This window comes from Orbicella franksi, chromosome 1, assembly GCF_964199315.1.
Source record: "Orbicella franksi chromosome 1, jaOrbFran1.1, whole genome shotgun sequence".
Taxonomy (NCBI): domain Eukaryota; kingdom Metazoa; phylum Cnidaria; class Anthozoa; order Scleractinia; family Merulinidae; genus Orbicella; species Orbicella franksi.
Genome location: NC_138145.1, coordinates 10,285,512 through 10,349,160, shown reverse-complemented (window position 1 = coordinate 10,349,160; position 63,649 = coordinate 10,285,512). Strand labels below are relative to the sequence as shown.

General features: G+C 40.0%; 6 protein-coding genes across 10 annotated transcripts in view; 5 read left to right on the top strand and 1 right to left on the bottom strand.

The window, feature by feature from the left end:
* LOC145489272 (FAD-linked oxidoreductase DDB_G0289697-like) overlaps positions 1–652 on the top strand; it is an 8,372-nt gene extending 7,720 nt beyond the window's left edge. Inside the window, exon 8 of the mRNA XM_081468238.1 lies at positions 318–652. Coding sequence (XP_081324364.1) covers positions 318–537 — 220 coding nt within the window. The 3' untranslated portion in view covers positions 538–652. The remainder of the gene's footprint in view (positions 1–317) is intronic.
* A 2,370-nt stretch (positions 653–3,022) lies between these two features.
* Positions 3,023–23,186, top strand: LOC145489291 (LIM/homeobox protein Awh-like). 2 transcript variants are annotated; one of them, XM_081468253.1, is made up of 7 exons: positions 3,023–3,293; positions 13,980–14,045; positions 14,441–14,622; positions 17,054–17,280; positions 19,068–19,121; positions 19,862–20,164; positions 20,798–23,186. In XM_081468253.1, exons 1-6 carry the CDS (start codon positions 3,258–3,260, stop codon positions 20,143–20,145), a joined length of 849 nt encoding a protein of 282 aa, XP_081324379.1. In that variant the 5' UTR covers positions 3,023–3,257; the 3' UTR covers positions 20,146–20,164; positions 20,798–23,186. The 2 variants fall into 2 exon arrangements, with proteins under 2 accessions (XP_081324379.1, XP_081324385.1); XM_081468259.1 differs by lacking the exon at positions 19,068–19,121.
* A 1,101-nt stretch (positions 23,187–24,287) lies between these two features.
* Positions 24,288–35,973, top strand: LOC145489128 (uncharacterized). Of its 2 annotated transcripts, XR_014049569.1 has the most exons (9): positions 24,288–24,341; positions 27,194–27,401; positions 27,771–28,337; positions 29,018–29,296; positions 29,697–29,780; positions 30,676–30,859; positions 31,854–32,467; positions 33,450–34,991; positions 35,246–35,973. XR_014049569.1 is itself a non-coding variant. In XM_081468039.1 (8 exons), exons 1-8 carry the CDS (start codon positions 24,288–24,290, stop codon positions 33,797–33,799), a joined length of 2,340 nt encoding a protein of 779 aa, XP_081324165.1. In that variant the 3' UTR covers positions 33,800–35,973. The 2 variants fall into 2 exon arrangements, 1 of the variants encoding a protein (XP_081324165.1); XM_081468039.1 differs by having other exon boundaries at positions 33,450–35,973.
* Positions 35,974–41,300: 5,327 nt separating this feature from the next.
* LOC145489118 (uncharacterized) lies at positions 41,301–45,041 on the bottom strand. Its single transcript, XM_081468029.1, has one exon. It carries the CDS (start codon positions 45,037–45,039, stop codon positions 41,344–41,346), a length of 3,696 nt encoding a protein of 1,231 aa, XP_081324155.1. The 5' UTR covers positions 45,040–45,041; the 3' UTR covers positions 41,301–41,343.
* A 12,141-nt stretch (positions 45,042–57,182) lies between these two features.
* LOC145489197 (uncharacterized) lies at positions 57,183–58,458 on the top strand. Its single transcript, XM_081468133.1, has one exon. It carries the CDS (start codon positions 57,472–57,474, stop codon positions 58,456–58,458), a length of 987 nt encoding a protein of 328 aa, XP_081324259.1. The 5' UTR covers positions 57,183–57,471.
* A 2,560-nt stretch (positions 58,459–61,018) lies between these two features.
* LOC145489090 (FK506-binding protein 15-like) overlaps positions 61,019–63,649 on the top strand; it is a 24,631-nt gene continuing 22,000 nt past the window's right edge. For 2 of the 3 annotated variants that reach the window (XM_081468008.1, XM_081468000.1), the window contains exons 1-2: positions 61,019–61,314; positions 63,002–63,127. In XM_081468008.1, coding sequence (XP_081324134.1) covers positions 61,179–61,314; positions 63,002–63,127 — 262 coding nt within the window. In that variant the 5' untranslated portion in view covers positions 61,019–61,178. Of the gene's footprint in view, positions 61,315–61,506; positions 61,541–63,001; positions 63,128–63,649 lie in introns of those variants that run through there. The other variant, XM_081468011.1, reaches the window with a different exon arrangement.

The window sequence follows — 63,649 nt, the reverse complement described above, 5'->3', positions numbered from 1 at the left end:
ACAGAAACACTCCATTGTTTAAACAGACGGTACTGGGAGCTGGTCAATCGCTGGTCAGTTAGATCAAAATTCCCTCTTGGCTATGTAGCTTACGAGACTTTCCCATCACTTATTTTGTAGTTGCTCCAGAATCAAACTTCCCTCATTCTCACGTTAGGCTCGATTACCAGCCGCTGTTCGGGAAGGGAGCCCGCGCTCCTCCCCTGAAGGCTCTTCTCGGGGAGGAAAGTAGACCGGACTCGACTAAGCGGCGGAAATCCGGCGTAATCTGACTTGAGCTTTTTTAAAATGGCAATCTTTGTTACTTCCTCTACCAGGTACTGGGTTGGTATTGTTTCTGCAATACACGGCTCGGACTCACACGACGCAGTGAAATCCTGGGTCGACAACATTGACAAGAGATTGTCCAAATATGGAATCTTCCCACAAGGCAGAGAGGCAGAAAAAGAACAGGAGAGACTCAAGGAGTTGAAACTGAAGTACGATCCTGAAAACATTTTCCATCAAAACATTAATATCGATACTAAAAAGGGTTAGGAAACTTTGTTTTATCGTTAGTTTTTAATGTATTGTTGTTCAGTGGTATTCACGACCCCACAAGCTTTGTAGCTTTAACTCTTATCGTGTCGAAATAAAGGTTTTATGTTATGTTATGTGATGCAGTCTGGTGAAACTACACGCAGCATTGTTAGATACCGGCCATTGTGTTTTCGGAATACGTTCTCAAGCGTTCATGCAAGTTCCATGTTTGTTGAGTTTGTTGTCCGCTGTATAACTTGCGAGGCTAAAAGCTCCTTGCCTTGTCGTGACAGTTTGCATTTTGTGGTTTGTATTGGCAACTTGAAACACACTGTAACGTATTTTTTTAATTCAAACAAGAAACGGTAAAAAGTAATAGTTTTTCGTTCCTGGCTCCTCGGCAACTCTGTGTAAGAAGTGTCACAGAATTCCGCAATAAAATTTCAAAACACGACAACCGACTTATTTTGATCCAAGAATTCTTGAGAATTTCAAAGACCCTGTTATTTTGACCCAACTTAACTGATACCCTATTGTCCATGACATGCAAATGACGATAACAGCGATAACGACGGCGCGCGCAGTACAAATATCCAAATATGGTCAAACTAGAACAGAATCCAGGTTATTCCCCGCGACCTGCAGTCGTCATCTGACGTTCCCGTCCTGTTGCTATAGCCTATAGCCTATAGGCTGATTTAGCAACAGGACGAGAACGTCAGATGACGACTGCAGGTCGCGCGGAATAACCTGGATTCTGTTCTAATTTGACCATATTTGGGTATCTGTACTGCGCGCGCCGTCGTCAAGTGGCGTTCCCGTTCTCTTGCTAAATCAGCCTATTAACTTCTCGACAACGGCCAGTTAATCAACGAATGACGAACGGTCAATACAAAAGCCCCTTTTTACTGGAAAAGGTCACGAAACATGATCGGTACGGCACATCGTTGTTTCTGTTTTATTGATTTATTTTGAATTGTGACTTAATTATATGCTACAATAAGCAGAACAAGCATTATTAAAAAAATATAAGTGTTGCACCTCTGAAAAAAACGGGTGTCATATTGCACCCTTAGCTCCCCATAACTAGCCTGCAGAGCGGGCGTAATTTTTTTGCCTATTTTAGGCGAAAATACGCAAAAAAAAATTACGCCTGTTCTGCAGGCTACCCATAACGGCCACTTTCCTCTGTTGCAAAAGTGGCTGTTGTGGAGAGGTTCGACTGCATGCGCTTTCAGATCAAAAAAAAAAAAAAATTCAAAAAGCGTTAGTATTCACCGAGAAACTGGACACAGTCGTTTTCTGCCGGAGGTAAAAGTTTCGTACTGATGGACAGTTAATTGATGTTCTCTCAAAACTTTGAAGAGTTACAACTCAAAGGCGATTCGTTCGACTGCAGTCAAGTTTGGTCACGCGGTTGAAAGATGAACTTATATCCGAAAAAAGCGTTTGGGGAAATTTTACAGTTCTAAAAATTACGAGGGTCACTGGTTTTTCAGTTATTGCTGTTGTGTGCTGCCCTCAATAAATAAAGCTGATTATTATTATCATTATCATTATCATTATCATTATCATTATCATTATCATTATCATTATCATTATCATTATCATTATCATTATTATTATTACTATTTCGTCGAGAGTCATTTCTGTGTGGTTACTACGTGACTTTTTACGCAAATTTTGCGAAAGTTTTGTAACTTTTGAATGCACTCGAACAAACGAAAAGCCCAACACACTTTTCAAGCTGTTGGGTTCCTGACCTCGAGAAAAAGATTTCGGTAATTCATTTTCTAGAAAATCTAATAAATTTCTTAATAGCCAGATCTATAAGATTTAATTTGACATAGCGTTTAGGGGTTCCGTGATGTAATCGCGACGCGCTTCAGCTGTTGAACTGGGGACACCTCTGTTACCTTATTTAAATTATTACCGACCGACTACCGACCCCGGGCTTACCTCTTTTTAGAGAACGCGGTAAAGAAGAGGTAACGGGAAAGACCATTGAGGAGAGAGGTTGTGACTTGTCAGTTCTAGTGACAGTGCAGGTCTAGGCAAAATCAGAAGTATTTTTCCCAGACTTTCTTTTTTTACTATCGAGCAAGAACACTTACACTTAAAAAAAAAAAAACAAGAACAAGAAAAAAAAAAAAAAAAAAAAAAAAAAAAGATGCGTATTAACTTATAACTAACTACATATGGAACATGGCGGGCTCAATGAATGTTCGTGGTCAATTTGAATGGAAAGTTAAGGTCATAACCAACTCCTTCAAGCTTTCATCCTGTACAAGCATTATAAAATTTTACTTTACTTCTACTCTGTGCACAAGCTGCGCTTTTCTAGGAAATAACCTGTAATCAGGCGAATTTTTTGACGCTCGTAAATTGCTTACCCCAGTAATGTAGAGAGAACACATAAGAAAGATCTGAGCTAAGAACAGCGTGGAAAAAAATTGACCCACAGCTGAGAGAAATGAACGAGGAAAACCAGGGAAACTGAGTAGACTAGAGGTCGAGATTTTCATTCTCAGTCTTTGTTGACAAAGCCAACAGACAGAGACTGGGTTCTAGTAAATAAAAGTAGTCCGCCATTTTGGATATTGGATTCATGAGCGGAAGTTCTCCGAATTCTACCGTGTTTATTGTTCCGTACTTAACTCGAGTGATCACAAACATACTTGTTCGTGATCCTTTGGCAGCCTGAGAGTTATATGTGAGGAGTTCGGGCAGAGATTTTCATGGTGGGCCGACATCGGGAGCAAGCGGTTTTGCTGGTAAGTGACATTATTGTCGTGAAGCCTTATAAGATCAGACAGCTGTTTAGAGAGTCGATACCTTTGTCTGCTGTCAAGTCAGCAACCGAGGTTTCTAAACCGGGGTGATATGATTCGTCGGCGAATTCGTTTGTAAATCAGTAAACGATCGGGTTCAGATGTCATGTAACACAACTTAAAAGGTATTGAAGCCAGAGAAAACTTTGATTTTTATAGTCTTTTATAGTCTGTTCTAGTCAAATGATTTTATGTGATTTTCCATCCGGTGCACTTCGATCGTTCTTTCAATTTTAATTTATTGAATCACACGAGATAGGGGGCTGGAAAAAAACGTTGATCAGCACGTTCAGCCTTAAAGAATCTAAACAGAAGTTGATATTATTATATTTTATTAAAACTAGCATAGATAGGTTTTCAATTTTCATCGTTCGAACAGAGAGCGAATATTTTAAAATTGAATTCTGTCACGTACGCCTCAATTTAATATCGAGAAAAATGCCGTAATCTAGTGTTTGAATAAGGAAATACAGTGATATTTTTAGTTTCCTTTTTGTTTTATGTAGTCACATGAAAGTTCCAGACATCTTATAGAATACAATGACACATTTTATAAAAGGCAATGAAGTCTATTATTCGAATTACCAATTATTCATATCGCGTTTCAAGACGCTTCGTAAATTTGTAATGTTAATCTCAAAAATTAAACAACAAAATGATAGAGAAATCTCATTCTGAAGGGTTCAAATTAAAAATGAGTATTTCATGTACAGTGTAGACTGGATATTTTGACACATTTGACTTAAGTTCCCCAATGGCGTGAAGGAGAAGTTTAAGGTTTGCGCAAAAAATGTCTGCTGGAAAGTAAACATTAATCAGTGCTAAATTTTTGGTACTTTTGATTTTCTCTTTGGGTGCATGAAAGGAAGAAGAATCTTAATTATATTAGAATAGGCAAGGCAAATATGAGTCCAAATTATCAGGCCAATATTATTAGGTATGATGGGAACACGGGGCTTGTTGAGTCTGTTGAAGAACCAGGCATAATGTCCATATAGTCAGTAAGTCGCAATTGGTTCGATTACAATAGAACATTTTCTATTATTGTCTCTTTCTTTGCTGAACATGCTCTGTGACCGTGTGATACCCTTTCAAAAGTTACTGGCTTCATGATATTACATGCTGTTCAACATTTGTTGGTAGATAAAAATGTTGGACTGTCTAAAGTAGGCTGTAGAATCTTCTATCACTATTTTATTAATGCATGAATCTGACTACATTGTTTTTTTTTTAAACGACGCTCCCTGCATTGTACTGAGCAACCTTTAAAGTTTACATTCAACTCTCCTTTCTCTCATGGTAACTAATTCAATACTTTATGTTATTTGTTCTTTTTGTTTCATTACCCTTAGAAGTATTATGATAATAATCTGCTTAATATACTGTTGGATAACAGAAACAAAACCACCATTTCTATGCTGTTGTAACCTCCTAAATAATCCTCTGATTGATAAGGAATGATGATAGCATGTTATTCTGCTCTAATCCACCTGATGGAGTACATATATAGAACACAAACTGTGGGTCCCATGTTTTCTACTAGAAAATGGTGACAAGGCACAGCCTTATTAGTTGTTCATTAATTGTTTTAGTTGACACCATTAGGATAGCGGTCCAAAACTTTCAATTTCAGTTATTTACTAGCAGTGAAGAAAGATTTCTTGCCTTCATCAAATACATAAAAAATACAAAGTTAAAACAGAGCTTTCAGGACTCGTCCAAACCCTTCTTCCAGTGGAAGTCTGTTGTGTAAGAGTTTGGCCTTCCTGATGGATAATCTTTACATGTTGACCAGTCAGTGGAATACGTAACCTTGAATTCAACCCCTAAAAGGTGCGGCACATGTACGATTCGTTAAGGCTACTGCCAAATTGGTTCCTTCATTGTTTGTTTCAACTTGTAAAATATCATCATCGCACACACAAATCAGAGCTATAGTCCAAGTGTTCTTTATTTGCCAGTCTTAGTTTATACTATCTTGAGTATTGAATGATTTCCTCCCCGTATGGATAAAATAGGTGAATATTAAAAGGAAATTTGATGTCATTTCTCAATTCAAACTTTCATTCTTCAAATGAATTATAGTTTATTAGGGAAACTTGATTGAAAGCTCAACCTGGCTTCATGCAAATTCACATTCATGGAAATATTTTGGCTCCAATTATCAACAGTTAGTTGTTAAACACAGTGTTTTCTCCTCACTCTTCAAGTCACATGCTTTTTCAATCATCTTGCTGTACTAAAATAGACTCAGACATTACGGAAGGCATTTTATTGAACTCAGGAGGTTGTAACACTATGATAGACATTGATTGTGAAGGCTCCCTTTTCATTACATCATGCTCAAATATTCCTATGACATAATAAGGTCTGAACTTGAAAATATTATTTTCAAGTTCAGACCCATTAGTGCCCCTTTGGTTTGTAGCCTTGAATAAAAGAAAAACCCTTATAAACTGCTACAAGGCCAGGCAATAAGATCAAAATCAAGAAGTTGAGAGTTTCTTACCTTAAAGACCAATATTGGCAATAAGTTCCCAATACGTAACTGAAGAAACATTTCTGACATAACTTACAACAGCAAATTCTATCAAGCCACCTCACTTGTAAACCTCACTCTTTAACCACCCCCTGACCCTTACACTAGAACACAGTTTCGGGGGGGGGGGGGGGAGATTAAAGATATCAGAGCTTAATTATTAAACCCTCTTATCTGTTATATCCCCCACCCCATGCCCCACACCCATGTACTTTCTCAAGATGGCATGCCAAAGCAAATTAAGAATCAAATCTTAATTTCAGATAACCTTTATCTCCCCAACACTGTTACTTTTCACTGTTACCACTGCCATTTCTGAATATATGAAATATCATATATTTGAACTGCGGAGAAAGATATGATGACACGATTGATCATTGCAGTTATGCACACAACTTAAGCAGTTGAGAAATTAAAGCTTGAAAAAAATAAAATTTAGGCCTGAATGGGATTTGAGCCCATGACCTGTGCGCTACCAGTGCAGTGCTCTACGAACTGAGCTATCAAGCCATCTGGGAGCTGGTCAGTATGTGAGTTCGTGATATACCCGTAGATGATGAAGAATACAACTGAATATATGAAATATCATATATTTGAACTGCGGAGAAAGATATGAAGACATGATTGATCATCACAGTTATGCACACAACTTAATTAAGCAGTTGTGAAATTAAAGCCCCCCAGAAAAATTCAGGCCTGGACGGGATTCGAACCCATGACCTGTGTGATACTGATGCAGTGCTCTACCAACTGAGCTCTCAATTCATCTGTGGGCTGGTCACTTTGCGAGTTCGTAATATACCCGTAGATGATGAAGAATACTGAATTTTTCTTATCACTTGATGCATTTGAAATAGAAGAATAAGGCATAGTTAAAAGGTGTTAAACATCATAAAGTGTCATTTCCTATAAGTGTATCAACTGCTTTTGTCGCCCATTGTAACTTGGTGCTCATTCTTTATATTATGTATGATGCCATTTTCTTATTTTCAGTTTAGATGACTCTTTTGTGGTAGACCACTAGTAGTCCATCTTTCGTTTAGTCTGTCGAGCGAGACCGTAAATGAACTGTGAGGAACAAATGGCCGCGTGAAATCCTGGGGATGAGACACGCGTGAAAGGACTTCTCCCTTCTCGCCCCCAGGATTTCGCTCGGCCATTTTTTTCTAACGGTTTTCTTTCGCGTCAATCACGAAGGATTTTGCGAAAGAGAGGCTACTCGTACATGTAGCCTACTTTTGTGGTCATACTTTTCTTAACAGCAAAAGCTGCATCATGAAATGAAGAAAGGCCAACAGTTTGTTTGTATGTGACCTTGTAGTAACATATGTATTTTAATAATGCATATTTTGCTTTGCAACTGGCTTCTTTCATTCTTTTGGATGAAGTAGGGAAATCTCTGAAATTTTCTTCCTGTGTCAATGAGAAGTAGACATCGCTTGATTTGCTTAGTGGTGTCTTTAATACACTGTTTAGTCTACAATGAGAATAAGGTTCGACTTGTACTAGCCTGGGTGACCGTGCTTCTTTATGTACTTATTTTCGAGACAAACACTCGGTCCGATTGGTGTTGACGCAGTAGTTTTTGGTAGCGTCCACACTGCACCGGAGAAATTTAAAAACGCAGCTTTATTTCTCCAATTAGGCCTACCATCCACACTGATCCGTCACGAAATGGAACTTTTCGAAAACGCTCTTCAAACTGGGGGAATCTGAAAACTGCCGGCTTTCCGATTTTGTGTGGATGGACAACATTTTGAAAACGGAGCTTTTCGAAAACGATTGCGTCGCGATAATCAAGTGATTTCCCCGACCGAGTTTTCCTCAAACACATATCCAAAATGGCCGGTGATTGCTGCGTATTTAGATTCTTCCGGCGTAGTGTGGACGGAAAACATTTAATGCGTTTTCAGAGTGAAACCTCCGTTTTCAAATTCCTCCGCCGTAGTGTGGACGAGACCTTTGTAATTTTCGGTCTGGTTCTGATTGGATAACAAGATTCGGAAATTCTTCAATACTTTTTTCCCTGTTGTTCCGGCTGCGCAGCTGGCGCGATTTCACCTATCAGTGCTTTGTTTCAGCGGTGGAAGGAATTTTCTCTCGCGGCTTTTATCTGTTTGTGACTCCGTTCGTGAAAATTCCCGCGCGCACTTTGCCACCGTGAGCACTCGCGCGCGGATTCCCGCCAGCTACACCTTCTATTGTTTTCTGTATTCGGCTACGCACGTGTAAAATAGTATGAGAACCAACAATGTCGAGAAGCGTTTCTTTCTTTCTTTCTTTCTTTCGTTCTTTGATCGTTTCAACTTGTGTCTGATTGTAACTTCCTTGGCCAGGATGCAAAAGTACGTGCACGTTTAAGTTGACTTAGTATATTTTTAGGTAATACTTATTGTGTATATTTTGAATTTCCATTTTTAATATACTGTGTCCCAAATTAGCTCCTTGTCACTTAGGAGCTAGATCTTCAACTGACACATAAATAATGTATCCTCTTCTTCTTCTTCTTGCGATGAATTTCGTTCACGTTGATCTTGATCAAATTCTCACACATGCGGAGAGCGCCCAATTTATCCGACCAGAAACATTCAAATGACTTTTGCAACTTGCTCTTCCGAATAAACATGAGAGTGTACTTGGCTACCCCACGCAAGTCTGTTTGCAAGTTCATATTTTCAGTTTTTTGACCACAGCGGTGAAATCGCGCCTTTCTGTTCCCCTGTTAATACGACTATTCCTTTATTACGGCCACTCTTTTGGTCCAAGGAAAAATCTTAGTGAGCAATTGTCCTTTAATGTGACCACTTCTTTAAAACGACCATATTCTTATGGGCCAAAGGCTGTGGTAATGACGGAGTTCCACTATACTCGCATCTGCAGGTGCCGATAATGTCGTGTACATGGTAAACAAACTCCGCGGCGTTCAAACATTCCGTGATGTGATGAGGGGTCTGAATGGTCCTGAATGTCTTAATTCATGCTGGTGTTTCGAAAAGAGACGAATAAAAGCGATATGAAAGAAAAATCGATTTTTAAATCTGACATATTTTTTTTTGTCAAATGAATGCATGTTAAACGATTTTTACAGTTAGACTTGGACGAAATCAAAGAAACACTGCACGATCAAACGGGATGGTCGAGGCTACTGATCCGAGATACGCCGGCTTTTGCACAAAGCGACGAAGGGCGTACAGTCGCCAACACTTACTTTGTGTAAACGTAATCCTTTACATTTAGCAGTAAACCGCGCTGTTTTGCCTCCCAACCAACCTACTCACTCTTGTGCTCATAAACCTCTTGATAAGGTTCTGATCAAAACTTCTTAAAATGTTCCCTGCCGTGAAACTGCACGACTTTAAGTTTCCGCCGGCCTTCCTTTTGGGCGAGACTGTCTTTACAAAGAATTGGACTTCCACGCAAACATACGCGATACGCTTTCTGTAGTTGTCTTGCTATGGGTGTCAGCAACATCTTTGCGGCGTTTGTCTCCCCGGCGTGAAAATAAGGACGAAAAATGGAAAAGTTGTCCCATATTTCCTGTCAAGTGGAAGTTCGATGAATGAAACGCTGTTTTCTCCGTGATGATGCTGTTTGTTTGTTTGTTTGTCTGTATATTTTCTTCGATGGAAGTACTTAGAAACCTTACAGCTTACAATTTATTTTTGTTAACGGGAAAAAAGTCGCATAATTACATTCGCCGCGGCGTTGCTATCCGTGTTTTCGTTCGGTCTTCTTTCCGTTATGAATACCGCCACATGTAAAAAAAAAAATTGTTTCTTCGCTCTTAAAAGTTTATTGCGCAGTAATGGCAAAGCAGTGAGAAAGCAATCAGTAAATTAAGGGACTTAACTCATGATTTAACTATAGCCAGAGGAAAAAAAAGTTGTGTTTTAGGAATTTTATAAATCGCGGTAGTTTCCCAGGTGTATGGCGCAGCAGCGGGTCGTCTTTGTACCGACGCGTTATTTTCTCTTTTTCGCTGTTTTTCTTGTTGGTACCGCCTTTGTTCGGTTCTGGTCATAGCGCCAATCTTTGAGTTTATTTTGCCGCCCGCTTAAGGTAATGCGCCCGCGCCTCGGCCTAAGATTTTCACCTTGTAGTTTGCAGGCGTTGGTCTGTCCGCATTACAAGATCGAGTCACTGCGTGCGTTTGAATCAGCGGGAGAGTTTGCCTTGAAATATGTCTATACTCTGTGTCAAAGAGGAGTGTAAAAGGATGAAATGTTTCCAGGTAACCTTATTTTCTTTAACGTTATGCCTGTTTGAGTAGACCTTTGCGCGCAAAAGTGTTATTCTCGGCCAAGCAAAGTTTGGTTTGAAACTTTGATCGTCTTGTAATGGCGGAGTTTCCCTGGGAACGTTCGATTTTTTCGCGCTGCTAGTATCAGTTTTAAAGCACATAACTTAAAATTAAGTCGAATATTTTGGTTTAAATACGAACAGGTCGTTGTTATGCACAGTATACTCGGCAAACGAGACCAAAATTGTAAAAAAATCCCGTCTTTATCTCACGAGTGTTTTGATATGTTAGACACTTCGTTGTTGGTGTTTACAAAGTTCTTCTGCACCAGAAGTCGTTGCAGCTTTTACAGACAGGGGTCAAATTGACTTAACATAGCAAGTTATTAACTTATTGTACAGTTTATTGAGGGAAGCCTTTCTTTGACGAGAGAATTCTAAGTATTGTAGGCGCTGTTCGGTTTTCTCTGGCACGCGTCGCTTGTTCTCACTCAGGTATTTGTTTCGTGTAGTATGCATTTGTCCTTGCAGCACAATAGTGGTAAATGTAACTAATATAAGTTCTCTATAGTTAAGCCCTTGGTTGCTTTAGAAGTAATACGCTTCATACAGCCTTTTTCTGCTTGTTTAATCTTTGAAACCGAAAGGAAAATTCGTGTTTTGACAACTGCGTTGGTTCATGTAAGGAATGATCGCTTCAATTTACTTCGTTTTGCTTTGATATTATTATTGTTACCTCTGACTTTTTACAGCTTCATTTGTTGTTCCACCGGTGCGTGGATTACTTCAGTCATCATGCGTTTTATAATTTGATTGCATTGATTGAGAGCAATTTATAATTGGTCGTCTATAGAATATATCTATGGCATAACACAAACACAAGTTAAAACCTCGTCGATATTCTACTCGGGTTTTAGGTACACCTGCATGCTTTTTTTAACTGGCACGTGCAGAGCGTGAAATTATCCTGAATAGATTTGAAATAACATCATTTGCCATTTTTGTAAATTTTTAGATTGCTGAACGTTGCAAGGAAAAAAAAAAGCTCTTCGACACGATTAATTCTCAGATTACTTGTCAAGTGTTTATTTGTTTTATACTTAAACTGAACTTACGTAACAATTTGGGTCGAAATCTGTAGTTCCATTTTAAACGGCTCAATGATGCTTCGGTTCGAATTAACGTCTAATCAGTGGGAATTGATTTTGATGAAATTAAAACTCACCTATTTAGTTTGGAATAAGAATGCTAAATCTTTTCTAGTTTCAGTTTAACATCTGCTCGTCATGTCTGACTGTTTTTTTAATCTTTTTTTTTTTTTTGTTACAAATCTTTCTGTGAAATCATGTTTGGTCCTGCTTTATTTTGAGCTTTTACAATTGTCCATCGATTTTTCTGTAAAAGTTTACCCCGTTCGCTAGCATTTGCTTAGCCCTGTGGCCTTAACTTCTGTCATAAATTTTGAAGCATTGAAATCTATCTCGATTTGTTTCTTTTGTTTTCAGAGTACTCAAAGGTTGTTATTTGAACTGTTTTTACTCGCTAAAGCATTGGCTGTTTTAAGTCAAGAATATCTTTATTGTTAAAATTATCGTGTTTGAATCTCTTAAATTTTTCTTGCGATTCAAATCACCAAAAGTACAAGAAGCGTTTCTTTTATCACTGTTACATGTTAACTGAAGCTCTCTTGGTATTGCCAATATTTTCAATGTTGTTTTGGTTCTTAGAATTACTTCTGATCTTTGATTTGGTCGACGTTTTTAAATCATCTGTTTTTTAGATTGTCTAATGCTCTCTTCTGGTGTTGCTGTTTTTCTCTGCCATGACTTTATTTGCTCCACTCGCTTCCACTAGCCAGTTCTTGCTTCCTACTTCTTTTATTGTCTCACAACACGGATTCAATCCAGGTCTTATCAATTATTCATTACCAGAAGCCTTTTCAGTGGAAACAATTGCCCCCAAAAATAAAACCGCGCTTTAAATACCGTTATATCCGGTGGCGAAACAAATTAAGACCCAATTGACACCTGCTCACCCTGAAATTTTCTTGTGATCTCGCAAAAATGGGAAGATGTCTTGAAACGAACACCATCGCTTTTATAGATCATGTTTCTAAAAACCTGCGCTTCCTTAACCCAAAGCGTAAAGCATTAAAACCATAGTTCTAGTTGATTATTAAGCAATGCTTCCAACTTAAATGTGTCTAGACTTAACGTTAATCAAGTCCGCTATCTTAAGTTGTTAACTTTTTGGTTTATGTATAATCGTAGTTTTATTTTGGGCAGTACGGTGCCGTTACACTGGCATTTTTTTTTGTTTCAGAGCACGTTACTCAGCCCACGCGTTATATTTAAGAGAAAAATATTCCAGAAATTCGTTGCTTTTGTTATTAACGTTTATAAAGAATAACTTTGAATGCAAATTTTTAAAATGATTTTTCATGCCTCTCTGGTGTTACAAAATGCCAGAAATCGCTTCTTTTGCAAAACAAAAGTTAAGTAAATCTACTTAATTGTTGCGTTAGAGCGAACTGTCAGCAATAAGGGTATAATTAAAATTGAGCCATCCGGTCTCGAAAAAATTTTTTTCAATCTTTTATTTCACCTTTCCTGTCAGTATTACAATGGTGAAAAAGGCTGCAGTCTTGCGAGGAAGCACATACTCACTCGAAATGTTTGTCTGACGTTAAATGCTTGGAATAATGTGTCCTTGAAGTTGTCATATTGCATATCGTTCTTCGATATTTTCTTTGGTTCAGTTTAAGAACTGATTTGTGATATCACCAGTCTATAGTTCAATCGACAGCCTACCGTTTGCACTTGTCCCTCGCATTTCGAAGTGAATCGGCTAATCCGTTTACGAATCGTTCGTCAAAAACCAACTGCGTGGTAGAGGTGTTTCGCTTTTTAAAACCGCTGTATAAGTTAAATTGCCGTTAACTTTAAACCTTAAATGGCAGCCTGTGTTTCAGGAGGCCAGCTTCAGGAAGCTCTAGTTGAAAGAAGAAGCGCGAAAATTCGTGCGTGGCTTTTAACTCTGGTTGACCAAAATTTTGTTTTGTCCAAAATAAGGTGCTTTTAGGATTCGTGGTTTACACCATACAGCTGTAGTTCCATTTGAAATATTGACGGCGTTTATAAAAGAAATAACCTGTCATTGTAGGTAACCTTCAGCACTGTGAATTTATTTCTCGTTTTGTCATTTGATTATGGTGTGTGTGGCTCTAAACAGACATCCGGCGTTGTTTTTAACTTTACCGCGTTTTGAGCGGTAAAAAGTGAACGCCAAAATGGGTGTTGGAGTATTGTGCTCGACTTAAACACTTTTAACGCGGTCTGCCACTCATGCGGATAGCTCGTATGTGAATTTTGTAAACAAAGCACGGAGTGTCTTAAAAGATGTCTAAAATTGCACGCTTAAGAAGGGATTATTTAGTGTTGACCGCATTTACATCGAAATAAAAGTTAAACTGGGGTTCCTTGCGTAGCCTGTCCTAGTTTGGGACAGACAAGCTGAGGCCCTGAATTTAAAGCGAGCATCACTTTAGCAATATTTGTCCATTTCAAAACAACTTTCATTGATGAATGCAACACAAAGGGAAGCAACATTTTGTGTGTCATATCGATTTCCCTGAGGACTTGTGCCCCGCCCACCTAGGTAGTTCGTCCAATCATGCCACAGAGCACCCTAATTATCATGTCATGTTATATTGGCCTATTTGTAACCTGCGAGAGTTCGAACAACTTTGAGTATATAGCGGGTGGTTTTTGGTCAGGCCCAAAGTCGCTCTAAATACTTTAAACAGCCCTTGCCGCACTGTCTTCGTCCTAACCTTGTCAACCTCTCGCCAGATGACCACTGCTTGCGAGGAGAAGTCTGCGGCGAATTTTACTCGCGAAGTTGGCGAGCAGTCTTCGGTGAGTCAACGCTTCGGATGTTTGCGCTAGTATTTATTACTGTAACATGGTTGATTGCGAGTTTCATGTGTGCTCGAGAAGCTGTTGTGTGGGGAATTATTTGTTTACCTTCCTGGACAAAAGTTGCGTCTTGCTTGCATGATGGGCTGAAACGAACACAGTGGGATGTCGATTTCAAGAATCCCCTGGGCAACTTTGGAGTTCCTGAGGAAGTTAAAAGCTCTCTCCGTCCCCAAATAAATATATTTTTATTTATTTATTTATTTATTTTTTCAGTCGAAAGCCCTGAGGGCAGATTTCGAGGACACGTTTACACTGATTAGGAAGAACTCGCTCGCTACAACGGAGGGATGGTTGATTCGATTGACGTTAACGTGTGTTTTTCGTGTTTCCAGGTACACGGTGAGAAATGCGCAGGTTGCAAAGGCAGAATTATGGATAGATACCTGGTTAAAGTCAGCGGCAAAGCTTGGCACACGGGTTGTCTGAAATGCTGTATATGTGGACTGGAACTCGGCAAGGAAGCAACGTGTTATACCAAAGAAGACAAAATTTACTGCAAAACCGACTACGCGAGGTTTGTTTATTTGCGTGTTCATTGATTGTGGTACCTTTGCAAGAGTTTGTGTTTAGTCTTTGAATTTCACTTACTGCGAACCTCTTACAGTCGTGAACAACATGTTTACCGATCGCTTCCACGCGACAACCATGAAAAAAAGAATGGAAAAAAATAAATAAACAATCGCGGAGATTTAATTTGAAGTAGCGATGGGTTAAGCTTGGGGTATTTTATCATTCGTGTTTATCGCAGTGGTGTTTAAACCAGCCAAGGTATAAAGCGGTTGGTAAAAAAATGATATTTGTTGGTCTTTTATTCTAATTACTTTCTCTGGTCACAATTTGCCTCAGGGTGAACGTTAATTTACGTTCATCGTGTTTTGAGACATTTGCAGGTTTCTTTAGGTTTTTGTTAAGTTTCTGTTTCCATTAGGAAGGGAGTGAGAATTACTTTTGCTATCCTAATTTGTACTCTAGTGTTTCGCGCACCATTAATGTGCAAATTTCGTAGTTTTCCTGACCTAACCGAATTTCCTGTTCACCATCAGAACAGAGAAACGCTGGCGTCGGTTTGTGATATAACAGTATGAGGCGAATTTTAAAGATTAGTTTCGATTAGAAAACCCTCCGTATACTTTTATTGAATTGGAACGTTTTATTTGCATTCTGGTGTTTAATTTTTAGACGCTTTCGCCAAGAGCCTGTTGAACCGTTAAACAATGAAATGCGATCCCAATGTACTCTCCTGGTTTTTTAGTGCTAAGTTAAATAAAACTCCGCGGGACATTACATTAACTATACCACAACTGTGGTCTTTTATGTAACTACCAGATTATTCCGTAATCCCCAAGCACGGCATCTCTAACAATAGCAGTTTTGACTGCTACAAATAGCATTCGAAACGCGCTCTCCTTAGCTTTTTCTTTGGGAAACTTTGGCGGTGATAAAACGGAAGCCCTAGGAGTGCGCAGAATTAAGGGATTCTTACTTTTTGTGGCTCAAAAGCCGTCGCTTTATTGTCGTCGGAGCGACTGCCCAAAAGACAAAGTGCTTGCATGAGTAATGTGTTTGATCCGTTTTATAGGTTTCACGAGCAATATTAAAAATCGGAGTTTTCGCGGATTTTGCGTGCGTTTTATAATACGCGCATGCAAATGTATATATCTATATAGTTTTTCCCTTCGTCGCAAGCCTAAACTGGTAGGTACTCGGCAGATTGTATAAATTTGCGTTCTTTGAATTTCCTGGCCCTGCGACGATAGTTAGAGCTAAAGAAAAAAAAAAAAAAACCACCTGCCTAGTACGTGTGAATGTAAACATAGCGAACTGCGTTTAAAATGCAAACCTGCAAATTATTTTTCGTACCTTCTACCAGTGACCTTATTTGTGTTTGAAAGTGGTACGACTTAATCATTGCAGCGAAAACACAAGATATTCGAAGATCGCATTTCTTGGAAGTTTTTGTTCCAAATGGAAATGAAGAGATCCCTTCGGAGTATTGAAAATTGAGAGAGTGTTCTATCTATATTTTTGTCCAGCACACAAGAAACAGTTTAAGAACTCTTTTTTGTAGACATGCGATCACCTTGGTGCCATTTGGTACATATGGTTTTGGTTCCGTTTGGAAACATTAACCCAAAACTCGGTTGGTCGGGTGTGTTGCCAGAAGCGATAATTTCTTTTACCTGTTGCCTAGTAGTTTTAAAGTTAATAATTTCAGCCGTGAATATTAAGAAAAAGTAATGATAAAAGTAGAACAAAACAAAACACCTATTACGATAAAGAGATTGCGCTTCAGACATCAAAGGCACGGTTGAAAGCGAACCCCGTGGTTACGCTGTATTCAGAAATTGAAGGAAAAGATATCCATGGTGTTGTTCGTAATTCTGGAGGTTTCAGTGCATCTTACGAAGAAAATCGTGGTCTGGAAATGAAAAAAGTTCACTGAAACTAATCGCAATAGTTTTCGTGGGCAGCTGAATCCCCTAGTGATGAATGTGAAGGAAAAGAACGAGTTCCATTCGGCCTCGTTATGACTTTCTTTAATAACTGCAATTAATATTCTAGTGATGTACCTCAAGTTTGTGTGTAGTTTCCACCGCTTGTGTTTTCGTTCTTGTTGTTATTGCTTTCTCTTGTATTTACTCGGCCACTTATGTTCGAATTGCCGAGAATCCCTCTCTCCAGAACCGTCTCTGCATGATACACGCTTCGTTGAAAAGTAAGCTAATTGAGACTGTTGTCCATTGTCTGACCGCCAACAGACACCATTCATATGTCAACTCCAGTACAATCAGAATAGTAAACCTTCTTTGCTATACAACAGTGCAGAAACAACATGTTTTACGCGCCATAACATAGCTTTATCCCACCCTTACCTCCCCCCTTTTTGTACGAACACGCGGCCTTATCGAGGATTACATTGATCTTTGTTATTATTTCAACTACAGACAGTTCGGCACGAAATGTGCTCGATGCGGACGAAGTATCCACGCCAACGATTGGGTGAGGCGCGCGCGAAGCAGCGTGTACCACCTCGCGTGTTTCGCGTGCGACGCGTGCAAACGGCAACTTTCCACCGGCGAGGAGTTCGCGCTCAAGGAAGGACACGTTCTCTGTAAATTACACTACATGGAGAGTCTGGAAGTCTTCCCATCCGACAACTCTTCGCAAGAAGGTGAGTTTGTTTTGTGCTTTGTACCAAATGTATGTCTACCATAATCGGCTCCTTTTCGAAGAAAAAAAGACCACAACAGGATCACTGTACTATTGAGTTGTACGATACTTTTTTCATTCTGCTTACTCCGTCAAATTTTGCTTCAACAAAAAAGAACATAAAAAAGAACACAGTCACTTCTTTTTAAGTATAAAGAAAGACTGGGTTTTTGTGAAAAAATAAATAAATACTATAAAAGCCGGTTTACACTGATATTCATTTCGCTTAAATCAAAACGCGTGCCCTCAGTTCTACTTGAAGCTTAAAGCTCAATTTGTTAACAATTCCGACACTTTTGTGGTATACACCTTGACCTACCCTACACCTCGTCAAAGTTTTGCCATTTTACAAAACAGATAATCGGGAGGCGTCTTGAAAAGTTTGCTTGATCAAAAGGCGCATTCGCGTTTCTGTCACTGTATAAAATGGTATTGCTTCCAAACAGGCTCTTTCAATCGTCTGCGCAATTAGTCGTTTTTAACTGGTCTGAAGTTTATGATTCTGTCTGTAGAGAAACGTCATTTGTTTACTCATTTATGTAAGTGTGTTCGTTTATTCTATGTTAACAGTCGGTGCAAATTGTTAGCCCGAAAATAAATACTGTAGCCTTGCGTAAATTTATTTTTTATTTTTATTTTTATTTTTTTAAAAAAAAAAACGATTTTAGCTTTTGCGATTAACAAAGCTTATTGACAATCAAAACTACGCGTATCTGGAGTTGGCGGCAGGTCGGTCTTTACATTACAAAAGCGTATTTTAGAAGAACGGTATGAAGAAGACCTTTTCGGAGGTGTGAAATTGAAGTCTTATTGTGCCGATTCTCAGTTTCGGTAATTAACGTACATTTATAATTAATGGAACTTGCGGCCTCTTTAACGGCACACAAAGCTTGCACAAGGCAGCTGGCGGGTAGGATCTGTGTACGTCAAAACCGTGAAAGAACAGGAAGGCAAGACGCATAACGCATGTTACCGTAGCGCAAAAACACGCACGAAACTAGAAATTTCGCGAAAAATCGTACAATCAAGGGTTTTGATCGTTCCAGTGGTAAAATTGTTTCAAAATCAGCGTGCGCAAGTATGCGTTTTGAACTGTGAAGTTTGGTTTAAAACATTAAAATAATATCCGAATGTCCGCTAATAACTCGGGTTTAATAATTATGAAGGTATTACAGAGCAAGGCTTATTTCCTAATTACTTTTTATGCCAAAACGTATTCCCTAAATTTTCTAAACAGTATTCAACAACTGTCATAAAATATATGTAGCCTCAAAATTAACAGTGTTATGAAGTTTACGATCCGCTTAACATAAGTGGTGTTTATTTTTAACTTATAACCCATAACATTTTTATATTTAACAGCAGTTATGTAACCTCAAACAGCAAAGCGCTCTATTGATCTTTCGCATTTACTTTGGTTCTGCCGGGATTTCCACGCTGGCTGAAGGCCCAGGTCAAACGTCGAACTTCACATGAGACGAACTAAATTGAGCGAATTAAGTTCGTGATAAGTTCGACGTTTGACTCAACCGAGTTCGTCTGACTGAATTTAGATCGACCAACACGTTCTATCCGTCTGAAGCGGAAATGTCATTTGCTTTGCGTTTTGATTGCTTCATTGGGTTAACTGTGTAATTTGTGATTGGCCAGAGTGACTGCTTTGGTTTTGGTTTTACAACGCCCAAGTGAAAACCACTCTAGTGGTGCTGCGCAGTAGCTTACTCTCGAATCTTTCTTTGTCCTCTTCAGTGACCCTTTCGTTCTGCACTCAAAGTGATGGAGGGATTGAGGACATGATACAAGGTGATTGACCTGCACGTTTGTTCAGTTTCAGCTTTACTCCCACTTTGGAAAGCAGTAAAATGTTGTCTTTTGCTATGATTGGAGAAATCTTACAGTCTAAGCAAAATAAACTTGAAAAGTTGACGGTATATTGTCACCACAAACTGTAGTCAATCCCTCTATGTGCATGATCATGGCCCCAAGCACTATTTATATATGGCCCCGTCATCTTGAGAGTTTATTGTACTGATATTAAGGGCTTGTGCCCTTGGTTAATGCATTCTTCTGCCTAATCAAGATAAACTCTTCACCCTTAGTTGCGATGGGTGCTTTTAAAATGCAGTGTTCCATAACTGTGAATATGCCGAGATTGTCGTTCCTTCGACTGTTGTTCAAAGGACGGGTAGTGTTTTCCAACAGTAAACATTAAACCACAAAAACAAAACTGCATCCACTGTGATTGGAAATCGCAGCTAGGTTTGTTTATTGAGAGTTTCATTAGGTGGCGTTGACTGCAATTTGCGCTGACTGTGGTCTTGCGACTGGAGCGAAATCCTCGACTTTAGCTGCCGGCGAGAAATGCGTCTCCCGGCTGTGCCGGGGTCAGTTGGATTGAGCGAAAGGTCGACTTGTTAATCTTGCTAGCTTGGACATAAAAAGACTCGCGTTCTACCCCAGGAGGAAAACGGACCGGATCTTGGCTTACTTATACAATTTGGCTGTGAAGTTGAAAGTCATATTGGTCTTTGTTCTTTGATTAGATGCTGATAGCGAAGACTCACCCTCAAGCGGAGGAATTCTGAAGTGCCATAAAACCAAACGAGTGCGCACCACATTCACCGAGGAACAACTTCAAATCCTACAGGCTAACTTCAACATCGACTCCAATCCCGACGGGCAGGACCTGGAACGAATCGCCCAGCTAACCGGTCTTAGCAAGAGAGTCACGCAAGTGTGGTTTCAAAACTCGCGCGCGAGACAGAAAAAGTACGGTACGCCACTGTTCTCTGCAAGTCCAAGAACGCCGAGCTCTGCTAGCTTTTGATCCTTGGAGGGGATCCTAGGTAAGCAAACTTGAGCGAGAAACTAAAATTGCTCGCTTTTCTCCGCGGGAGTCGTGGTGGCCTCATGGTTAGTGCGCTCGTCTCCGGATCGAGCGGTCCGTGTTCGGGGGTATTGCGTTGTGTTCTTGGGCAAGACACTTTACTCTCACAGTGCTTCTCTCCACCCAGGTGTATAAATGGGTACCGGCTAACTTAATTCCTGTGGGGTAACCTGCATCCCATCCAGAGGGGAGTAGATATACTCCCAGTCACTTCATGCTAAACCGGGATAACCTCTGGCCTGATGGGCCACTTTGCTCGCATGCAGACAAATCTTAGTAAGATGGTCACTGGCTTTAACTCGTGTGCATCTAAGGACAAACCTCATAACTAAATAATAGATTTGTTTTAGAAAATGTATGATAAAACGTTGTAAGAATTTCGGTGGTATTTTTAGGAAAAGGACAAGCTGGTGGTTTGTTTTCCTCTTGACTTAGTGGATATTTCTGTATTCATCCGTGTTCTGTATACGGGACACGCATACACGTTTGCATGTTTCGAAATCGTTAGTTAATCTATACAGAATTGCCGACCACGTTATAGCTCTTAGATACTGAACTTTTTCATTGCCTAATTGTCATTCCTTTTTTGTAGATTATAAAGAATTTAAATATCCATGCCATCAGCATTTATCACAGCATCCCGCGCGCAACAGTTACGTCAGTCAGTCAGTTTACAGTCCTCCAGACCAAAACCGAACATCACCAGGACAACTGAGAAGGAACCGCTGCTGTTTACGTTGTAACCTAACGAAAAAATCACCCACTTAGTGGCTGTGAACATGAGAGAAGTTCTGAAATGTTGGTTTTAAACAATTCTTATTTTGACGGCGGCCAAGAAAAAAAGCTTAAAAACGTTTGAATTTAGAATTCAAAGCGACTTTTATTTTTCGATCGTGAGATGGCGGTTCGCCTATAGGGCTGGAGATAGGGGTGGGAGGTTAAACAGGCTGTTAACTTGTAAATCATGGCAAGTTCTAAACTGACCATTAACATTTGAATTGCTAGTCTTGTAATTTCAGTAAGTTTATAGTCCAAAACGCATAGAGTAACTTGGTTCGACTTGGCTCTTGGTTTTGACGCAGAACAGGACTGGCTCGTGTTCTGTTACAAAGCCTGCCATCGAAACGTTGTAATATATTGCCCAAAACATAAACCAAATATTTAACGCTCTTATTCAAGAAACGAATGTACTATAAATAAAAGATAGTTGGTAGCTAAGTGTAAATTTTGTCCATACAATATCAAAGTGCCTCCTAGACGAGGTGATAAATTGAGAGCTAGCTGCAGTGCACCTGGTGCCTTTGCAAGTTGCTATTAAAAAAGTCTTACTTCTCTCAAAAGAACTGTATGTTGTCTGAACAATATTTCAGGAATGGAACTGGAAGTGATAGAGACTAAAACTTAAGTGCTCGCTTTCTCTCGTGAGCGAGCGCAAATTACGCCTAAAGGTTAAGGAATTAGTCATGTGTCAATATTGGTGCATGCTATGAAATTTCGCGCCTTATCGAGTGACTGGGAAGGGAACCGTCGTAGATTACTCGGGTGGAGGTGGTAAAGGCTTGTGGGTAAATTGCGAAATGACCCCGGATTTGTGTTTGTTTCCCTTATTAGGCGTGATCTGCTCAATAACCACTTAAGTCCTTAAAATGGGCAAAACGCAACATGACGATTTCGTTTTCCGTGAAATATGGTCATGAGAAGGTTCGATTGCCAGCCGTTGTTCGCGAAAGGAGCTGGTGCTCCTCCCCCGAAGGCACTCTTTTCTCGGGGAACCAACGTAGATCATGACAGGACATGACACTAGAGAAGGATATATGCATATGAATTTTCTACGGTTACAGCGTTTCAGAAAGGTAATTTTCCGTGTAAACTAAGAAGCGAAAGATTATTTCAAATAAAGAAACATGAATACACATCAACTGAACAGTTCAAAATGTAAAATGAAATTCAATTGAAATGGAAAAAAATTCTGGTTGAATTATTTATATATATTCAATGTACTAGCTAAAGTTGGTTATTTAACAAAAGCCCTGTTTCTAATTTGTTTTTACAAAGTTCTTATGTTTGTTGCCTACGGTATTTTGTCTGGTAAACTGTTTCAAATCTTTGGGGCATCTTATCTAATGGAGTTCAATCCGAAGTTTGCAGTGTAGTCTCTTGGTTCAACTGGTACATCTGGTGTGGAACCAGAGACAAACTAACTTCCGAGTTAGGATTTCGAGTTCGATTTCGAGTTGGATTTTCGAGTTAGGACTTCGAGTTGGATTTTCGAGTTAGGATTTCGAGTTGGATTTTCGAGGTAGGATTTCGAGTTGGATTTTCGAGTTAGGATGTAGCGTCGGTCTTTTCGAGATAGTTACTAGTAACCCAGCTGCAACGAATCGGCTAGTTTGTCCGTAAAGCGTCTCGTAGATTTCCAGTGCAGCCAACAAAATAATTCCTGTAGGGGTGGGGTTAGTGTTTTGCCTTTTTATTGTGCGCAAACAGCTACATTTGAATCACGTGGTGCCAGAACGACCGAAGAAACCTATACATCGAGCTCGAGAAACATAAGCTCGATCAGATAGCTGCAAGAAACAAAAGAATGTTTCTGGAGAAACGTATAGCTTTCTCGAAGCAAAGCTACGGCGTCTCAGAAGAAAAACGAGCAAGGACAAATAATATAATATCCGTGATAAGTCTGATAAGAATCTACTCACGATACTTCCAAACAGTTCTAATCACAGCCGGCCCGGTGTCACAATATAGAATGCAAGTAAGCAAAATTTTCACGGTAAATTTCATATTTTGTCCCTCGAAAGCAAACACTTGGAGACTTCAAAACATATCTGGCAGTGTAAATGACCCTAAAAAAGGCATCAACACATGGCAAATTACAGGGGTGTCAAACTCGACGAAGCGACATGCAGATGAAAACCTATGACCTCTAGAGATTTTGCTATAGCATGGTCTTACGGTTCAACTCTACCTAAAATTCCTCTTTATAACACAACATGAAGTGCCCTTCATAAACACAAGTGAGGTAACAAAAGGTCGACTGACCGAACAGAGAACGGCAAATGTACAAATGTCACGAACCGTACTAAGTGTAGGCTTGTCAACCCTATTTAACATGATGTCACTGATTAGCCATCAAGTGCCTAGAAATCTAGAAAAATGCCGTCAAAGAAGCACACAATAACGAGGTCGAGCTTCAAACAAATAAGGATCGAAAAGTACATTACGCCATTGGCTAGTTCTACCTTGACCAATAGGAGTCGTGTTTGGCCTGTCAACCATTTAAATCATCAAACCACTGAAAATTTATTGAAAATCCCGCCAAAAAATCCTAACTCGAAAATCCAACTGGAAAATCTTAACTCAAAAATCCAACTCGAAAATCCAACTCGAAATCCAACTCGAAATCCTAACTCGGTAAATAGGCAACCTCGTGGAACCCACTTACTCTCTCCTCTCCACTCCTCTCCTTTCATCCGCTAGGAAGAGGACGTGAATGGTACGGCTAGTTGAAATCTGCGTATCGAACATCGTCCATTTTGTCGGGTACTTTAGGCCATTTTGACAATTATACGTTTGAAAACCAATGCATCTTTGTTTTCTCGAAAACAGCGGAGCTCTGCAAAGTGGAGATGAGAATACTAAACTTATAGCCTGTGAAAGAAACTTTCGAAAACGCTGATCTTATTATTACATGATCTCGGTAGCTGCGATTTAACTTGGAGAGCACTACTAGCAATACGCAGTTCCGAGCTCCTAGTGTCATTGTTTTAGAGCGTTTTGAAGAGGTGTTGCCACAGGAACGAATCACAGAGGAAGAAAATATTTTGCCTCGTTTTCGAACATATAAGACCGAGAGAAGAACTGGAGAAAATATCAGTTTTAAAAACTCTTTGATATTCCCTTTCCATTGGGTTTCTCAACGAAATCACGTGACTTTCCCCTCAGGTTCTTAAAAAAGTCTAGAAATATACCACGGTTGAAGGATTTCAGAGGTGTTTTTCTGTCGGTGCAGTATTCTAGACTCCAGTCTCTCCTGGGTCTTTCAAACTACCCATAATCCAATTCGCGTACAGTAATCAAACATGGCGAACAGATGTCTTGCTCCGACTGTCAACCATTCAGAAGGTTCGAACGAGGTAATGTAGATCTCATGTGTGCTTTTACCTTAGTCTTGGCATAAATATATATTCTGTATTCCTGCATTCCTTCCCTTGTGTTTAGTGACAATCAGCTGGAATGTATATAATAGAGTATTTTGCTGCTATTTATACCAGCCTCTCCTGGGAAGCTTTGTCTGCTGCACAAAGTTTGCGAAGTAATCTTGGGTTATTTATCCCACTTCTTTGTTTACATGGCTCTGCACACTCTTCAGTTTTTTTCCAATATTGCCATTACTAAATCATGGTCTGGAAAGGAGTCATTCTGACTACACTAACATACATTCAATATGAAATTCGAATAGTTTATTGAGGATGCGTCAGTCAGTCCTCTGATATAGATGTATTCCGTCTGACAACATCATCTGTATCCTCGAAATTAAAAATATTGGTTCTAACAATTTGAAACTGTACTACGCCACACCCTTTAGATGTGGCTTAAAAATATGTGGAAATATATTCCTCATCTAATGTAGCAGCACAAGACCCCAAGGAAAGAGTACAAAATCAGTAATGTAAAACATTATTTTAAAACTATACATACAAGCTGTTATAACAAAAGCTTAATAATTTTAAAAAAAGAGGACGAAAATGAAGACTGACTAACCTAGAATGACCTAATTATAAATCTCCTGCCAAATGCCTAAATAGTCCTTAAACATCCCGTGACACCCTGCAAGCCTCTCCAGCATGCCGTCAGAATAACAACTTCTGACTAATTCGTCCCTCAGTCATCAGAAATTACATTGTCTATAGGTTTTACCGAAAGGAAAAATACTTCTTCAGTGAGTTGAGCAAATTATAAGCTAGATTCTGGTTGCTTCACTGTGTCCTCCGTGCACCTATTTAGTATGTAATTATATTATTAGCCCAAAATTTCACATAAGTGCATGCAAGGTAGTTTGTTAAGACATTTAGTAAACTGTCCAAATTAATCCTTATTTTGTATAAGGTCCAAATTAACGGGTAATTTGGAAAGTTTTGTGTGGAACACGATTAACAAGTATATTATTATAACAATATTATTATAACAATTATTATAACAGTGTATTATAACAAGTAGTAAGACTACATCCTTGTCCAATTTGGAAATAATTAGATTAAAAATAAATTCCCCTCACAACCTAATTGGACTTGGCCGGTGGATTTTTTTCATCCAATTATTTCCAAATTGGACGGCGTTTAGTTCTTTTTACTTAGACTAATTGGGACACTATCACATAGGTGTACAATTTCACCTGTTCAACATTGTTGCTCTCTCCAGGTGCAATAGGGGTATCAAATGGTCGTTGTGAGCATTTGCAAGCATGCAAGCAGTGCATTAAATTTTTCAATCATGAGCAGTGATCAGATTTGTTTTGTGAGCAGCAAGCACTTAAGAAAATACAGATGGTGAGCAATGAGCACTTCATAAATTTTCCACAAGCCAGAATCTCTATTTTATTGAAAGGAAACATTGTTTTGCACCAAGTAATCTGGCTGACACCTCCAAAACATGACTGATAGGCGCAAAGCTGCTTACAGCCAATTATGCATTGTTTGATGACAAAATACGTCACATAGTTTCACGTGAGTCAGTGGGTGGATGCTCAAGGAGATCTTAAGCTTTCTAACCGAACGTTGTGAACACGTCACGAGAAGAAGCTAAAAGCTACTAGACCCCAACCCTAACCCTAAGGATTCACAAAAAGTTCCTGCAAATGAGCACATTTTAACATTTTAATGAGAATGTTAGTGTGCAAGCAGTTGCAAATATTTCTCAAGTGGGAGCAAGCGAGAGCAAGTGAGCACTCATGTAATTTTTGCGAGCAATTTGAGCAAAGGCCAAATTTTGTGAGCAATTTTATATTAAATGGGACCATTCGATACCTGTTACAATGTGTAACCTGTAACTTGGAGCCTGCAGTTTACACCTTTCAGCCCTGTTACAACTCTTTGTTATTGGATACCTGTTATTGAACACCTGTGCCAGTCATGCATGGACTCTGTTCACTTAAATGGGTAAATTGGGGTTTTCGTTAAGGCCCAGGTACCAGACAAAGTGACTGACTGTGAGGCAGACTTTCCCCTCTTGGTTTGAAAATCTGGAGAAAAGTTTTTTTATATGTGTAAAGAAGTTCAGCTCAAAAGGTTTTGCCACCTGTGAAAACCAATTGCCTTCCTCCTTAAAATGTGACTGAACCTCCTGTGGGTTCTTTGTTGCTTTTCCATGATTTTAGTAAAACCGATGGAATCATATACCGCTGACTTCATCAAGTGGTTCTCTAAGGATCCTAAACAATTCAATTTGCTACTAATACTATTAACTAGTGAGTGGACCGTGTGTTGTACACTATTAAAGGGGCTATGTCACACAGTTTGAAGCAATTTTAGAGCTGATGAACTGGTCATAAAATTAACTGAAATATCATAACATTATCAACAACTTTCAATGGTAGAAAAATTCAAACGAAACACAGAAAACCCCAAAAGGGGCATGTATGGGCAAATGCAGATTTTTTCATCTTGGCTAACTTGAAAAATTTCATGCCGTCCATTTTTTAAGTTTATATACGCTTATATGAAAGTTCCATAATTTTATAATGCCCAGAATCATTCTTGTTTGTTTTGTGGCCACGATTTTACCCATAAGAGACTGTTGCTCTGCCAGTTTGAAGTTTATAGGTCATAACCAACAAACATAAACCAAATTACTAATTCAAGTAGTGTGACCTATCCCCTTTAAAAATTTGAAATTACTCATCTGATTACTCCCTGAACTACTTCGTCCAGCTCTATTGCTAGTCAAATGTCTTTTTTGACAAAGAATCATCAACTATCTAAATTTGCAGATCACTTTGTACAGAGGTAATCAACCAATTCTCAAGGCAGAACATGGAGTTACCCTTGGTCTTTTGAAGCTGATCTATTCTACTGATGACACTTACAGTGGGATTCTACTGGGAGTTAAACCACGGCTATCAAACCAAGAATTGCCAAGATTGGTGACTTCCGACAGTACATCCTTAACTCATGCTGAGTATGATTTAATTGTTCAAGGTAATCTTGATTTTTGTTATTTTCCATATAGAATAAGGCCAAATGTTCGGCTGCAGACACAAACAGTCCGGATTGAACCACAAATGATCTAGAGTGCTGTTTGTCAGTCAGACTTGACTGCATGCAAAGCAGATTTAATATTTGATAACACTGGCTATTTCAAAGGTTCAATATTCAAAAAGAAAAGAAGAAAAATATTAGAAAGTAATATTTAAAATGAAGGTATGTGATCTTTATAGAAAAAGAAAGCATTCCTTAGTACCACTTATCACCTGGAGGCCTCTCCCTTTATTTTTGAGTCAATGGTTGAAAATTATCACCATCACCAGATTCTAACAAATGTTACTGTTCTTTGCATTGTCATGACAGCTGCTGGCAATCCAGAATGCACTCAAAGTGAAGCATCTAAGCAGCAAGCCAGTGCAGTTACCCAAAGACCAGTATCCAAAGAAGGAAATGTCACAGCTTGTGACAGGAGTCTTGCAAGGAATCCTAGGAGACAAATTACAAACATTCAATCTATTTCATCAAGCTTTCAAACGCAAAGACAGGAATCTTTAAATGAATCTGACAAGAGCTTGGGATCCTCTTCAGGTGATCTAAGGGGCGACATGAGCCATGACCAGCTGTCATCATCCAATCTGTCTCCTGGTCCAGCCGTGGAGCCATTTAATCATCGTTGCCCTCTTCCTTCCCAGCAGGAACATGTTTCTTCTAAAAGTTTTTCATATGTGAACTTTGAACAAGTTCACGATCCTCCAGATTCAACTGTTCGAGAGTCTGACATCTCAGGGTTTGTTTTGAATACAGGGACAAGATCGTGTGACACTGTTGATGATGGTGACAAAGTGGATGAGTCAAGTGATAGCCTTGAGCCTGACTGCAAGGATTCTGTAGAAGTGCAGTTCAATCCAGAAGAATTTAATTTTAACATCGGTAAGCTGACTGTGTTATCCTAATAATGATTTTACTGGGTAATGCTGAGAGGTGAACTTTGATTTTCTTCAAGTCTAACTGGCTTACCATGGTTTGCACAGGGCCTTGAAAAGTCCTAGAAAATGAAAAAAAAAAGGTTTTCTCCTATTAAAGTCCTTGAACTGTGTTCAAAATCTTGGAATACTTAAGACTACAGGATAAAAAAGGTTATTTTATGTGGATATACCAACTGTAAGTCTAGAAAAACCTTTGAAGTCTCAGTAAATTGATTCCGTTGAAGCAGTAGTTGAGTGATTGTGAGTAGTGCCTAACAGCATAGGTAATCTTGCTTCAATGGAGTCTTGAGTATTCCGTATTTTGTGGACCTCCTATTAAACAAGTTGTACTTGCAATTCTGAGGGAAATGGGGGAAATGATTGCTTGAATAAACACATTAACTGCTGAACTGTCCTTGAAAAGTCCTTGAATAGTCCTTGAAAGGAAAGGTCTGATCATTGTCCATATAAACCATGTAGTAGCTTGAGGTGACGAGGAGCTAAAGGTTTTCTCCTGGACATGATGCTAGTGTAGCATTGTAGTGGAACATTTTTTCAACATGATTTCATTTTATTTTTTAGAAAGTTGCAAAAACAAGTCACTCATCTACATGTATATGTAAACAACATTGTTCTCTTTTGTAGCCTCAGTCATTCCATTTCAATCTGATAAAGGCAATCGCTGGCCATGTGATCGCTGTGGTAAAGACTTTTGTAGCTCCAGTCATCTAAAGCGACACTGGATTCTCCACACTGACTTCAAGCCTTACAAGTGTAAAGTTTGCAACAAATGCTTTCCTTTTCAATGGGACCTAAAAAAGCACATGACATCACACACTGGTGAAAAACGATTTAAATGCCCCTTGTGTCCAAAGTCATTCAACACACACAAAGAACTCGGAAATCACAACTGGCTTCACACAGGTGGGCTGCTTATAATATTAAATTACAATTCACTGGTATTAGCTTCTAGTTTCTCCTTGAAAACTAGATACCCAGCAAGTAACAGGTCATTGAGAATATCAAACTTGATCATTTAGATCAAATTGTCCTGATCTATCAAATTCTCACAACCACATATAGTGTGTATACTTGAGAGTGGATTAACAAACAGATGACAAGCAAATAACTGACTGGAGTAACAAACGGCAAACTTGAATCTTTGAAGATCCTGGCAAGAATTTACAAGATCCCAAAGATCCCCCACCCTGGAGGTTTGCATGTAGGAATGACAGTTCACTGGGGTAACACAAACTAGACTGTATAGATCTACGCTTGCATACGTAATACAAAACTGACAGAGAGTTTTCTTTCTCTTCAAAAGGAAAGAAGGAACACCAATGCCATGTATGCCATCACGAATTTACGTCACTTGGTAACTTGAAAATTCACATGAGAAAGCACACGGGTGAGTGACATCAAAAGCTATGCCTCTTCTTCAAGTAGTTGTCTAAAGCGTAAAGAAAATCCTACAAGGATTTGCAGTCACGCAACCTGCCCGTGGAAAACCGAATAAACCAATTTCGGATGTTTTTGGACAACTATTTCAACCGGTGGATGAAAAGCCAAGGTTGGCATAGAGTTAATTAAAATATGAAGAGTCGTTTTTAAGAGTTATTTCTAAAATATCAAGAGCCACTTATAACGTATTTATTTCGGTCCACAGATAGCCCTCCACCCAGACGCTTTTAGGGCTCGTCACGCGTTTCTTCATGGGGAAGGAACGCGTGACGAACCCCAAGAGCGTCTGGGTGGGAGGCTAGCCGACAGACGGCCGACAGGTTTTTTCGGGAGCTGTTCTTCAAAATTACCCTTACATGTGATGTTTCTTGGCTAATTGTGATGTTGCCATCTTAAATTTACCTCTTTTTTAAGTAAGTTGTTTCCATGTCTGCAACATTTTATAACTCTTAGTCAATGAGTCATACTAGTTTAAGTCTCACAAGCAGCATCTTAAGTCTTACTTATTATTTTAATACTACTGTCAATAAAATATGAAATCTTCTATACTCAAGCCTTAGCTACATCTAGCAACAGGCGAACCGAGGCTCTTGCCTCGGTAACAATTCGATTTTTTTTTTATTTATTTCAAGTTCCTGTAAAAGACAGTGCATTAAAACGATAAATCAATGTAAAAGAAGCGTTTTTATCCGCTGTTGATTGCGGCCTCGATAAGAACTTTAGTCTGCCTACGGTCGTGGTGCTTTTTTTTTCCATTACTAGTTGATTAAGTCGTTAAGCTAAACTGTCACTCTGTACTTCGGTGTTTAATTTTCGTTTCTTTACACCTGGTTTACTGGCAGGCGAGAAGCCGTATAAATGTGAATACTGCCCCAAGTCATTTCACATGCTGGGTCACTATCAATACCATGTGCGCCATCACACGGGAGAGAAGCCATATCAGTGTAATACATGTGGCAAGGCATTCAGTTACTCCCACAACCTGAATGAACACAAGAACGTGCACACTGGCTACAGACCATACAGGTAACTGCTCGGCCCTTCAGTGTCATTGGTTAGAATATTTTCCTTTTTCCCTTCAATATTGAGATAATAAAACGAAAGACCGTCTGTAACCACGTTTCCAAACACCGACAAGAAAGCTGAAAATACGACGCGCAGCGGAGTATTTTTGACAAACTTCGAAGTGTTTGGAAATGGTGCATCACTCTCTCGTGTGTTTGATATATCTTCTCGATCGAACCTAGAACTAACGAGAGAAGGAAAAAAATTTGGGCTCATCATTCCTTTGTTTTATAAACTTGATGAATTGTTAATGACTTTAAGGAGGGAAAGTGAAAGTCGGATATGTTAGGATATTCACGTCTTCCTTTCTAGAGGTAAGTACCTCAGCTTAGTGTGTCTCGAATTGTAGGTTACAGGTCAAGAGCTTGCAGGTGGTTTTCGATGTTGTGAACCATGCATGTGTCAAACGCGGAGAGAGAGAGAGGGAGAGTTCCTTATTCTGTTTTTATGGCCGCGTCCAGAATACGCCGGAGCAATTTGAAAACGGAGGTTTCACTATATCACTCTGAAAGCGCATCAAATGTTTTCTGTCCACACTACGTTGAAGAAATTTGTAACAATCAGCGGTCATTTTGGATTTGTGTTTGAGTAAAACTCAGCCCGGGGCATTTCATGATTACCGTAACCTCGTCGTTTTCGACAAGCCTCGTTTTCAAAGTGTTTTCTGTCCACACTAAAACTCAAAGCCGGCGTTTTCAAATTCCTCCGGTTTGAAGAGCCTTTGAAGAGCTCCGTTTTCGTGACGGATTAGTGCGGACGGAAGGTCTATCCGGCGAAAGAAAGCTCCGTTTTCAATTTCCTCCGGCAGAGTGCGGACGTTGCCTTAGCTGATTGCAGTATTTGTTCGCTTGAACGCTAAGAGAAAGGGGTTTAACGGGAAAAATGACTGCGTGTTCGACTGTGCAAGTACTTTCGCGAGGTTAACTCATTCCTTTTCTTCCTCCATACAATGTAGTTGTTCTCAGTGCGAGAAGAAATTCACTCACCGCTCAACCTTCAAACAGCATTTGCTAATGCACTTGGGAAGTAAACCCTACAAGTGTCACGTGTGCTCCAAGTCATTCGTGCAGAGCTCCAATTACCGCAGACACATTCTCACTCACAAGAACAAGGAAGAAAGAATGCAGAAATGCGACTTGTGCGGCAAAGAGCTTCTGTCGAGACGTGGCATCCAGAAGCATCGCTTACGATGCGTGAAAATGACGGTGGAGCGAGCGAACACTAACGAACCGATACCAAAGAACACCCGGCTAAAACGAGGCCAATATCATTGTCAACACTGCCCCAGGATCTTCTCCTACAATCGAAGATTAGAAGTGCATATTATGAAGAAGCATTCGCCGTCCGTTAAAGACACTGCGCTAAAGCCGAAAGAGCTGCTGCAGGTTGACCCTTCGGCTAAGGCGAACGTTACCGAAAAGTCATCGACTTCTCGGAATAAACCTCGGCGTGTACTTGGCATTCAGTGTTCCGTTTGCGGCAGGCGGTTTGGTTATACAAAGCGACTCAGAGAGCATCAAGCTATGGTGCACCATCGTGCTGCAGTTCAGGGGAGTGCCTCTTCGACTGGTACGTTCTGTATTTTCTAGGTAGAAGGTGTAGATACTCTTTTGGGTAGGAAAACTGAAACAGGAATATTGGTCTTATACTCTCTAGTGCTGCTTTAAGAACAACCGTTTATATTCAATTACTTTTAAAAGACTGCTCAAGTTTGAGTTTTGAGAACACCTCTCCTGAGTAGAAGCAACAACAGCAGCGTCCCAAACGACCTGATTTAGGCAAGCCCCCGTTGCTGGAGACCCTAGTTACCAGTGAAGCAGTTCATTTCGACCCAATTTATACACGTGTGGACTGCAAACAGACGCTCTCTTTCCCGACATATTTTTAAATAAGTTAAGGTAAATGTCACATGTGAATCCGAGTGTAATTAGGAACGATTTACGCTACGTGGAAGAAGTGAAAAAATGAAATTGTCTCAAAATTGCATGAGCCTTTAGGCGAGTGAGTTTGAAAGAACCATGAAATATCACGAGCAGTGTAAATCCTTAACTGATCGAGCGTTCATTCCACTACTCTTTAATTATACGACTGAAAAAGCTACGAATGTGTCTACATCAATTTACGCTGCAGTGCAGATTAAAAGTTAACGATAAATTTGCCTGCTCTCGGCCAATCGCAATGTAGCAATTTTCTCAGTCATAATAAACAGTGAAACGACGAGCTCGGCCGGGTTGTTCGAAACGCTAACCCAGGATTCAAAGTTAACAGAAGTATTAATTTTTCGTAAATAAATATGTTTTTCACGGTGTATGTTTTGTGTAGCTTGAGATTATTCAAACTCTAAACTGACAGACAGACAATATAAACAGAAAATCTCACCGAGAAGTTACAAAACTGAAATGAAATCGAAATTATCGCTACTCCTGGGTCAGCTTAATCGAGCTTTGAACAACCCGGCCCACAGGGCTTTTCCTCGGCTAACTTGTTTGTAGTAAAAGTAAACTAACAGTTCCGCTCTTATAATTTTTGTTTTCCATTCTTTCCTATGTAGTTGCAGAGATAGGCGCCTCGAACATGAACACGTCTGGAAAGTATGTCTTCATTATACCAAAGCCAGGTGATGGAGATAACGGTCTGCCTCCTCTGCCTGCTGTAAACCGCTTAACGGGATCTCCCGCGATTACTATCCCGAGAGGAACTCCATCGAACTCGCAGCCTGGTAGTCACCAAACAGCTAACAGATTCCTGCAGCCGGATGAGAAAGAGAAACAAGAAGCTGGAGAGACTGGGTTCGAAGCGCTCTCTGCTCTCGGACGGCTTTCTGCTAAGATTGGAATAGAGGAAAGTCTCTTTAACCAGTCCCTCTCGGCTCCAGGAATGCCTCCTTGGTGGCGAATGTGATTGGAAATCACGTGATTATAACAGGTCCTCATAAAACAGTGAGCCTCGTCCCAGAGCCACGTGAGGTGTCAACCGAAGGATTTAAATCATAAGAGAAATCGATGCGTCTTTGTCTCTTTCGTGGCCCTTATTCGGAGTTAAATTGAGCCATAAAATTACTATAATTTTGATACTGATGAAAATACTAAACTATAACTTACTATTAATATCACACATTTTCTATTGTAAAGACAGTGCAACTACCAATAGATTGACCACAAAAACCTAAAAACATCTGATACGCAGGTCAGTGAGGATATTACCAGTTTTGCTTTTGCCACCAACCACTCTGCCTCAAAGATATATTGATAGATAATGACAAAACCAACCTCTGTCAATTCAATAAACACACCAAAATTCTCTTCAACACCTTACAGTAAATGTCAACTGCCATGATAAATTCAACTTAAGGGTCAACTCGATCCTACTATCATCAAAGTTTTACCCTTGATTCAGAATTTTTAGGAGTATCACATAGAATTCCACAAAAGATTAAAAATGCTGTTTACCTTTTGTAAATCAAAGAACAAGCGAAGCAGAACTTCACGAACACCGATTACGCATTCAAACTCTACAACCAAACACACCCAGACAAGCCAGGACACCTCCAAAAGAACCCAAATTGATTTTTATCAACCCAGTGAGCAGCAGAAACAGAGCGAGTCGCTTTTTGTGGGCGGCAGCGCACTCGTTCTTAGCTATGCAACTTTTCGTTTTCTTTGAACTTTTTGGAGTGTTACTATACCTTCCTCAATTGGACTCCAAGCTCACAAAAATCTACAGCAGTCCCAAGGGCTACTGGAAAGGCATCGCTGCTATTAAAAAATTAGCAGAAGCTGCAAAAGTCTCAGAGGAAACTACCAAGCAATGGTTAATCAAACAGGCTCTGGCAGACGTCGTGCTACATACATTCCTCGCCCTAAAATTCGACGTATCGTCAACCAAACCGGTCCACCAAGCGGACCTTCTTTTTCTGCCACATGACAAGCTGCCTCGTGGCCGCAAAGTTTACAAATACGCGCTGACCGTTGTCGGCGTGGCCAGCCGCTACAAAGAAGCTGATCCTCTGACCTCTAAAGATACTGCTGAAGTTGCGAAAGCTTTTGAGTCGATTTACAAGCGAAGCCCTTTGAAGTAGCCTCAGCTGCTGCAGGTCGACCCTGGGCGTGTGTTCATGGGAAGTGTGACCAAAGAGATGGAAAACCACAATACCACCATTCGTCGTGGGCGCACTGAAATTCACAGAGACCAAGCTATTGTTGAACGTTTCAACTGCACACTGGCCGAGCGCTTGTTCGGTCACCAGTATGCCGTGGAAATGCCCCTGCCTTCTGCCCAGCGGTCGACTGCGTGGGTCAAAAGGCTTCCCGAAGGATTCCCGAAGTTGTCAGCGCTCTGAAAAATGAGGTGACCAGTCTTATCGAAAAAAAAAGCTGTCGCAATCAAAGAGAGGCTGTCACCTCCAAACCCTCTACAAAGTATTCCAGACCTGTTGGATTGAAAGGAAAAAAGGTCCCCGTCGCATAATGTAAGCTATTTGTATCAACCCGGTGAACTTGAAGGCGGGACTAAAAGAGCTACAGACCCAATCTGGTCTTTGAAAGTCTACAATCTTGAATGAGCTGTAACTAAACCGAACGAGCCTGTTTTCTATTATTTGTTTGACGGGCTTAAGCGCGGCTTTGTTGGTTGTGCAGCCAAATACACAGCTTCCGCCTGCTAATGCCGTTCTTTGATATCTTTGTGCCCGTATGCCATTGTGTGCAGGCCGTCATCCGCTATCCAACGCTTAGTCGTATCAAAGGGTGAAAGTGAAACCTTATTCCCATGCATGCCATATATCTCGTGGCCCTCGCTGAGAAGAATGTTCATTCCATGCCACAATTACTTTTTCGCGAAAAGCGCTCCTTGTAGTGCTCGTGCCTAACTTCTTTTCCCACCACATTCTTTTTTACCTCCTTGGCTTTCCTGATATATTTTTGTTCCACCACATTCTTTTTTACCCCCTTGACTATCCTGATATTTTTTTTGTTTTTCTTCCAAGACTGAATACATTTTTTACCTATAGCAACTGCTTCGTTAATCGTCCTTCCTCGCACTCATCTTTTATCTTGTTCTGAACCTTTTTATTTCTGTCACTGTAGAGCAATTGTTCTTTTGGATAGGTGCTTGTGTCATACAAACCAATGTCTTCCACTATATCTTTGTAAACGTCTTCCGTCTGGATATCTAAGAGAAGGCTGTCTGTGTCTGTACTTCGACCCGTACTTAGTTTTCAAGTAATTATAGAGCATGTCGATCATACATCAAGATCTAGAATTGTCATACCTGTGTTAACAGGCTTGTTCAGGAGGAGCAAATGATCATGAAGGGCTGGCCACCAAACGACGTATCTTGTCTGTCTCCCAGCTTCAAAAAATCTTCACACTGACACGGTTTCTCAAGTTCTCCATGTTGCCGAACACTGAGTTGTTCATCAGTTTGTAAAAGTTACTCTGGAAATCGCTTTTTGCTTTCTTTCTTAATTCAGTGTTCGTCCGAATGTATGGCTCCATCCATGGCCAGCGTTCTTGTTCAAACTCGATCGCTCTGTGCATTTTTTTCAAACGTATCCCTTGTTTTAGATGAAACTGCAGGTTCCTGTAGTGTACGACGTAATTTTTTTGTCCTCCAGCGTCAGCACCAGCGTCTCGCTGTTCGGCCGGTCCAATTTCAAGTCCTCCATCAAACGCATTTGGTAAACTGACATCAACTCCTTTTCAATGACGTTTTTCTCGCTCGCAAGTGGGTCAACTGTTGTGTTCTTCGTGCAGTCTTCAGAGTACTCCAGGTCCACCTCTAGTATCCACCCCTCCTTTGAATTTTCGTTCATTTTCATTATTTGTTCTTCTGTGGGCATGACACGCTTCCACTTGAAACCGCGTTTTGGCAGTGGCAAGCTCATAGCCAAGCCGTAAAGGTTGTTCGCATCTAGGTAAATTATATAATTTCTTGGTTTGCCCGGGTCATATCCTTCAGCCAGTGGGTTGTTCGCCTTTGCATAGCGCTTGCTCACTATTGAGAAGCCTCCTCTCATTCCTCTCTCAATGAAAAGGTACATGTCTTGATCTGTCAAGAGCTCAAGCTCCACGCCTGTCTTTTTAGAAGAGCATCCCAGCTCAAGCCCGGTGAACTGTAATAAAGCGCTGGATCTAGCCCGTATTTTTCCATACATACCTATCTAAAGTTTTCGAAAACATCCGCTAAAAGCAGCACGTCTGTGATTACGTTCAAATCGTGATAGTCAACAAGGTTTTTGCACCCGAATACTTCCCAAACGTTTTGCCCGTGCTCATATTCTTCTTCCGTAATTTTTTTTTGTTGCCTTTCTTTATTTATTTCCACAATTACAACAATTACAATTCTTTTCCCAACAATTAAGCTACAGAAGAATGAAGAAAGTTTGGTTTACAGAAGTTAACAATGACACCAAATTGAATTCATAAAGAAAATAGATATTGTCAATTCTTTTCTACATACTTATTTAATTTAACGATTTTCCGTAATAATAGCGTTTTCCGACTTTAATTGTTAGTTAAAATCGTTTCCTCAAAAATCTTCCATTTTTCTTGAAAAAAATTCTTTTTATTCGATTTGAAAGATACAAGTTTTTCAGTTCCATATTTAATTAGCAAAATTCTTATGACGTGACTCAAGGAAGGTAATGTTTCTAGATATTTACATCGACAAGTCCACAAGAAAGATTTTCCTAAAATTACTATATAATCCAGACTGCTCAGCAAGAAATTCACACTATCGATGAATTTAAGATTTCCCCGTGAGAATGAGTATTGTAATTTTCTATGTTGTTTGGGATGCAATTTATTTTTCCGTGCACCCTCGACATTGGCTTCATCAAAAGGTGCCCATCATAGCCTTTCAAGTTATGAAATCTGGGATTGGCACTGTTTTTGCGTTCAATTTGGGCTTTAAGTTACATTCATTATTATGCGGTCTATCATTGAGTCTTAGTGATTTCGCACAAACAAAGGCTCTGCGTAGAACAAACATGTTTCCTGGTTGTTTGCAATCCATTGGTCTATTTGATCTTCCTTTGTGCGCCAATAAAGTTTATTTTTTTACTTGTCACGTAATAACATCTTTTGTGGCTTTGACCGCAATATCCGCCAGTGTCAGTCACGCAGTGATATTGGGTCCAAGAAAAGATCCTTAACCAAACTTTTATTACAAATGTGGCAGTCAGTTGCATTTTTGTGTTTTTGCCAATCTTCAGGTGTCCTCAAGAGCGGGATTGTATAAGCAAACCCGCATGCCTGATGCATCTCTGTTTTTACGGTAAGACTTTGTTCATGAGTTTTGGCAGATCACAGCCGTGGATCTTTCATAACGAAGACTCGAAGTCTGCGCATATTTCGAAAGGCGCTTTCATCTGCTTATCGGGTAGTTTGTGAAAGACACCTTGTTCTCTCCCTCTTTTGGCAGCTGTGTTCTTGTTGGTCTTTTCAACAACCCTTTGCATCCAGGTTTGTGCCTTTCAAGTAGATCCATCCTTTGGTATCCATACAAACAACGTTCACAGAAATGTTTACTCTCATTACGCCTGTTTTGATCATACAAGAGAGCGCAAAGCCTTTTTACATAGCTATAGTGCGTACTTTCACCTTGCTGGATAAGCATTAAGTTTATTCGTGGAATAGCGCTGTCTTTTTCGCTGATTCTGTGAAAAATAACATGGCCATTTTCCCAGCCAAACACATTAATTGCAAGATTTGGGTTTTGGTTTTCGAATTTATTAATTTGAGAAACTGGTGTTGGGAAGTCGATAGCTGTGAAATTAAAACCGTCGGTTGTTGGATAACTCCCAGGTCTAATAGGGTTTTTTCCTTTTGTAGCTGGGAAAAGAGCAGCACGAAGTGCCCATCTCAGGCATTGGTTGTCTTTGTTTTGGATGTTTATGATTGCTTTCTTATTTTGTAACTTTTTTGGGAGAGGAAAATAGCTTCCTCCATGAAATGGTTCGTGTCGAGTAACATTAACAAATGCGTTCAAAATCCCTTCAATCACCCACACTGAACCTCTTTGCGACCGTGCCTCTATTTCACCTTTCACTTGATCATTGAAGTGGTTAAAGGCGTCGTTTGTTTCTGTTAAGAATGACAGGCTCATTTTGTTTGAAATGCTGCATGTATTGTGTTTCATTGTTTCTGATGATTTAAAACTTAGCAAGAAGCCCAAATTGTGTTTTAACACTCGTCAAGCTGGCAATTTCATTTTTAGTCAAATCAGTAAATTTTGTTTTTGTTTTCTTTGTGCTAATTTTAGAAGATCAGCTTTGTATGAGTAACCTTATGGAACATTCATTTTCCATACACGAAGTCACTCACTAAAATTAGTTCTAAGCAATTCAAAATGGATGTATCTCTCTCGCGCGGCTCTCGTAGGCTCGAGAGGTCTCTTTTGTCTTTTGTTTTCCTCTTGTGAAATTGATCCATAAAACAATTCCAGCACGTTAGATAAGAATCTTGAAGCAGCCATTATGCCGTTTATACAAGGGACAAATATTTCTTCAATAGAAGATAATTCTGTTACTCATTTACATGCGCACCTGTTCTGTTACCCATGTTAACGGGGGTTATAATTTACATTTAACAAAAACGTAATTGTAATCTTTCAGATGTTTCCGTTTAATACTCGGTTTGACGCAGTTTCACTGCTGCACAACTTCCGGTTACATGTTTAAGACCTTGAGGTTTTCATAAAAGAGACTACGGCTTTACAACTTCCGGTTGCATTCCTCTTGGCTTTAACTTACGCCAAGAGGAATTTTTGGAGCCTTCAGGAATGTATAAGCCAAGAGAAATTTTAAAGACGGCTTTCTATTTTTTTCCTCCCCACAGTTCGTTAGAATACGTCATTTCATCTTAGTCTGGTCAATAAAAATGGCACTTTTCGTCTTTTTTCGAGAAAAAAAAGGACCCGAAACGCGGTAGAACAAAGAGATGCTTTCTGAAGGAAAAAAAGAAACAGCTGATCAACAGTTGCGGCTGGATAGAGAGGGGCGTTTCCCTCATTGACGTCATTGCATATGACAGAAGTTGGGTTAAATATATCTTGCTGTGTTGTGGTTTATTTACAACGAGCAGCCACGCCAAACATGTTTTGTCTAGTTTTTATGACAAAAGATTGTTATGCTCGGCTAAACAGCCTAGAATTTGCATAACCGTGCTCGTGCTGTAAACCGTGGCTCTAAGCCGAGATTCCAACCCCACACACATATATAATGGGGGTTCTGTTATCCATTGTATTTTTCCTACTCTAAGAGCCGAGATCCGAGAAAATAAATTGGGTAACAGAACCCCCCTTATACATGTGTGTCTCTAGAGCGGTTTTCAGTTGTGTTGAATTAAGTGATCAGCAGGAGCCATAATTATGGCTCCTGGTGATCAGACAATTACTTTGGTTTTGGCTTTGGTTTTGGTTTCAAGATTGGCCGAGTAGACTAATTGGTAAGTAATTATTTCTGATTTGGTTTTACAACACTCAGTTGAAAACCGCTCTAATATACCTTCATTGATGGAAAGATATAACCAAATTACACTGCTGTCAATTATCTTGGGCATATCTCAGGAACCAGTCTGATCCAGTTCGTTTGAGTTTGTATCTTCTTTCCCAAGCTCCTTTCATTGTTGTCATGATTTTGATATGTGGCTGTGTAAATCTCATTTGTTAGTTACATAACTTTGAACTTCAGAATTTACCTGTTATTGAAAGGTACAAGGATTGTTCTATTTTGTGTGTACCTGCCACAATCCTTAGTTTGCTGTTCACAAAGCTCTTGTTGTAATAAGTGTAATAAGATAATGTTATGGTTTCCAATACCTTCCTATTTTACCTGGTGATTTTACAGACATTATGTGTACTTTCGTGCGACCTGTTGTGTAGTTTATTTGTGTATGCATTAAACTAAGATTTTATGCAATGTTCAGTTTGCATTTTACAGAGATCTTATTGAGATTATGTCTTATGGCTTTCACACCTAATCGTTTTGTACAGGCTGATTTTACGGATAAAATGTCGACATTTTGCAAAGATTTATTCCAATAAAATGGTTACATTTTACAGACATTATGTGTACTACTTTTCTGTGACATTTTGTGTAGCTTACATTTGTGGAGATTTTACTACCATTTTATGACATTATTTTTATTCAAATTTTACAGATATAATGTGGAGATTTGATGTTTTCGATTTTACAGAGATTTTTTTCTCCTAGTTCCCTTTTTACAGAGAAAATGTGGATGTTTTACAGAGATTTGTTTATATGCTGTAAAATCTCTATAAATTTTACGAAACATTTACAAGAAAAACAGCAACATTTCATGTACATTTTATGCGATCTGAAAGCGAAATTTAAAGACTTTTTATGGAAATTACAAAATCTCTATAAGTGTGCAAATTTACTGAGATTGTAATTTACAAAGGAAATGTAGACATTTTACAGAGATTTAACGAACTTTCTTGGAGTCTGTAAATGGTTCAACTTTTCTAGTGCTACAAGCCGGCAGGTATCTCCTTCCAACGCGTAAGGCTAATACTACCATCAGCACTGCAATGGGAATGCAGGACAAGATGTTGAGGAATATTATGAGCCCGTATTTTTCACCAGGGGTGATTGCAAGGCTGTTTTCGCATAGGGAACTGGTCACAGCGATGAAGGAAAGAGTGGTCAGGAGTGCCACGTCAGATTTGTTCATCCAGTCATAACTCTCCTCGTCCTCTTCGACATTTAGAGCTTCCTTGTAGGGCCTCAAGATTGCAAAGGTCAGCAGGATCGAGATGCAGGCCACCTCCAGCAAAAGTCTTTTCACTGGACCTGCCGCTATAAATTCATAGATGACCAGGAGACCCAGCCGGCAGATAAAGTAGAAGGCCGCACACCAACGATACTGATCTTTAAAACAGCTCTGAAGTGCGTCAAAGAACGGATTCCAGCGATTGAGGTTCAGGACTGGACGAAGACCTCTTGTCAGGAGCGGGCGAAATAAAAGGAATAACGGAAAGAGTACTGACACGAACACCACTAAGAGACTGGCGACAATTCCGTAATAGAAATGCTTTCCACTGAAGTACTCTATCTCACCATTGACGTAAAGCACGATCTTTGATCCAACTTTGGCAAAACGCAGAATCCTGAGAGAAATATAGGTGGTGTGTGTATAACAGAGTACAAGGATGGTGCATATGCCGCGAAATGGTGCTCTGACCCGTCTGCTAAAGCACCAGTTCGGAAAAGCACTCACCATCTTTGCTAGCAAGACGACAACTGCTATTACGTATACCGGGATGAGGTTCATCGCCATGAGTTTGTCGGCATCATCAAGACCTTTGACCAAACAGAAGCTGCTGTTCCCAACTTTAATTTGGCAATTGGTTAAAGCTATGACAAATTCGCTAAAACTGTTAAATAGAAATCCATCTGGTGCTAAGTATCTCATGACTTGGTAGGAGTACACCCAGGCGTTTAAGTACCCAGTAAAGACGTCAAGATCTATGAGCATGATCCCCATGACAATCAGGAGAAGAACCAGAGCCAACGGTATCAACAGTAACAAATACAAATTCGTACATTCATTCTTGCACTGTTCACTGCCAATGGTAACGCTATGATTTGCTTCACATTGTCCGCAGAGTACGCTACTCTGTTTTCTACCCTGCTTGCACATTTGATCCTCAAAATACAGATATTCGTTAGCGCTTGAATCCCATGATTTGCAATATCCATCAGGGCAGACATGCGTGGAAAACTTGCCTTGCACCTTTCCTGCCCAGTATCCTTGTTTCACATAAAGGCTCTTCCCATCAGGAGCACAGTGCGACACCCCTCTAGCTTGCTCGTCTTTGACGGAATCCATACATTTACATGTTAATGTTTCGTTTGAAAAACGAAATCCGGCATAGCAATTGTTTAACTCGAGATCGCCTATCACTGTACTTAAAAGTTGACTTCCTTTACAATTTAGCTGCACAGAAAATTTGCTTCGTTCTATTCCGCATAGACTGATATTGGTAATTTTTCCAGTCGTAAGAAATAATGCTGACGGGGTATTGAGGTGTACTGAAAAAGAATTGATTACTATATCAACAATCCCTGGGACGAGATTTTTAACTTCGTCGCGCAATTTAACGGTTGCATTAAAAATCTCACCTGGAGCAACCTTCCAGTCTGTCTTTACATACTCTATTTCTATTGGGTCTGTCGCAACTTCGCCCGTAAAGTTCGTGAAGTTTTCAGGCAAGTTATGAAACTTGACAAACTTCCATTTTAGTACGCTGTTGTTTGTTCGATTCTCACCCACTTGCCAACAGTTTTTAAGTGTAGTGACATAGACCGACTTTCCTGAGGAGTGACGGGGTGCTCTATTATTTTTAAAGATGACCGTTATATTCCATTCATCATAATGTATGGACGAGTTGCTGTACGCAAAGAAACAGGTGTAAATGTTGGTACCTGTTGCGTTGAAACTTACCAGGGGAGGACCAGGGGCTTGAATGTACATTGCTCCACCTTTATCGTCGCATGAATTTGCTTCAAAGGTTAATTTTGCATTTTCGTGGAAAATTATTCTCGATCTTCCATATATTGCTATAGCACCCCCTCTAAGCCCAGTGTTGTTGGTGAATTCTACCTGGTCATGAACTTCGAGGGTCGATCCATCTAAAACTAACGCGGACTTACTATTGTTCCAAAATTTCGTGGTGCTTTTGAAGATGAGAGGCACCTCCAAACTGTAGAGAGTTCCTTGTCCCAATTTCAGGTCACCATGTTGAAGACCAATGTGATTAAATTCAAACACCGTATCATTGTCAAAACAAACACGGTAAGGAATTTGCGGTCCAATGTGGTATCTATTATAGTTGTAAAGATATACTCCTATGGCGGCCCCTACGTTTGCTTTGTTGTGCTGCCAAGTGGATTGCTTAAAGTGGAACTGTGTAACAGCAGTTTCTGAATGTTTGGTGCGCGCGATCGTTCTACCAAAGACGGAGGCACCACCTCCCCACAAAGCCTCGTTCTGAACAAATGAACAGTTGCTGATATTGAATCGGTTCAAAATAAGCGGCGTGTGTTTAAGTGGTATGTTTCCCATGCGTGCTCCTCCAGCGGATAGATCTGCTTTATTTCTCAGAAAGGTCGTTCCCTCCATTATAAAGGAATTGTTTTCTGTCTTGTCTGCCATTAGTATTTGCAGACCCCCTCCCCATGATGCACGATTATCTATGAATTTACAAGCACTGATTGCAACGTTGCATCCAGAGGCATTCCCTTTGAAGAACACTGCCAATCCCCCACCACGGCTGAAAGGACGTTCCGGTGTATTAAGGTCTCTGTTTTCACTTACGTTTGACCATCGCGCTTCGTTTCTTAGAAAGTGGCAATCGTTAAAAATATAGTGGCTGTTGTGTTGATATGAGTCATGCTCGCTTGGCGTTACATTGACTGTATTATCGCCGTACCTGTTAAAAATAACAAAAACACCGCCTCCAGAATGCACGTACCTGGGAAGTAGTTCCAATTTGTTTCCATCTTCCGAGATATCATTTGAAGCAGCCTTATTATCAGCAAAAACACTGTCTGTAAAGCTCACAAAGCCGCTAACATCGTACAAATTAGCGCCTAGACCTGGCGAAGACGAAATTTCCACATCAGAGATCGAAAGATTTCTGCAATATCGAAAATCTAGGGCTGCCATGAATTTTGCCCCATGAAGATCTGGATAATTTTCCCTTCCACAAGAGCTCTCAAACCATCCTCCACACTTAAGAAACTTGATGCTCTTGAAGGAAATATTCTCGCAAAGAATAAACGAGAGGCTTGCATTTGCATCACACGTTATTGTCACATCGTCTCGGCGAATTGAACCGTGACCAAACAGCCCAAACGTTGCCATTCTAGTAAAATTGTGGCCCTTTTTCATCGTGTAATTTCCTTTAGCCAACATAATCCTTGTCGAGTTGTGACCAGAAACGCGCAAGAAAGCTTCATTGAGTGTCTTGCACGGTTTTTCTTCAGTGCAATGTGATGAATCATTTCCTCTTGGTGAAACGTATACGTCCATTCCAGCAACGCGGGCATCCCATAGCATTAGTATCAGCAAAGATCCTGCAGGTAATAGATAGAACATGTTGAGCCTCTGGAGCATCTCTTATTTTTATCGTCGTGAACGATGATTTCATGAAAAATCATCTGCACTTGATTCGGAGAAAATGTAATTTGTGATGATCTTAAATTAGCATAAATTACTATTTTGTCGGCACGGACCAGAGGGCTGGGTACGGGTTTGAGGTGCGCAGTGTATAGTGGGATTTGAGTTTGTAATCGGTGACAGTTGGCGAGGTGAGACATTCTATGGCCAGCCTTTGCCGTGTTTAGGTTAAGTTTGGTTTTTACAATGGATGAAGCTAAAGTTAAAGAGATCATTGCCCAGAACAATCGCGATCTGCTTGGCCAGATTAAGGATTTAGTTTCCACTTCAATTTCTGATCTAAAGAGATCTAATGATTCGAATGCCGCGGAGCAGATGTCTGAGATCAAGAGGCTAAAGCGGGATGCTCTACCTTCCTTCAAGAAGAAGAGTAACGAGGAGCAATTTAAAGCCAACAAATCAGTCATGGAAGCTGTCGAAGACGTTAGCGTCGCTCTTGAGCGTAAGGACCTTCTGAGAACCAAGGAAGCGTTGGATCGGGGTATGTCTTTGCTTAAAGATCGGCAAAAATTAATTTTGTTGGCTGATAAGTCGCCGTACGGTTGGAAAACCGTTTTGGAATATAAACATCACGACTTGGCGGATGACGAAGAAGACGAGAAGAAAATCTATAGAGCTGAGGCGAGAGCGGCTAGAGCCTCGAAACGCTTCGCTCCACGTGGTCTGGGATTACAGCGCCGATCTGGAATACCTGTCTCAAGAAATTCGCAGCTCACCGTCTGCCAAATTCCTAATTCCTTTACTCGGGTCAATCAACAGCTTTCCGTTGGCAGATCTGCCGGACTTTGCTTTTCCTGTGGAAAACCTGGATATTGGCGAGCTTCCTGCCCGAATGTTCTTTCCTCTTCCAATCCTGCCAACCAACAGGCAAAGTGACTAGACAGCAATACCCAGGATCAAGGTGTAGTTGGTTCAAGTTTTCTTTTGTGTTGTTTTCCGTTTGTCTTATTTTTCGCTGGATCTTTCATACGAGTCGTGCTTAGTGCTTTCAGAGTTAATTTGCATTTATTAAACTATGTTTTTTCCCGTCGTGTATTATTTATTTTCTAGACCATGAGTCTGAGGCTTTGCCATTGCCGTATTGTGAGCTATCTCTTCTAGAGGATCCATCGCTGAACTGTGAAATTGCATGTGATGATGCACCTGTTTCGGTTAAAGGAAGATTGCGTAAATCGCTTCAGTTTTGGAAAGATATTTACGCACCTCGTTTCATAATTGACACTATTGAGTTTGGATATAAGTTGCCACTTCTTCAAATACCAGCACCTTTTGTTGCTCGGAACAATAATTCAGCGATTCAGGAATCTGATTTTGTTGAGAATGCTATTAACGAGCTTATTAGTTTGGATTGTATCACCGAAGTTTTTACACCTCCTACTACAATTAATCCATTATCTGTGTCTATTCAGAAGTCAGGGAAAAAGCGCTTGATCTTGGATCTTCGTCATGTCAATCTATATCTTTTCAAGTTTAAGTTTCGATGCGAGGACCTGTCCGTTGCCAGAGAAGTTTTAAATCCCGGAGATTTCATGTTCTCCTTTGACTTAAAATCGGGTTACCATCACGTGGATATCTTTCCAGATCATAGGCAATATCTGTCGTTTTCTCGGACCTTTTCGTCCGGTCATACTAGATATTTTCAGTTTTCAGTTTTGTCATTTGGCCTTAGTTCTGCTCCTTATTTATTTACAAAGCTTCTCAAGCCGTTAGTCAAGAAATGGAGATCCGAGGGAAAGTCTATAGTTGTCTTCCTAGACGATGGTTTAGGGGCGGCCGCTGACTGTATCAAAGCGAAGATCTCTAGTTTGGCTGTTCATTCCGACCTATTAAAGTCTGGTTTCCTACCTAACGAGGAGAAATCCGTTTGGGATCCTACTCAAGTGATTACCTGGCTTGGGACTGTTATTAACACTTCCCAGTGCGTTATCAAAGCCACGGACAAGAGAATTGATTCCCTTATTAACGATTTATCATCTCTTTTATGTTCGGAGCGCTCCTTGCACCAGGTTCGCAAGCTTGCAAGCGTGTGTGGAAAAATTATCTCGCTCGGGAACTGCGTCGGGAACGTCACTAGACTTATGACCAGGAACACCTTTCTGGTTATTAACTCCACTGCTGATTGGAATTCACTTGTTTCTTTGACACCTGAATGTTTACACGAATTGAATTTTTGGAAAAACAATCTCGCTGATATCAACGGCCTTCCTTTGTGGCCTATTAAGCGCAAGCCTTCTAAAATCGTTTACTCTGATGCGTCCAATTCAGCCTGCGGGAGTTACATACAATTCGAGGACAAAATTTTTCACCAAAATTGGTCCGATTACGAGAGTGCACAAAGTTCGACTTTTCGCGAACTTCTTGCTGTTTCATTGTCCTTGAAGGCGTTCAAGGATTCTCTTGGCGCGCAGACTGTTGTCTGGTATACAGACAACCAGAATGTTGTTCGCATCGTTAACATCGGATCCAAAGTTCCAGCTTTGCAACAGTTGGCTCTTGATGTTCACCGACAATGTCTCATCGGCGGTATTAGCATTGACATGCAATGGATTCCCAGGGACCTCAACACTTGTGCCGACGATATTAGCAAGTTAGTTGATTACGATGATTATGCAATCAACGATTCTGTTTTTTATGCTCTCGACGAGCTCTGGGGTCCGCACACTTGTGATAGATTCGCCTGCTATTACAATGCAAAGCTTCAGGTTTTCAATTCTAGGTATTATCAGCCCGGTTCGTCTGGCGTCAACGCTTTCGTCCAAGATTGGTCCAACGACTACAACTGGTTTTGTCCTCCTGTCTGTTTGACATGCAAAGTCGTCAGTCATTTGAAGCGCTGCAATGCATCCGGCACTCTCATCGTTCCCCTTTGGAGATCAGCGCATTTTTGGCCCATCCTTTGTTTCGACGGTGTGCACTGGAGCAGTTTCGTTCATGATTGGGTGGTCCTCCCTGATCTTCCCCATCTGTTCATCAGAGGCAAAGCCAAGAAGTCCATTTTCGGGTCCGGTCCGCTAAATTTCTCAATGGTAGCTTTGCGCATTAATTTTAGTATTGCACCCAGGCAAGGTTCTGCGTTAGTTTGCAATGCATTTCGCGTTCCACAGTGTTAGCGCATTGTTTTCTGGCTTTGAGGCGCCTTGCTTGAAGCAGGCGGCCCTTTGAGACGTACCCTTGAGGGGTCTGTGATATTTGTATACAGTGCCCTTGAGGGGCCTTTGATTTGAGACTGTCAACGTTGAAGATTTCTATACAGTGCCCTTGAGGGGTGAATAGATTGTGTTTATTGCAGTTTTGTTTCTACGTTGTATAAGCGTACTTAAATATAACATTGTTTTTTTTTTTTTTTCTCTGAGGCTCCTTGTCTGGATTTATTTGTTGTTTATTCTCTCATTGTGTTGTTTAGGCCCCATTTGTCTTCATCCCTGGGGAGCTTCCCCTTGTCCTTTGTATTCCTTTATTATCACTTGGTTTTTGTTTTTTCTCTAGATATTTTTGATACAGAGTTCTGGACTTCCCCTACATGTGATACAAGAGAGGTTGCTTTGTTGACGGAGAATATGAAGTTTACAGCTCTTGCATCCAGGGCTTCCGGGACTTCTCTTTGTTATACAAGGGTTTTCAACAGATGGAGATCATTTGCTACTACCGTTTTGGGTACCAGTCCCTTCCCGGTAGAGCCCTTCCATTGTGCCTTGTTTCTACAGTATCTACTGGAGTCAAGCAGATCAGTTTCTTCTATCAATTCCGCCTTCTATGCTTTCAAGTGGCTGCACGATCTGGCGGCCGTGAGTTCCCCTACTAGTCATCCCACTGTTGTGGCTGTGAAAGAAGGTGCCGTTCGTTCTGCGTCCTCACCGGCTAACCACAGAAAGGAACCTCTTGAGGCGGAGCATCTCAGGAAATTAGCTGAAAAAACTGACTTGCATGACCTCTTACAGTTGCGTAATTTAGTTATGTTTGTTTTAGCTTTTTCCGGCTTTTTTCGTTTTTCCGAGTTGTCACTTATTCGAAGCAAAGATGTTAAGTTTAATGATGGTTTTCTTTCTATTTTTATCGAAAAAAGTAAAGCCGACCAGTTAAGGGAGGGTCAGTCCGTGGTTATTGCTGAGTCAGCTGGTTCTAGTATTTGTCCTGTGGCCCTTCTTAAGCTATATATGTCAAGTTCTAACCTTTCTTTTGATTCTGAGGAGTACCTTTTCAGGCCTATATCATCGTCTAGCAATCGCAAGCGTCTTGTGTCAGTCAATAAGCCTATATGTTATTCGACTTATAGAGAGTCGTTTAAGAAGTCTTTTCGCGATATTGTTCCAGATATTTCTAAATTTAGTACCCACTCTGCCAGATCAGGTGGGGCGACTTTGGCTGCGAACTCCGGTGTCCCTGAGAGGAATCTTCAACGTCACGGCCGTTGGGCTTCAACCTCTGCCAAGAACATTTACGTCAAAGACTCTCTAGCAAGTAGATTAGAAGTGTCAAAATCATTGTCTCTCTAGCTCGAGCCCTTTCTTTTCACCTCTATGTTGGCTTGGCTGGCCAACGCACCCAATTTAATCACTGTCTAGTGTGTCCGGATGTGTAGTGGAGGCAAAATATGTAATTTGTGATGATCTTAAATTAGCATAAATTACTATTTTGCCGGCACGGACCAGAGGGCTGGGTACGGGTTTGAGGTGCGCAGTGTATAGTGGGATTTGAGTTTGTAATCGGTGACAGTAGGCGAGGTGAGACATTCTATGGCCAGCCTTTGCCGTGTTTAGGTTAAGTTTGGTTTTCTTTTAATAATATCATCAGTTGTAATCCACTGTTGTACGTTTATTTAGTTCTCTTATTGCTATTATATCGCTGTATAAAGCCTTAGGTTTATTATTCTACAGTACTGATGTTAACTAAGGATACCCTAAAACCCCGAGGGTTGCACCACTGCCTTGGTCGGGGGTACACGTTCCCAATTTTCTCCACTTGCTGGTTTTAGGGTTTTCGTATCCGGCTTTGGTGCACTTAGCAATTGTCTTTTTATTCATAGCTTGTATTATATGCTGAGATGGAATAAACGGGACGATGGCTTGGCTGGCCAACGCACCCAATTTAATCACTGTCTAGTGTGTCCGGATGTGTAGTGGAGGCAAAATATCAGTGCATCTTTTCCGAGAAGACAGAAAAATAAAACAGTGAACATATGCGTAAACGTTGATGGTTATGAAGCATAACGTAAATATATGTCATGAACCATAACATAATCATAACATAGCCTTGTCGAAGTGCGCGTTTTGATTGGCTAATACGCTCGATCCAACTGCCCGTGGGCAAACCTTTCCAAGTCTTTCCAAGTCTTTCTTTTAGTAAGTAAGTAAGTAAGTAAAGTCTTTATTTAAAGAGGGTGGCACTAAAATAGTATAAATATACTAACAAACCAGTGGCCCTCTAAAAATTATGTACAATACGGATGTTAAAACTATGGCATAATTATGAGATAATATAACGAATAAAAATACAATAGATAAGAGATAAAATCAATTTAAAATACAAAAAGTATAACTAAATCACAGAATAAAATGATTTAAAAGCTGCTGTTCTTCAAAAAATTTTTTCCAAAGAGAGTTCCTAAAAGAATTAAGCGACGCTATTTTCCGCATTGATAGCGGTAAGCTGTTCCAGGCTTGACAGGCAGTCACAGTAAATGTTCTTCCTCCTTCAGTTTTACGTTTGATAACAGGGCGAGCAATATTGAAGTTGGCATACCTAGTCTGCCGTGAATGAGTGTCGCTAGTAAGCTTAAGTAAACTTTTATAGTTTAATATATAGCTGTTATTAGTTGCCATAGCTTTTGTGTGCTCTTTTTATATTAATTAATTTTTACTTTTAATATTTTCATTGAAATTGTAATTTTTTCTTTAGCAAGAGTGAGTACAAATAAAGATATATTATATATGGGTTATTGACCAAGTGTGAGGTCAAGATGGCTGGATATTGGTGAAGTTCATAAACTCGCAAAAAAAAAAAAAAACAGGCCAATATCAAGCCATCTTGATCAAATAAACGTGGTCAATAAAGGATTTATTATATGGCTTTCGGAGAAATTTTTCTTGCGGGACACGGCAGGTAGTCCCGAGCGGGCAAGATAGCTCCATCTTGCCCGCTCGGGTAGCCAATCACAGTGCAGGATTTGATTCATCTTGCCCGCTCACGGAGCTGGCCAAATAATAATGATTATTATTATTAGTATTAGTTGCTAGTCTCCTCCGAAGCCGTTTTTTGGGATGTCACGCAACGCTCCCCCAAAGGTCTTTGGGGGAGCGTTGCGTAACATCCCAAAAAACGGCTGCGGAGGAGACTAGTGGGTTGCACGCTCACGTCAGTTTGTTTATTTGTACTTTTTCTCGGCAATTTCGTTTATCGATGTTGACGCTTTGTAAAACTTAATTCCTATTTTTCTTCTCCTGAAATATGGAAAAATCTAATAATTCTTCCAGAGATTAGGAGTATTATTCCTGTCAGCTACCAAATTTCGAGCTTAAGTTTTTTGCCGGGCCTCCACCTAAGAAATTTGCAAATTTAAGCGAGCAGGAGTTGAATCCGCTGGTTGAACAAAGGCACTCGGCTCTCGGAGACGGACCAAAAAAACAACAAATTGGTCTGTATCAACTTTTCGAATTTAGTAATGCATTGCGGGAATTTTAGAGAGAATTTTCTAGCGATTTGACGACAATAAAATTCAGCACAAGCTTTCTTTGTAAAACTTTTCTGCAATCGAAAGCCATTTAAGCTTAAGGTAATTTCCCTTCAATAAAACTGCCAATAGATTTTTGTTCAAACTTTGTCCACTGAATATTTATCATATGAGAACTTTGGTCAGCCAAAATGCAGACTGCAAACCGGTTACAAAATGCAGACTAAGGACAAAATGCAAACTGCAGACTAGGTTCAAAACGCAGTCAAATATGTGATAACATGTCATTTTATAACTTACCCAGTGTCACGCAATCGCTTTTCCGCGGCCATCTTCGACGAAAATTTGGTCCGTTTCTTCATATATTTTGTTTTTAACAGAGCATCAAAGTTATGTTAGTTGTTAAACAGAATCTGAAACCGTCATAGTCTTCTCACATCGCGCGCGAGATCAACAGTAAACCGGTCAGTATAAAACATGGACTACTGACTGCGGAATTTCGGACTACGGACTGCGGACTGCGGACTGCGGACTGCGGACTGCGGACTGCGGACTGGGTATAAAACACGGGCTGGGTATAAAACACGAACTCAGGTACAAGATGCCGATTTTCCTGCCACGCGACCACGTTGCATGAAGGGAATGGTATTTTCGCGCCAAGGTAAGGGTTGTGATTGTTTCTCATATTAATTCTTTTTTTCTCGCGGAGTTTCGATTTCCAAGATAGCAAAATTATGAAAGTATAGAGTAAAGTGCCTTACTTGCTATTGCCTTATCTTCACGGGGAAACAATCGATAATTTTCAACCCCAGGTGAGTGAGAAATAAAACAATAAGGGCAATTATATCAAACATATGGAGATGAAAATTGTCGATTGCTTCCCCGTGAAGAATACAACAGCCAGTAAGGCACTTCTAGAACTAGAGTTCGAAACATGCTGTCGTGGATGAGTCTTCCTGATAGACAGGTAGAATTTTAAATCATGTTTGGATCGTTTAATCAGCCCTTTTCACAGTTAAGTGGACGCAGAAACGACTTTTAACCCTGACTTTCAAGCTGTAAAAATTGCTTAAGATACCTGCCGTTAAAAATTGTTTGTGAAGGGTTGAACATCTCAGCTTCATGGGCTTCATTTTTGCTTGAGGAAAGAAGAATAAAACAGAGTTGGTGGAATCGCTCGAAAATGGCGATGTTTCCATACATTAATGAAGGTTATATAAGACTTTTAAGAACCATGAATAAATCAGCTCTTGAATTGTGATGGTTTCCAGTCCAACACAGTAAAACTGAAAACCATTCTCGTAGTAGGGTTTAATGTATTTTTGAGATCTACATACAGCTTTTACATTAATATTAAAGTATGCGAATCAAAGGGGAAAGCATTGCTATCCCATAGCCTTGTTACTTCTCACGGGAAACAATAAAGAAAAACGTCTTTAAATGATAATTTCATATATTAACACTTTTTTAATTCGCTGTTTCACCGCCAGGGCCAACACACAACCATACCCCACAATAAAACTAGAAAGTGGCAATATCGGAAAGAAGTTGTACGGACCAGGGGTCACTTGGTCTGAATTAGTTAAAGCGGGGATGCAGTTTTAATCAAGCAATTGAAATAAAATGTGGGGAAATGATTTTTTGTTGTATATGTTCTCTTTGGTCTCTTCCGTTTTCCCAAGAAATGCATTGGTATCTTGAAAAAAAGCGAGAGTCGATCCGTGTGCTTATATTTGTTCAAAAGGCTTTTTCAGGGAAACGGTCCGTATGGCAAAAGTCTGACCAAGAAAGAACCAGTCAAAACTCTAGGATTTACCTGAAGACTACCTTGCCAAATAATAAGTGGAGATTCTAACCCTTTTACAATGGAGTGTTTAAACATCTAATAATTAAGTATTCATTTTCAGCGATCGTGACAATGTTTTGGATCAGGAGTGAGTGTAGCCACATTTTGCTATAATCTTCCTGAAGAAACCGAAATGCGAATGACAGCTAAAATATCACTAGTCCACTTCCAGCCTATTAATTCTGTGCTGTACTTCATCACCAAACAGTAATCGTTCTACTTTGCTCGGTAGAGTTTTCTATCCAATTTATCTGTATCTTTGATGGCATTGGACAATATCAAAGAGGACTTGTAATTGAGAAAAAGAACCTTCCGTAATCAGCCTGCACACTGCGTGTCCTTTAAAATCTCACTTGAGGTTTCGCCGCTTCGATGGTAAAACGTTGTCGAAAACATCACCGTCACGGTTTCTGGTAAGAGGGAACTACCTCGGAAAGCAGTCGTTAATTTTCAAACCAGGATGAAACTACATACCTTTAAAAGTAGGATGCAATAGGCTAACACTGCGCGAAATCTGGCTCTGAGTGAAAACGAGATGGCACCTTATTCAGACTCTCTATGGCGAGTAGTTAGAGGCTCTCCCCTGTAACTTCAAAAGCTCTTTTGCCTGTCAACAAGGGGACGCTATCATGAGTTGCGCATGTGCGAGCTTTCAATCTAGAGTTTGAAAATGTCCGCCGACGATTTCAATCTCACGTACCAACAGAATTCAAAATGGCGTCGACAAGTGGAGACTACACGGTGAATGTACCTTGACTAGTTGAGCTACTTAGTGCATCTTGACCACCAAATCATAATTTCCGTAAGAATCTACATTTACTTACCTTTCTACTGACGATTTCTGTGCAGATATATATGCTGCAGGAAACAAGTATTTATAACATAACATTTGAAAGATGCATGGATTGTGTTGCAATTTGATGGTAATTCTGGTGAACAACGGCATGATTTTTTAGCTATTCGATGTATCATGGCCTCTAAATCTTAACGTACTGCGGAATCTGCATTAACTTTGCTTTTCAAGGGGCTTATTTAACTTAGGAATCTTTAAAGATCAGTTAGCCCTGTGAGTTGCAATTCGACGGAAAGTAGAGGGCAGAAAAACGACGTGATTTCTTGGCTGTTTAACTTATCGTGGCCTTTAAATCATTACGTACTACGAAATCTACATTCACCTAGCTTTCAAATGGTGCATTTAACTTAGAAATCTGTGCAGACGTAGTGGAGAAAAAAATATTTACCTGAGTCGATCAGCACTATGAAGTTGAAAGATAAATCGATCGTCACGGTTGCAATTCTACGGAAAGTAGTCGAAAGTAGAGTGAAATACTTCATGATTTTCTAGCTGTTTAACGTATCGTGGCCTCTAAATCGTTACGTGCTGCGGAATCTACATTCACCAGGCTTTTAAATGGCGCATCTGACTTAGAAATCTGTGGTGATGTAAGGGAGAAAAAAAAAAGTTACACGAGACAAGTAGCACTGGTGAATTTATGAACTTGTCTTGATCACGTTACGACCCGACAGGCCGGAAACACGGCACGAGTTATAGGTTATTTAAAAAAAAACAACAACTCAAACAGACCTAAAAATAACTTTGTTTTAGCATTCGTAAGCTTTTAATTCTCTTCATTGTTAGCAGCTGTTATTGTTTTAGGGCTAGGAGCATTGTTTCTGTTGTTTGTTCTATTGTTCTCTCAAAGGGTAGCAAGCCATTCACGTGAGACCTTACGAGAGCTGCTACATCACCCTCTGCTTTCCCTTAGCTATCAAGTGAGACATTGCTTTAAAAATTCCGTCTAAAAACAAATATTTTAGCCAATATGAAAAAGGCGTACGCATGCGCAGCTCATGATATTGCCCCTTTAACCATGTATTGTAATAGCTTCAGAAATGACAGAAATGTGTTTTTGGCATTGTGAATCATTGAGTCTTATGACGCAAAGTAAAGTGATGGAGTTATTATTTTTCATTTCGCCAAATTAATCCGATAGAGAAACAAAATTAACATGAGTCCGATGCATAGGAGAATAAAACAAGAGAAATCGCACCGAGGCTGGGATAAGAATAAACAATTTCTCGTACCCAGAGCCCGCGTCCTCCTTACGGGTTCTGGGTACGAGATTGTTTCTGAACATGCGTAGAGAGAGCAACCGCTGTGATAAATGCAAGCTCACCTTACAAGGTCTCGATTTCCCGGTGCTTTTGGAAAAGCCAAAAAATAAAAACTAAATGAAAAAGATTGCGAATATTATGGCAGAAATAAGGCAAACACTCTGGACAGCTCTCACAATTTTACCAATACTGCTTTCTACTTGGTGGCACTACTGGTGTTTACGGTGTAACAGTTTTCAGTTAGGTTCCAATTCTCAAATTATAGCATTATGGGGGCATGCCCCATTCATTTTGCAACCCCAAGGTACCAGCCACCCCCTTCCCCCCCTTCTTTAAAGAACTCTTCCATATCTACTCGAGTTGCAAAATTAAAAGCAAATACCGGAACCTAAATCAATTGAATATTTAATGTGAGTCTTATTCCATGGCCGCGGGTAAATTGAAATACACCGGATAACGGGAAATCATATTGTCCTAATGTTTTAATTTGTCTAATAAACCACCCAAGATATTAAGACTATTAACCCAGAAAAAAAACCAGAACTAAGTCCCCTTAGTATTGGTGATTACTGCATTTAAACGATACGAACAAAACAGTGCATTCGGTTCGCATACGATCTTATCACACTTACATGTATGTATGCAATTAACATTTGAGAAAAATACCCGTTGATCAACTGAAGATATAAGACAAATCTATAAAAAGCCAAAACAGAAAATCTTTTAGCGCAGTAGAAAAGAAGACGTTTCATAGCGTAACTTCGGATCGAGCGGGAAGATCTAGCTCGGAGAACATTAATAAATTAGATTTAGAAAGTGAAATTGTAATGGGAAATTAAGTTGAAATGATTTTCAACGAGCTCATGCTGATTTCGATCACGTTTTGTTAAATCTAATTAAAAAAGTGTATTTTTAAACACAAGCATGGGAAAGTCAATATTCCTCCCGTTTCTGATTTTCGCTGTATAGTGCATGTTTATCAAGTAACATCTATTTCATTACTGTTTTTGGATTTAGGGATTTGAAGAACTTTTCCTCAAGTGGTTAACCAAGACCTTGTCAATACATTTTTTTTTTTCAAATTTAACATTTGACCCCCAGAAGAAAAATAACTCAATATAGCCATCGATAAGAACATCGATAAGTCTTGACCATGTTCTCTAATTTTTAAACTTCACGAAAAGCGGAAGAACAAAAACTAGACCAGCTTATCAGGCAAATAGCCCAACCGTTGAGGATGATTTTAATTTCCGTCTTCTAGAAAACCGGCGCCTCTCTTTTGAAATTAAGCTGACAGTTTCGATCTTTAATTCGTGAATAATGTAATGAAAAATGGTTAATTTGGGGGAACCATTAAGTTCACTGACAAACTTGGAATCGAAAACATAAGAGCTGTTATATTTCACGCTTGACGAAGGGAAAGAATTTTGATGAAAACCCACTCCGCTGGAAATAAAGAAGTTACTGCAGTGAGCGATCGTAACAACATTCTAAGCTGCCCAGGCCAAAATTACCATATCTATTATCGACTCAAAGTAATTACAGGCGTCATCTTTCAACAAACTTTTAATTATACTTCACAGAAAACAGTGTTGAACGGTACTCAGCAATTTTTCAACCGATGACTTGCTAAGGAGGATTTCCAACGCCTATACCCTAATGTAAAACAGATCTCAATGAACAATAGCACAGCATAGAACTTGAGAAAAGAAGTCTTGCGGCCAAACCACAAGCAAAACAGATGGCCGAAGCGAATGAATCAGGTCCCAGTGCGATCAATGTGTGGCCTGAACCTTTCCCAGAATGGACCGAAGCCATCGAAAAATGGGGCTGGATGTGGGCTGCCCATATCTACGGCTTTGGAAGCCTGTTTGCCCTTTTGACGTTGTATGCATTTTCCTCTCTCTATCGGTTTCGCAAAGCCATTTTCGCGAGACAGAAGGTCCATTTAAGGGTCATGTGCTTTGCTTTAATGGCAGCCGGGTTCGGGCGATCTCTGGTGCTCTTCTGGGACCCTTACACCTCAAGTGAATCTACATCAGCGATTCAAAACGTAGTTGTTTTGACTTCTTGGGGAATCGCTACAGCGTGTATGACCTCGGCTTTCAGTATAATGCTTTTAATTTTCTTGGAAACCACCAAAACCAGGCTGGGACCACCGAAACTCCGAAACGTTCCTGTCTTAGTTTCGATCACGTTTTCGAATATTGTTTACCTGACCGTGTCGGATCTCATTGTGTGGTTTTATCCCAAAGCTAAAGTCATGATCTTTATTTGCCACGTTACTTTCGCCATCTGGGGTCTAGCTATTTCTGGCGGTTGTTTCGTTGCAGGCTTTAAAATGTGGCGAAATCTCAGATCCACTCTGCAAACTCACACCTCAATGGATCAATGCTCTCTTCGAGATGTGAAAAAACTAAAGCGACTGTTTGTTTTCATGAGTACGGCGTCAATCTTCGGTGTGTTTATATTTTCCGTGTCTTTATACACAACCATTGGAGAGTTTGGAGTTTTCAGCGGTAAGAGCTACGCTAAAAGCTGGCCATGGTTCGCCATGCAAACAACTATGAGAATGATGGAGCTTTTATTGAGCACTTTGATTTTTCTCATCGCGGTCGACAATCCAAGAAATTGCAATCAAACTCTCCCTTCATTGCCGTCGAGGTTCACTACTGTGCAAAATACATTTGAACCAGTTGAATATCAAATGGAAGCGCTGCAAAATTAATTTTATTCGTTCAAACGCAGCAAGATTGATATCACACATCATAAAAATTGAATAAACACCCCAGCGTTCAGTTAGAGATTGTGACTTGAATTTGAACTCGATTAGGAAGAAGGCCTTTGTCGTGAGACAGGTGTTGTGTTATCAACTGACCGCAATTGCTCATAGAACATTTTATGTTAAGCGAGATTAAATTTTTGTTATAAGGTATAAGTCAAAGGAAATAAACCTCAACGGAATATTAAGACTTATATACTGAATAATGTTTTTCACTCAGTATTGCGAGAAGCTGTTAGAAGCTCGTTAAATATTACATCGACGAAAATCAGTGTAGATTGGTTTCAGCGTTTATTTCATTTTTTTTTTCTCGTTGTAATTCTTATTACAGATCTGACAATGTGTTGTAGAAGGCCATCATTTCCACTTTTTTTTTAACAATGGCCATCATTTCCGGCCGGACAAACTCGATTTTTCTTAGATAGAAAGACTTCAAATCGTAGCTTAAAACAACGTATGTACCGGACTTTTCCGATAAGTTGGTCCATTATTTCAGTTTAAACTATGTTTTTTGACTCATTTTTTGGGTCTTCATACTCAGTGCTAGACGTTTCACTTAACTAAAGAATTTCCGCCCGATGATTTCGATTTAATTTTGTCTAATGTAAATCACTGGCTGGAGAGTTGACAAATCAAAATGCGGCCGAATCAATCCTACTGGCATTGTCATTAAAACGAAAGGCTTACGATAATTAAAACTATGTGATCTACCAATCAGGGCAGAGGGTAAAATAGGCTGGATTTCCGCCGCTCTGTCGTACACGCGTACGGTCTACGTTCCTCCCCGAGAAGAGACTTCGGGAAGTGACTTCGGGAACAGCGGCTGGTAATCGAGCCTAAGAAAACTCAGAGGATTGAAAGTGAAGGAAGATGCATAAGTGAAAGAGGAACGTCACTTCGCCCATGTTTTCGGTTTAAAATATTTTAAAAGACTTCTGCCTGGAAAGGATGGGACAGTAAATTTTCTTTTCTTTTCGTTTTAAGGTCATTCCTCACATTTGCATTGCGCATCCTTACTGCGCATAATTTATGGCTTCATTAGCGCGCGCTCGTGTACGCGCATATTGAAAACGTGACGTATTTGCCTTGATATTGAGCTCTGTCAGTTGAAAAATGGCTCTAGCTCACCAACGAGCACGGGCACCCCAATTTTTTTTCCAGTCATTGTAATCAGCTAATCATAAGCTTTGCGTGAGAAAAGACTGATCTAATTTCTATTGCTGAAAATTGAATAAATAAGAAAAATAGCAGATACACTGTGCTCTTTTCTATTTTGCAGTCGGTAACCATGTCAAGAAATTTGGTTCAAATTTTTAATCAAGGATTTAACTTTCCGCCTGAAACTTAAAATGTTTATTTGTGTCCGACACAATGTATTGACTGTAGTTTAATGCGTGTTCTTATGAGTCTGGGTTCACAAAGATTTTACAATTACTGGGAATGCGTTCTTATAATAAGCATTAAATAATGCCAAAATGGGGTATTTTCAATGCCTCACTGCTCCTCAATGAGCATGGGCACCCCCTTTTTTATTTCACAATTGAAGTTATCATATGACAAATATTCAGTGGACAAAGTTTGAACAAAAATCTATTGTCACTTTTATTTCAGAGGAATTACCTTAAGGTTCACTTTTCGTCTACTCTGCGACCTTCCCATGGCGCGCCACGCGCATGTCGCATTGATTGCATTGGCCACTATTTTCTATGGCTTGGTATAAAATAGATATGCAGTGTTCTCTGATCCTCTCAAGTGGCATACCATGGAATATCCCACGGGTCACTTGTATTTTCTTGGTATACACACGAGCCTTAGGGCCGGGTGAGTGTGTATACCGACAAAATACAGGTGGCAAGTGGGATATTCCATCGTATGCCACTCGTTGTATAACTAGTTTATATAGCGCACTTACCAATACCTAGGATACAGTCTCTCAATCAGAATAGCGCTCGGTGTAGTTACAGTTTATTACCAAGAAAATACAAGTGACCCGTGGGATATTCCATGGTATGCCACTTGAGAGGGTCAGAGAACACTGCATATCTATTTTATACCATATTACCACTGAGTTTAGAAGAATTTGTTTTGTTAGTTCATCTAGATGTACCGAAACAGACGAAGGGAAGCTCTGTTTCACATCAGGACCTCCATCAGCGTTTCTCGAAATGTTTGGATTCTCATCGACTCTCTGGCATTCTTCAATTCCTCTCGTCTTGCCCCAGCCTGCGTGGCAGGCCGTACAAGGGGAGGGAAAGGGTCAAAATAAGCGTGGGAGGATTGAGCACGCTTTCCCTACCATCACGCGCTTCGCGCGCTCGTTTTTTCCCCTTTCCCTCCTCTTCGGACCCCTGCCAAAGAGGCTGTAGTCTTGCCCCACGTCACGCAAGTCAACATTTTGTCACGCAAATGTTATCCAATTATGCAAATGACCAAAGTCAGCTGTTTACATTTGGTACGCTTCAGCGACTGCGGGCTCTCTTTTCGCATTTTTTATTGTTTGAAATGTTTTCCGAGGAATAATTTTTAAACTTTGAGTAAGCAAATGTACAAATGAGAATGTTAAGTTTTCGATCATCGATGATTTTGTAATCCTTTTCTCGGGCAGCCACTGTGGCGAATATGAAAGCTTTCACAACTAGAAGTACATTGTTCCGCTTTAAAACTTTATGGGAGCTGTAGAGAGTAAGGCCGAGGAAAACAGTATCATACGATTCGTGGATTCCGTAGAAGTCAGGCAAGAAAAAGGATCTTCAGTTCGTGGAAATGATCATGTGTCCACCGACTACGTCCCTGAAGACAAAGGTAAGGGGTCGTGATGTACAATCACTGTCAAATTCACCATCGATCAAATTGTAATTATACTCTCAACTATTACCGGCTAATGATTAGCATTGCTCAGTCGCTTCCACGTGTTGTAACATTTAAAGCAGCAGGGAATGCCACACTGACTTTATGTGAAGACATTTCGGTCAAACTTCCTCGTCTAAATTGTGAGAAGTGATACAAATAATGAGAGAGAATGTTCACGGTAGGTGAAGCACAATATGAACATGCATATTTATAGGACAGCGTACAGCTTCAAGCTTTTGTGTGGTGTTGTACATCGGCTGCACTTGTTGGTGCTTTTCACATAATTTTCCGTAAACGGTAACGATCATGTGTTTCACATTTTTGATCACAGCCTTGAAAAGAACTTGATTTAATACTGTTTTTAAGACTTGTTCTTAGTAGCTGGAGAGCGCGTGACGAGTCACGGGTTACGTTGTACCAATCAGACCACAAAACAAAAGGACCACCTTGTGAACTTTGCGGTTTCCTTGTTATATTTATCTTCGAGTTGAAATATACATTTTAGAAAAATTCAATCGCTCGAATCGCCAACGGTGGATAGAAAGTAATTGATTTCTTCATGGTAGTAAAACATTTTGTTTTTTATTTTTGTTATTTTTTTATTTTTCATTAGTGGAAGCAGCGCCTTTGAATCTTGTAGAATAGGCGCTATATAAATATGTCATTATTATTAGTGTTGTTGTTATTATTATTAGTATAAGTATTATTATTATTACTATATCCAGCCCCTGATGCGCGGCTGGATATAGTTGCTAGGGGATTCTGGGAGAGGCAGACGTCGGCTTTTTTTGATGTCAGAGTATGCCATCCGAATGCATACTCCTATAGAGATTTGGATCCAGACCAGATATTCAGGCAGCACGAAACAGAGAAGAAGCGCCAGTATGCCAGCCGTGTGTTAGAAGTAGAGCAAGCTACATTCACGCCATTAGTTTTTAGCACGACGGGTGGAATGGCAGTGGAATGTAATCGATACAATAATAGACTTGCTGAGTTAGTTGCTACAAAGAAGGGCGAAAGTTATGCGACTACCATGTCATGGATCAGGGCAAGAGTATCTTTTGCGCTGCTGAGATCAGCATTACTTTGTTTAAGAGGCTCGCGAGCTCCTAGGAGAGTCCACTTAGAACTGTCGGACATTGATTTAGGTATCGAAAAAGGACATGCAAATATTCGTTAAAGCAATTGAGAATGCTATTTCTGGGGAACTCTAGCCGAAGCCACGAACACTGAGCCAAGAAGTGGACCTGCATATAGCTACAGTGTATTTTTAAAGTAGAGTTTTTGCCATTTAAATGTATAGAGTATTTTTTACTATTTTTATTTAAATTTTTTCGACAAATGACAATAGACAAATTTATAAGGGTTGTAAAGAATGAGTGTAATTTGTAATTCGTTTGTAAGTTAGTATTTCCCTGACATATATATTGTCCTAAGAATTTTTACAGTTGTAATAAGCCACTAATAAACATTATTATTAGTATTATTAGTATTATTATTATTATTATTATTACTATTATTATTAATACAGAGTGTAAAAACTTCTAATAAATTTAATTATTTTGTTAAAAAGGGCCGGGCTGGCTATAAACCTTGCGCGGGCTTGCACCATTAATCCCCGTTCTTATTTTGTATTTAGATTGGATATCACACTACCCTAAAGCTGACGATTCTCATGGAATTGCCACGGTCGCTCCAGCAGACACCATGCTGTATGAGCAAAGCTATGAAGACTTCGAGATTCTTGGCGATACGGCAGTACAAAGTTAGAATGACTCATATTCACCCTTGTGGTATAATATAACGTAGCTTTGCGAGTGGGGAAGATAAACCAAATCTTGCGTTGTCATTGGCTACACGTGTGGGCAAGATTGCTAAGGTTGCCGTCTTCTTGTCTGCTCGGGATTGCCCGCTGTGTCCCGCAAGGAAAATGGTGTCCTCGAAATCGTATAATATAAATCATTATTTTACTGACCAAGTTTGTACGGTCAAGATGGTTGGATAACAACATTTGGCGACGTTCGCTTTTAAGCTTGGCTGCGCCTCGGTCGTATAACACGCAAATAGACAACTTGGTCAATATCCTGCCATCTTAACCTCACTCTTGGTAAATGACCATATCTAAGGGGCTAGAGCATTAGAACCATTTAAAGTATAACCCCCTTATAAGAGAACTATAAAATGGAACCCTACGGAGACTGGAAAATATTGCGTTAAATGAGCCCAACATACATGAACAACGAATGCTCGCTTTTGAACGAAAACAAAAAAACAAAAAACAAAACAA

Coding starts and splice junctions, on each gene's coding strand:
- LOC145489118 (XM_081468029.1), bottom strand. CDS start 45,039: ATGCTCCAGAGGCTCAACATGTTCTATCTATTACCTGCAGGATCTTTG.
- LOC145489197 (XM_081468133.1), top strand. CDS start 57,472: ATGGCCGAAGCGAATGAATCAGGTCCCAGTGCGATCAATGTGTGGCCT.
- LOC145489128 (XM_081468039.1), top strand. CDS start 24,288: ATGGCGAACAGATGTCTTGCTCCGACTGTCAACCATTCAGAAGGTTCG. Junction 27,402..27,770: donor GTATGATTTAATTGTTCAAG/GTAATCTTGATT, acceptor TTGTCATGACAG/CTGCTGGCAATCCAGAATGC. Junction 32,468..33,449: donor GGGGAGTGCCTCTTCGACTG/GTACGTTCTGTA, acceptor TTTCCTATGTAG/TTGCAGAGATAGGCGCCTCG.
- LOC145489291 (XM_081468253.1), top strand. CDS start 3,258: ATGGTGGGCCGACATCGGGAGCAAGCGGTTTTGCTG. Junction 3,294..13,979: donor GGGAGCAAGCGGTTTTGCTG/GTAAGTGACATT, acceptor ACCTCTCGCCAG/ATGACCACTGCTTGCGAGGA. Junction 14,623..17,053: donor TGCAAAACCGACTACGCGAG/GTTTGTTTATTT, acceptor TTTCAACTACAG/ACAGTTCGGCACGAAATGTG.